Source organism: Silene latifolia, chromosome 7 (genome assembly GCF_048544455.1).
Source record: "Silene latifolia isolate original U9 population chromosome 7, ASM4854445v1, whole genome shotgun sequence".
NCBI lineage: Eukaryota > Viridiplantae > Streptophyta > Magnoliopsida > Caryophyllales > Caryophyllaceae > Silene > Silene latifolia.
This window is the reverse complement of record NC_133532.1, coordinates 72,670,219-72,742,307: the sequence shown is the minus strand read 5'-3', so window position 1 is coordinate 72,742,307 and position 72,089 is coordinate 72,670,219. Positions and strand designations below refer to the sequence as shown.

The 72,089-nt window shown below is 35.9% G+C and overlaps 1 pseudogene; it reads right to left on the bottom strand.

Annotated features, from left to right (window-relative positions):
- Positions 1-30,862: 30,862 nt before the first annotated feature.
- LOC141590227 (ABC transporter G family member 39-like) lies at positions 30,863-45,074 on the bottom strand (annotated as a pseudogene).
- Between the last annotated feature and the right edge of the window lie 27,015 nt (positions 45,075-72,089).

The following is a 72,089-nucleotide window of genomic DNA, read 5'->3' as shown; positions in this document are numbered from 1 at the left end:
AGTCCTGCAATTCAATGTAAACCTCGAGTATTACACTGCAACATACATTTACAATTTGTAATGTATTGTCTATGAAATATCTTGAAATTATGATGAGATATAAAATTTATCAACAAATTATGAGACAAATTCACTACTCTCGATGTTAATATTATTACTTTCACGATATCGTTTGTAATACCCGCCCTTTTAGAGACCCGTTGACCAGCGTTGACCGACCTTGCGAGCAGTAATAGTCCTTAGAAGTGCGTACCAAAGTTATCCTGTGTTTTGAGTTATGGGTGGTACTCGATAGAGTAGAGGTTACTCGATCGAGTAGCTAGGATACTCGATCGAGTGGCGTCTTTTCAGCGAGGGTTTATAATCGTGTTTTGTTAAAACCGCAAAATCATTTTCGCCTCATTTCTTCAGATCTTTAGGTCGCCTCTTTCCCTCCCCTTCATCATATAACCTCCATAGGATCCTTTGAAGGTCCTTCTGCCTTAGGAGAGCATAGCTTGAGTCGGGTAGCGGTCCTTTGCCAGGTTTTCTCATGTAGGTATGTCGTCATCATCAACCGTATCTTCGTCCTTTTCAGTTAGGGTTAGTTTGGTAGTGATAGATGATTGTGTTGTGTATATAGGTGTTGCTTGATTGCTGGATATTGTGTGTATGGGCTTGGAATCGTTGCAGTCGCTTAAAGGTAGGTTCGCCTACTCAGTTTCTGTGGATGGTCTAGTGTGTCGGTCGCTGTGTCGTGGTTGTTGAGTTATATTGTGTTTGTGTGGCAGAGTATATGCGGTAATCGGTTGGTGTATACAGTTTATTGGTTGTTGTTGTATAGCAGCTGTCTGTGATTGATTGTCTCTGGTTCTCGAGGTGCGTCCTCGGCTGAGTGGAGTCACTTGCGGGAGTGGCTTCACGCCCTAGTTTCGCCCTCCGTGGAACCCGCCACGGGAGGGGATGTGCACATTAATGGGACAGGGTTATCGCTCGATATGATGAGCGGGGCTTAGGTGGGAACGACTGTGGTCCCCCACTGGCAGGGCTGGTCCAGTGGACAGTCGGTGACGGAGATTGATTGGAGTGGGTGTGATTGTGTGTGACTGGTTGTGTTTTTTTTGTGTTGATGGTTGATGTTGGTTAATGTTGTGTCTTGTCTCAGTACTGACCTTGTGTGGTTGTCTTGTTTGTTTATGTGTCTGCCGTGATCCCTTATGGTGGGCAGTCAGTCTTAGCAGGTGTTGATGTGGTTGATAGCTGGAGTCCTGGCAGGGTTGAATCATCACGAGTTCTGATAGAGTTAGTGTGTAGCTGACGAGTTGTATCTTTATTTTGTTGGTTGGTTGTAACACTTGTATATTTAACTATAACTGTTCTTTTATCGACTTTTGATGATTACTTACCTCGGGCAACCGAGATGCTAACGCCCTTATATGCTAAGGAAGGTCTAGTTAAGGCTCCTCGGTATATGGGGGTGTTACAAAGTGGTATCAGAGCGACGATTTTGGAACCTGTAACCAATGAACCTAATGAACGTAGTGAGTCTAATAAAATGAACCTGGTGTATGTATAATGGGAGCCCCAGCTGATGCTAGATTTTTGGTGAGTAGGCACCCTCATTTCAAAATCTTGGCCCCATTGTTCTTAAGCCAGTCACTGGGTATGGGAATGTGGAGTCCGTAAATATGTGCTTAATGTGTACGTTGATTATGTTGGAACTGTCTGTGGTTAAGTCTTTGTTAAAGCTAATGTAGGCACAGTAGTTACGCCAGGGTCATGAAATGTGAAGTTTCGGGGTGTCAGTGTGTGCATGTGGTGATAATGAGGAATGTGAAAGGTTTTATATAATAGAAGTGCGTGAAAAGTGTAGAAGCGTATGCTGTAGTATGAAAAGTGGTCATGTTGGTGTTTGTTTGAGGTTGTTAGTGATGGTGATCCTATACGAGTTTATAAGTCTTACTGTAGCTGTATGATGATAGCTAAAGGAGTGTTGAGATATATTATGAGAAACATCAAGATAGTAGTGGGTATATGCAATGTTTAATGGTTGAAAGTTTCCACTGTGTGGTGATTAATTTGTGTAGAATAATTCGTTTATGTTGAAGCTTGAACATGATAGTAATACACTTGGATGACGTATGGAAAATTTATCGTTAATTATGTGTTTTGATTAACGTAAGTATAAGTTGCTAGCAATGCGGTAAAACGAGTTTAGACATGATACAATGACATAATTGCGTATACGGATGACTCGGTAGCAGGTAAACCATGTTGTGTGAAGTTTGTTGTAGCGTAATGTGATATGAATCCTATCTGATGAGATGGTATGACATTTGAGTAGTAATGATAATATATGAGTGAGTACGATAACCAGTGACGACTACCGAACTTGGTTTGGAATCGACACGTAATATTGTTTTGCTGGAATCTTCGGTTAATTTTGTAACTCTGACCGTGTACTCAACCTTACTTGACCGAGTGCGAGTGCTTACTAGACCGAGTAGACCTCACTCGATCTAGTTAGGAAGCTATGACGTCGAGATGTAGGAATATTTTCTGCGGATACTCGACGAAATAGCACCTACTCGATCGAGTAGAGGGCACTCGATCGAGTAGGCTACAGTACATTGGCTTTTACGGGTTTCTTAAAACCCATAATCCTTCTCATTCTTCTTATTCTTTCTTCCTATTTAGAAACCCTAACCTCTCAAACCTCTCAAAAACTCTTACATCTTTGTGGTTGTGGTGATTAATTTGGGTACTTTTCTTTGTTTCATCTCGTTCTTTCACCTCCTATTTGATCAAGGTATGAATTTCTTTCCTGTTTTCATGTTTTCATCACTTAGAATCTATTGGAATGGTAGAATAATCTGAAATTTCAATTCATATGGACGAAAAATTGCTTGTAATGGTTGTAGTATGATTCACATGCTTCCCTTTCATGATTGTTGATGTTTATTGTGCTAAAAATAGAATAGAAATTGCAAATTTTGAGACGAATTTTCTAGGGTTTGTGAAACCAAATTGATTTTTTTTTGGGTGATTTCTACATGTTGGATGATGAAATTGAGTAGTATGTGTTGCATATATCATGTTGGAAGTTGAATTTGTGATTTTTCACCTTAAAATTTGCCTTAAAACTCCGTCTTAAAAGTGCCCCAAATTGAAATTCGTTTTCTATAATTGAGAATTTGTGCTGAATATGAATGAATGTGTAAGAGTTAAACCTTTGATATAGTAGTAGTGAAGTTAATTTTTGCTAAATATGTCAATTTATTACAGCTGTAAAGACCGTCTGACTATTTAATTGAGGAGTTTGCTCATAATGTAGAATGTTGGTGATGGTGTGTACTTAGTTGCCTTTCTATGAGCATACATGAATGTTTCACCTGTTTTCAAGTATATATGGAGTAGTATTTGAGCCATGTCTTGACAGTTGAAGTAGTCGAGTAAATCATGTTATCCATGCTAAAATTTTCACAGCTATAGAGATCGTCTGAAATGCTATGAACTGAATTTATATATATATAATTTGGGAATTGGTTGGTGAAATTGTGTACGTAGATGATTATTCAATGTTCAATATGTGTAAATTACATGTTTTAAGTGTCTATGCAAGTATGTGTAAATTGTATGCTGAAACAGATGCCGAGACTGAACCTCGGGACCCGTCAAAGTAAGAGGGGAAGGGCTTCTCAGCCCAAAATTGGGGAGGGTAGCGGACCGGTCGTACCGTCTGTAACCGAGTATCCTTCGGTAGTCTTTGTTGACACCACACTTCTTGATGACCTGGGGATTGAGACGGATGTCCGTCATATCTTTGAGACCTTGGGGTTCACGGGGTTGTATCGTTTGAGAAAGCATACCTATCCTTTTCTGACTTTGGAATTCATGAGCTCGTTTAAATACGAGCCTGCTCAACAGTCTGTTGAGTTCCGTCTTATGAACACAAGTTTTGTGTTGACCATGGACCTCTTCGCTTCTCACCTTCGTTTAGCTAAGCCTCCCAAGGATTCCATCAGCGAGATTCCATCTGAGTGCGGGGTTTGGCGCCTTATGCCTTGTTTGTCCGGGAAGTCAACTCCCACCTCCAGTAACATGTTGATTAACGATGTTCAACATGTCACTTTGAGGATCTTCCTTCGTTCTATATCGAATCTTCTTTATGAGAGGCCGGATATGAGTAATCTGAACAATCACTAGTTGTTGCTTTTGATGTCTTATCTTAACCCGGAGCGGACTGAGAGGGTGGTCTTCAATGCTCCTGCCATGGTCTGTGCTAGCCTTGCTTTGATGGCTACTTCTACCACTCGGTACTTGAGTTGTGGTGCTCTTGCCACCCGGTTAGCTGAAAAGCTAGCCTCCTTTGAGGCTTCTTCTGAGTACGTTCCCCTATCCACACCGGTGCCTACCATGGACAGAGACTACCACCTCGACCTAAAATGGTTGAGAACCTTGGAGGATGGTAGCCTAGCATGGAGGGTGTGGGGTATGAGCTGGATGAGGATACCGGCTCCTAAGCACCTTCCACAGACTGAGCCTTTGGATGCGATTGATTCTGATGAGGAGGACGAGGATGCACCTCGACAGTTATAGACATACCTCATTGACGACACGATCCTTCGGGTGATGCCTGAGCCGAAGAAGGGGGAGAACGTGAGAGCGGCGGAGGATAGGCCAGGGTTGGGGAGAGGACCTCGTCATGTGAGGGAGAGAACAGCTGAGACCAGACCACAGCCAGCAGCACCACAGCAGCAACCTTTTCCTTGTTACCCCTACCTCGATACCCCAGAGACACGTTCGAGCTACTTGGCAGAGAAAGTGTCATCTACTTTGACACTCCGGAACATGCATGAGATGGCGTATGCTCAGGGTATTGGGACCGAGGGACCACATCCAGTGTGGTGGAGCGGAGTTGGGGACTATAGTGGGGTTTTCCACTCCTACGGAGTGGACATGGCGGCATGGGGGACATCTCAGTCCTTTGCCTTTGGTGGTTTGACCCCATGGTATGAGAGTCCAGACGCTAGAGCAGGGGTTGATGCGGGTCTTGGGTCATCAGGAGCAGGCACCTCGGGAGGGGATGGTCGTGGAGATGAGATGATGGACGAGCAGCAGCAGCAGGAGTGATACTCCTTTCTTTCTCTTTGTTTATGGTTGACTATGTTGGATGGTAGTAGGTGTTTTAGTTAGTACTTTTTACATTTGGTTTGTATGGATGGCCATAAGGCCGTATTTGCTTGGTTTAAACTTGTTGCAGGATTTTGAGGAGTCGGGTTGTCATCCCGACTCGCGTTTATATGACATCTTATATATATATATATATATATATATATATATATATATATATATATATTGTTATGACGGGAATATCTCCAAGGTTTTGACCTGTGGCCACTCGACAGAGTGCCCCTCACTCGGTCGAGTAGCATCAGGTGTGTCAAGGAGGGAGTATTCTGATCTCGGGCTACTCGATCGAGTAGCCAAGACACTCGATCGAGTAGCGGGCACTCGATCGAGTATCCTATATAATCGATCGAGTAGCACTGTTACAGGAACATTTCATTATTTAAAATCATTTCAATGTTAATATCGTTACATGTTTTGAGGTTTAATAGAGTTGTTTATGATTAGTAACATGTTTGAACCGTTAATTTCATAGGTTGGGAGTCGTGTTTGTGTTTTGGCTGCGTATTCGTAACGAACAGTGCAAGTAGTAGTTGGTTCTTATTGCATTCATTTTACATCCGTAATGTCTACTAATTATAATTTACCGGAGTTGTGCCTTTCCATATACATATACAAATGATATATACATGCATCCGTGACTGTGGCTAGTTATTCGAATAAAGTTGTGTATGCTTTTATGAATTAATGGTTGTATGAGTAATGAGTAATGTCATAACGAATCATATGAGTTGGGTACATGTCAAGAGGTAAGTTTTAAGTAATACGAGTAGTAATTCGGTGGTGAACTTCGGGGACGAAGTTCCTTTTTAGAGGGGAAGAGTAATGTCGCAAAATAAAAGGCCGATATTACTATTATTTTGTTGTTTGTTTATAATGTTTTCTATTATTTCGGTTACATTTCTTGTATGAAACTATAATTGTTTTCACTTGTTGTGAGTAATTGTATGTTGAAGTAAAATTTGATAGGGCGCTTTAAAAGACGGTCATAAAGAGATAGTTATGATGTCGTGTGTTGGAATAGAATCGTATTGTTGAGTAACATAGTGGTGTTAATGTGACATGTTTCGTGTTAATGGTTGTTATTAGTGAAAGTGTTATCTCATAGTGCGTGGCTAAGAGTTGTGAGCAGCAGTGTAGTCGTTGGTTGTGTTGGTCCATGTTGTGAGGTTGGTATTTCAAGTGGTAGCTTGTAAAAGTCGATCTATATGGAGCGTTAGACAGTTGATGATGATGACATGGAGGATAGTGTTTCCGGGGAGTAGTGACCTATATAGGAAGAGTAGTGGTGTCGTTTTGTTTCCGTATCTTGTGCTTTGGGATAGGTGAGTTGAACTTCGGGGACGAAGTTATTTTTAAGGGGGGAAGACTGTAATACCCGCCCTTTTAGAGACCCGTTGGCCAGCGTTGACCGACCTTGGGAGCAGTAATAGTCCTTAGAAGTGCGTACCAAAGTTCTCCTGTGTTTTGAGTTATGGGTGGTACTCGATAGAGTAGAGGCTACTCGATCGAGTAGCTAGGATACTCGATCGAGTAGGGACACTCGATTGAGTAAGTGGGTTACTCGATCGAGTAGCGTCTTTTCAGCGAGGGTTTATAATCGTGTTTTGTTAAAACCGCAAATCATTTCCGCCTCATTTCTTCAGATATTTAGGTCGCCTCTTTCCCTCCCCTTCACCATATAACCTTCATGGGAGCCTATGAAGGTCCTTGTGCCTTAGGAGAGCATAGCTTGAGTCGGGTAGCGGTCCTTTGCCGGGTTTTCTCATGTAGGTATGTCGTCATCATCAACCGTATCTTCGTCCTTTTCAGTTAGGGTTAGTTTGGTAGTGATAGATGATTGTGTTGTGTATATAGGTATTGCTTAATTGCTGGATATTGCGTGTATGGGCTTGGAATCGTTGCAGTCGCTTAAAGGTAGGTTCGCCTACTTAGTTTCTGTGGATGGTCTAGTGTGTCGGTCGTTGTGTCGTGGTTGTTGCGTTGTGTTGTGTTTGTATGGCAGAGTATATGCGGTAATTGGTTGGTGTATACAGTTTATTGGTTGTTGTTGTATTGCAGCTGTCTGTGATTGATTGTCTCTGGTTCTCGAGGTGCGTCCTTGGCTGAGTGGAGTCACTTGCGGGAGTGGCTTCATGCCCTAGTTTCGCCCTCCGTGGAACCCGCCACGGGAGGGGATGTGCACATTAATGGGACAGGGTTATCGCTCGGTATGATGAGCGGGGCTTAGGTGGGAACGGTTGCGGTCCCCCACTGGCAGGGCTGGTCCAGTGGACAGTCGGTGACGGAGATTGATTGGAGTAGGTGTGATTGTGTGTGACTGGTTATGTTTTGTTTGTGTTGACGGTTGATGTTGGTTAATATTGTGTCTTGTCTCAGTACTGACCTTGTGTGGTTGTCTTGTTTGTTTATGTGTCTGCCGTGATCCCTTATGGTGAGCAGTCAGTCTTAGCAGGTGTTGATGTGGTTGATAGTTGGAGTCCTGGCAGGGCTGAATCATCACGAGTTCTGATAGAGTTAGTGTGTAGCTGACGAGTTGTATCTTTATTTTGTTGGTTGGTGGTAACACTTGTATATTTAACTATAACTGTTCTTTTATCGACTTTTGATGATTACTTACCTCGGGCAACTGAGATGGTAACGCCCTTATATGCTAAGGAAGGTCTAGTTAAGCCTCCTCGGTATATGGGGGTGTTTCATCGTCCCCTGTTAATACTATTACGTTCACTTTTCCTTCGGTTATTGTTATTTTTTCTTTGACTACCCCCGCTATTTTTTATGGTTAAATTTACTATTCCCGTTAATTTTATCAAACTTATATATTTAAATAAATAAATATTTTCCTTAAATCGAATTGTTAGCTAATTTTTCATAGTTTTCCGTTGTTTCTGCTCTTATTTTTATTACATTTGTTCTCACTATTGTTACTTTCACTACTCCCGTCGTCGTTATTTTTTCTTTCACTACTCTCGCATTTAATACTGTTATTTTCAATAATTTCATTCTTGCCACTATGACTTTCACTGCTCCCACTATTACTGTTACTTTTACCACTTTAATCGTTCCTATTTACTACATCAAATGTTGCTACATTTATTTCACCATTAATAGAGTTACTTTTGCTACTTATACAAATTTTATCAGGCTTATATATTTAAAAATAAATTTCAAATATTTGCATTAAATATTTCTATTAACTAATTTAATCAAATTAACGTTTATACTAGTTGATTATCTAATTTTACTAGAGTTATATATTTAAATAAATATGAAATATTAGACTAGAAGATTATTTAAGAACTGTCATTATTATTCACTAATTAAATAGAAATCTAATGAATTACGGAATATTGTATCTTTTCGAAATCTTGATTTTATTTATCTCTTTATAAGTTTACAAAACTCATTTTATTATATTTATATGTTAGACAATTAACTTTTTTATATATCTAAACTATATAATATATGTGAAGTTTTTTAAATTTATGTAATTACATTGAAATTCTTTGGTTTTGGATTATATATATCACATTGATTATAAAATATAGCTCTCGGATAGATAATATATATTGACTTAATTTCCACTTATTTAAGTAATAAATTTGATTAAATACTAATATTATTGAATATAGTTCTCAAAATAACACTCTCTCCGACCTAGACCAAAGGTAATATTATGTATTGACTTATTTTCCTACTTCTTTAAATAAAGAGTACCCTTACTATTTTTTCCCTTCAAATACGAATCTCTTCTCACCTAAAACTAAAAGAGTAAAGACTACATTAAACCGATCCATACCCTAAAAGAAGACTATACAAATGTATACGTTCGTTATGTCTCTGGTTGTTAGACTTGTATAGTTGAATCAAACAACAGAAATAGACTAAAACTTCTTTATTCTCCAATTTCACTAAGGGTGGTGCTTATTCTTGGACGAATTTTATTTTTTCATGGATGGAAATGACCATGTTACCCTTTTTCTTTCAACTCCCCAAATTTCAATTTCTCTCTCTAATTAACCACCACCCACAACCACCGCCTCCTCCCTCCACTGCCCTGCCACCACTCTCATGCACACCCTCGTCCAGACTGGCCCGTCAGACTGGTCGGGTACCCGCCAACAACCCAACATGAATCTTCCTCTCCCCTGCCACCAACGGCCAACCAATCTGCCACGACTCTCAATCTCGCCCCACCCAGCTTGCAGCCCCCTTCCATGCCACATTTCACCGCCGTCAACCACTCATCTCCCTCGCCCGGCTGCATGACCGGCCACCACAAGCCCGACCAGCCAACCTCCACCTCCCTTCCCACAACTAGAGGTGGCAAACGGGTAAATCAGATCAGTTTCGGTTCGGGTTCTTTCGGATCGGGTTATTTCGGTTTATCGTTTTTATTCGATTTCAGTTCGGTTAAACTCAGGTTCGATTCAGTTTCTAATTTTAATCGATTATAGACATTTCGGGTCGGTTCAGGTTTGAGTCGGGTCAATATCGGAAAAAATAAGGTTCGAGTCGGGCCAATATCAGAGCAGATGAAATTCGAGTCAGGTCATAATCGGATCGGATGTCAAGGGATTAGATCTTTATTGAAAACATTGGATATAATACAAATAATTTTTTTTAAAAAAGTAATATATAATGTTTTTTTTGTACAACTACAATATAATATTAATTCATTAACGTCAAATGGGTGACACTCATGTACAAAAAGACACCTTAGATATGACGCTTAAGTACATTCAGGTCATTTCAGGTTTCAATGTTGGGTTTCAGTCATCAATGTACGGGTTGAAATCGGTTCAGGTATATATCGGTACGGATGAAAACAATTCAGGTTGAAACAGTTCAGGTTCATTCGATCTTTGGTCTATTTCGGATATTACAAATTCGGTTCAGTTTCGAATCAACTCAGGTGGATTTAGGTTTCGGGGTGAAGTTCAGTTATACCTTTCGGGTGTACGGTCGGGTGTCGATTCAAGTATTTTCGATCGGTTTTTCGAGTTCGGTATACTTTTGCCAGGTCTACCCACAACCCTAATTTTCATATATTTAGTTTTATTAATCCTAAATTAATTTCATCTCCTTGATTTGTTGTAATTGATACATGAATAATTAAGCTCATTACTTGAGTCAGTTGATTAATATGAGAAATTAGATTCATAAGTAGGAATTTTGGTTCAGATTTGATTAATTTGGAGAGAGAATGAAGGGGAAAAATTTTGGTTCAGATTTGATTAATTACGTCCTTCAAAAAATAACCATGGCTTCATCACATCACCATGTCCATGGCTACTGCGCGCTAGAAGCCTAAAACCACAATTGTTACACTATATAGAAACGCAGCACTACCAAATACGAGCTCGAAAGCAAAACCCGAGCCCGAATCAAACACAGGTCTCGGCCTTTTCAGTTCCGCGCATCTCTAGCTACCAAGTCACCAAGCAACCCACATATCCAACATCAATAAGCATGGCTTATCCAATCGACTCATCACGTCCAGCGTCGGTCATTGGGCAACCATGGTTGTTGCCTACCTAAACTAAGCTCCTTATCAGTATATTATGTAAACAAACAAAGAACAATCTTGTAGGATGGGAACAAACCGTGTAAACAATCTTTTATATATATATATATATATATATATATATATATATATATATATATATATATATATATATATATATATATATTTTGGTTATATATATATATATATATATATATATATATATATATATATATATATATATATATATATATATATATATATATATATATATATATATATATATATATATACAAGGGATCCTGAGTCCAGGGTTTTAAATGAGTCTCGTCCTACCATTTTAGACCGTCCGATCAAAATAATGGGCGCACAGGATGAAGCCACGTTGCATGTGCCACGTCAGTTGTAACGGATTAACAAAAACCGGCAAAAACACGGCATTTCCAAATCTTATTTTTTCGTTTCTCTCTCCTCTTCATTCATCCAACCGTTTTCCCCAAAAAAAAACATCACGCAAAAACGATTTGTCTTCTTTGATTCAAGTTCTTATAATTCAATTATAGAAGATTTGCTTATTCAATGTCGATTTTCTCTGCGTTAGTGTAGCGTAATAAACCGTTGAAAATCAGGTATATTTGCACCATTCGATTCAAGTTTTACTTTTGCAATTTCGATTTTACGAAATGGATCGCCCATATATTTAGATTAGAGCTTTAATTTGTATAGATTATATGTTTTTCTTACATTAATAGGAATTGTGTGGTTTTTGGTTGATTTAGAATGTTTATTTCTGCAATTTTTGAGTTGATCGATAACTGAATGGCTTCGTACTCGATCGATTGCTGATCATAGCTTTGCAGATTGTTTGGTTCAAAATAGCTATTCGATTGTTTGGTGTATTGAGTAACATATATAAGTCGTTATTGTAACAAAACTTTGATGTTACTGTAATTTTTCCGTCCATAAACCATGAGTTTTGTCATTGTAACACACACTAGCTATTATTGTAATACATATAAATTGAAATCTACTGCCCCATCACCTAGAGGCATATCCTTTGCCTCACATTATTTTAGACATTTATAGCACAAGTTTATAGAGGCAAAAACTGCTACCTTCATTTGAGATTGTAGACCGAAAAACTTGAGACAGTTGAGACTACAACAGATTTCTGCTCCTGTTCCGGCAACACGTTTCATGTCTTCTTGTTGTATGGGCGAATTCCTGATTGCGTATAGTTATTGATAACTGATAAGGTACCAGTGCGACATAGAAAAGGCATTATGAACAAGTTTCCGATTAGGCGTACCAGCATTATAGCAGCAGCATAACCACACATGAATTATTTAGTCGGATTTTATTGACAAATAGGTGTCTGCATGCTTTTAGTTCTGATATTTTGCCATTTTGACTTCTAGTTCTTGTTTAGTTTTGTTGTGGATTCTCATTATACTGGTCCTCACCCTCCATACGTGATCAATTTGTAGTTTTGTACTATAAAATTCGTGCTTCTTATTTCTTTATAAATTACTTGAGCATGTAAATTTGCAACTATCTGTTAGTCTCAACAAAGGTTTTCTTTATCTAAAGACTTTAACCTAAATTTTAGTATTAGCTTCAAAATGATTGTTTTATTTTCCCAATCTATAAGCATATGTATGTTTAATTTGTGTCATTATAACACATAATTGTGGTTAACGTAACCCTTATTTGTCGATATTGTAACGCATGCTAGCTAGTATTCTAACCCATATTTACCGATGTTATAACACATACAAGTTGTTAGTATAACACAAATTTAGTGATATTATAACACATACTAGCCTTTATAGTAACACAAACATTTTTATTATTACTTAGTATAACATACTTTTGTTGTTACTGTAACTCATATTTGTTGTCATTGTAACACAAATTAGTTATTATTGTAAGACGTATTTATGGTTGATGTAACACAGTTATTATCATTATATAATCCGCATGACCATATGAGTAGTGTTATAAGCGCTTCTTGTGACGCATAATTATTATTGTAACATATATTACTTGTTATTGTAACAAATGTTTATCGTTATTATAACACATGCAATTTGCTGGTATAAGACCGTGTATAGATAAATGGTCAGGAGTTATGTATCCAAGTTTTTCACTTTAGGTTCAAAACTCTGTCAACAAGCCTTGCATATTGATTAACAATGTGAAAAATTATGTTTTAACGATTTTTGAGGACCAACTAGCTCAAATGGTAGAGCATTGTGCAATGCACAAGATGTGGGTTCGACTCCCATGTTGGTTATTAAATAATATTGTTACTCTAACAACTCACTAGTGTATGTTACTCTAAAGGAGAACCAGCCATTCGCGTCGTGTCTAATTGTGCCCAATTCAAATACACCCTAAATACTCCATCACTGTTTCTTTCTAATATGGTTACTGATCAGAGGGAATGTAATGAGCATAGTATTCTTTCTCCCTTACTCCCACTGGTAAGGTTACTCTGCAAAAAATAAAAGCAATAAATATTCCTTCTATGACTGCTGAGAACCTCCCTTACTTGTGTTACTTCAAGTACAAACTACTGTTATGACACTTGCTCATACATGTCATTATTGCATGAGAAGTCAGTCATCCATTCTTGAATTAACTAGGCTATAAGGGATTCAAACCCATACCTTTGTGCAAAATTTGCACATTGCTCTCCCATTTGAGCTAATAGCCTTTAATATATTACGTTCCTGATGCTACTACATTACATACCTTTTTAAAATGTTTATCATTGCTAGTGTAAGGAATGGATCAAATAAGGGCAAAAGCTTGTTTGCATGATCGTATAAAACATACTCAGTACTTCGTATAAAATAGTAGAAAACGAATCATAAATGATTAAATAAAATATTTGTTGAAAATGTTCAATGATTACTGCTCGGATAAAAGACTCGGGCCGTTTAACTTATTCTTAAAGCACTCTGTTAATGAGTAATTAGTTAAAGCAACTAGTATGCTATCATTAATGAATTTGAAATTAATGAAAGAATGGAAAAGAAGTTATCATACCAGGAAATGACTATTAATTCCAAACTCATATTGTAGATTTAATGAGTACTCTGATCTAATATTCACCCGAAAAGCCGCATCCTTAGGCTTTCATTTGTTCACCTTAAAACTGGCTTCACAAATTCTTCAAAAAACTTATGACTGAAGAGTTTTAATGAGACACGAAGCAAACTCCCAGTGACACGAAGCAAACTCCTCATCTTTAGTGGCAAATCTATGTCACTAAAGTAAAATGCAAATCAACCTAAAATCCTAGTCTAATTCAGCAAATAACACGCATCTCGTCAGAAAAATACAAAATCATCACCATCGAAACTCGAACACGTTAATCAAATTCATCACGAAGCCAATCGCTACAAGAATTTCACCTACCTTTTTTTTCTCAGTTTTGGTTCAATTTTACCTAATTTATTGTCATTTACTATCGTAACATAACTAAGCTATTATTGTAACACAATCAAACCCTTATTATAACACAAGGAAACCATTATTGTAACAAAGTATAATCGTTATTGTAACACGAGCTAACCATTATTGTAACAAAGTATAACCGTTATTATCAACTTTTAATGTTTTAAATTAATTTGATACAAGTACAAATTAATGTAACAAAGTATAACCGTTATTATCACAATGTTGTACATTCGTTAGTGTAACACGAGTAAATCATTATTGTAACAAAAGATAACCGTTGTTGTAACACGATTAAACCATTATTACAATACAGTTGAACAATTATTTAGGACAAGTATCATCCACATAATAGCACCCATACTTAGATACTCTTATTTCTAGCAACTAGTTGAACAATTAATAATAATGTGAACAAAAATCAATCAGTACACAGAAAATGTATGCTAGAAAATTCACAAGACAAGAAAGACAATCAGTACACTCTTATTTCTAGCAACTAAATCGAAAAGCTTAGTAACTGCTTATCTAAAGATTTGTAGTCTCTACATCCAGCGAAAGCGAGCCACTAAGCTTCGGCTCGATAACTATATTTTTTTTTACCACAAATCGACAACATCTGAATAATCGCACAAACCGTAAATCAACGGAAATTGATTGTCAATTATAAATTCATCATATAAGCAACCAAATTAAATCAGAAACTCACATTTTTAAAAATATTTAAGAGCTCCTCCTTCAATCGTTCCCTAAATTAAAGCAATGAAAAAGTGAATTACCTGCGAATTGAGTGAAAACAGTGGAAGTCGTCGTCAAACACTAGCATATTCCTATTGTTACGCTTCGATCGGTATCAACTTGCACCTAATATAATAGTCATAGAAATTGAAATCAGTAAGATTTTCAGATCTATAAACCTAAATCTGATTTTAAAATACAAAATACACTTCTAAAACGACAAATTTTCATGATTAATGTTCGATTACACTCATGTTGATGAATTTATTAAATTAGAACTGAAATTAACCTAAAATTTGCTAAAAGTAACTAAAAACGAAATCTAAAAATCAATAAAACCGAAAGAAATTACCGGAAATAAAACTTGATTGAAATTCAGAGTACTGGCGTGATATGGAGAAACGATGACGGAAACGGCGGCATCAAAGTTGATAGAGAGAGGGAAATTGAGAGCTGGGAGTGAAGAGAGAGAAAAGAATCTAGAAAAAAAATGAAAGAAGCGAAGAAAAGGATTTGGTGGGGGTATTATATACGGTAAAACACAAAGACATAATTACCCTTGCTAAGTCGTTGATACCTGTCGAAGTGAGTACCAAAAATAATATTTATAAATTCCAAACTACTACTAGCAAGCGGTAGTAAGGGTCGATCCGCAGGGAGGTAGGGAGATAATAGTTGTTTCTAATTTTAGTCTAACGGTAACAATTGTGGGGGTTTTGATAAGAATTGAATCTAAATCTAATGACATAAATTAAATAAATAAATAAAGATTGCAAGGGACGGTAAACAATGATAAAAGAAATGCTAAGACGGTCGGTTCACTATAGCTGCGATGGCATATAATCCTAGGTAACTTCGAAATACGGTCGCGAAGGATGGGGAAAACAAGTCCTCTCGGTCCATGTCAAATAGTAACTACCTCTCGGCCTATGCTACTAATCCCTAAGTCTCATTAATACTAACTCTCGTTCTTGATTAATGATTCCTAATGCAAACTAAATCACGTTATCTCTCGATCTTAGCAACTTAGTCGTTTTAATTCGTTAATTATTGCCCATTCCTATCTCTCGATCTACGGGATGGTCAAGTTTAAGCATCTATCAAGTCTCCTCTCGGTCTCATTGAAAGATAAAGCACTTAACGAAACAAACAAAGCAAAACCAGACGCTGAAGTCGATCGATCGACCACCATCCCGGTCGATCGACCAACCGGCCGATCGACCGACCGTTAAGCCACGATCGACCAAGCCCTAATGCGAGGTCACCTATTCTAATGCCATCTACGCCATAGATCCCCTACATCTAAGCGAAGGGTACTTAGCTACTCATACTAGAAATAATGGAAGCAACAAAATCAACAATTAAAGCTAACGAATTCATACTTGAATTAATAAAATGAACAATTAACATAAAACGATAAATTTGGCTTCGGGAGATCTAACCTAGCAATTCTTATACTACGAAGGAAAGCAGTAAAACTGAATAAAGGAACAGAGGATACCGTGTAAAGGAATTGAAAAGAGAAGATCGAAAACCGAATGTGAAACTAGAGACTTTATTAATGGAAATAATCTAAACTAATGTATCTGTAGAACTCGATGATCAAAACTGAATGCTTATTCTGAAAACTAAGGATACATTATATAGAAATAATCCTGCGTAACCTTTATTCCTAAACCTAATCACAATGGGCTTTGGAATTCTCGATCTTTTATTTTGCGTCAGACCCGTGGAGTGGTCGATCGACCACTATGGCCAGTCAATCGACCAAAGGTGCTGAACAGAATTGCATTCTGACGATTCCTGCAGCGCGCACCGATCTTAAAACAGCTGCCATTTCTTCGTTACTTGGTCAAATCAGGCTTTCTACGTGGCGTTGGAAAGCTAAGAGGATAAGCTTTCACCTCCAGTTGGAATCACTTGATTATCTGCTCTAGAACTCGAGATATAGCCATCTGAACGAGGCTGCAATATCGTGAAATGCTTCTTTGCTTGTTAAACTCGTACGCACCCTTGCTTTTGCTATCTTTAGGCCTTGAAACGCGCACCAAGCTGATTCCTCGAGTCAATAATCCATGTCAAATGCAATGCTAAGTACTTAGGGACAGATTCGGCTTATTTTCCACTGAAATCTTCATATTCCTACAAAATCATAAGAAAAGGAAGAAATACACGAAACAAGGGAAATAGTAGCATAAACTACTCAATTGAGCTCTGAAATGCGTGTTAAATGAGGTGCAAAACATCATATATTAGACACGCATCAAACTTCTCCAAACCAAACCCTTGCTTGTCCCCAAGCAAAAACTAGACTCGATCCTAAAACCTAATGGAACGAGTTCAATCTCAGAGCGAAATGCAAACTGTCAAGCCTAAACCAATTTAATGCAATAACTAACAATCAATTAGCAAGGTGAGTCATGCAAACGAGTTATGATGTCGTTAAAAATTAGCTGAACCATCAACTGTAGAGACTTATCAAATTGGACTCTCACGGGTCGCTCAAAACACTCAAATAAGCACAAGGTGAATATATGTAAAAGATAGAAAGAAGTAAAATTTGTAAAGACTCTCACCTAACTACGACCTATGAAAACATGCCTGCAATCTAATATGAAAGTAATCTCTACAACCGTACATACGCATTCCAACCAAACAAATGACCATGACACATGCCGAGGTGAATAGGGATATGTGAGGTAATGGGTAAGAAGAGGCAAAACATTTATGGGAATGTGGAGGTATAGGTGATCAAGCTAGTACCTAAACAAAACCATATGACAACATCCAACTTCTTGCTCAAAATCAACAATAAAACCCGGTGCTAATTATCAAGCACAAATCTCGCAACTTCCATAAAAGTCAACTCCCCAAAGAATATAGATGATAACATGGGAGTGAAAATCACCAAATCATAATAATTGAAACATGTGATTTTTTCTTTCTTTTTCTCGGGCTGCAGTCGATCGACCAAAGGAAGCAGTCGATCGACCACCCTCTTCAGTACAGCACACTTTTTTTTTCTTTTTCGAATCATTTTTTTCTTTTTTCTTTTTCTTTTCTTTTTTCTTTCTTTCATTTTTCAATTCTTTTTCCTCCTTCATTCGTTTTCCAACATCATCTCAAGGAGAGCATATAACCAAACCGCAATAAACAAATTCCCAAAAACTAAGACTACTAGCTTGACAAAGGCAGGCTAAATATAGGATGTAGTTAAGGGACAAAAGGCTAAATTTGGCTATGAGAGGCTCATGGGTAAAATGAATAAAGGGAAACCTCTACCACATGTGTCAACAAACCACAAACCGAATGCATACAGTATTAAGCATTTAAGTTCATATTTATGCATATTAATGTAACATGTCTCATAAGGAGTAACTACTCACAATCCTAGATAAACTGGTCATGAATGTCACCAGTTATAAGCTCTAATCCTCAGAATATGATGTAGCTTGCCAAAAATCTAAGTCAAGTCTCAAGTTCAGCAAGAAATTTAACGAAAACTCGTAGATTATGCATATTTGATTCTACTAATAACATGTCAATTAGCAAGGCTTAGGCATAAACAGATGAAAATGCAATGTCATCATAGAAATACTACCGTTCCGACTCGACCTACATGCTAAAATAAACGTGCAAATTTTTGAAATTTTTGAATTTTTTTGAATTTTTTGATTTTGATTTTGTATGTATAAATGTGAAATGAACAACAATGCAAGACAAAATGTAAACGTGAATGCATGCAAATGAAATGCGACGCAAAACCCTTCCCCAAACCAAATCGCACAATGTCCCCATTGTGCAAAATCATGTAATGAAAATAGCAAAGGAAATGGGATTTTGCGGTAAAATAAATAAAAGACATGAAATTTAACTCGGAAACTCACAAGACTTTAAGCGCAGAAAAAGGAAACCTCTCCAAACCAGCGTGAGCTAGGAGGTTTCAGTAGCCAGCAGTGCTACTAAAAAGTGCCTGAAAAGACAAACAAGTACCGCGCGTAATTTCGAGAAAACAATGTTGAAGCGCAAAGTTATGTGCAAGAATAAGAAAAACAGAAGAAATCAGAAATTAAGCGGAGAATAAAGTGAAGGGAATACTCCCTTAACTCCGCAAATCGATCAAACACAAATGGGAATGATCGATAACAGTCTGGCAGAATAGAAGGCGGTCGATCGACCATAGCGGCGGTCGATCGACCAAGTTGACACGAACGAAGCTCCGTGAATCGAGCGATCAGTCGATCGACCAAGAAGGCCAGTCGATCGACTGAAAATCCTGCTGTAAGTTCTTATTTCTTCGAATTAGCTCAATAAATTGAGCCATTATGGTCTGTAAACCTGCGAATGCACATAATAACGCGCCCAAAAATTGCGCAAACCCAAAAACACAGTCTAAAGTTTATAAAAATCCTAAGCAAACCAAACTAAGCGAAGTTTCGCGCACACGAAAAACGATAAATATCTAAAAGCAATAAATAGTCTTTAAAAAAGGTCCAAAAAGCGAATAGATATCAACGAAATTGTGGAAAATCTCCGACCAAGGCTTCGTCTACATGAAGTAGCTTCCGCAGTGCTCATCTCGGAAAATGGACTCCATTCTACTCCGACGGGATGCCTCAATGGATATCTCTAGCATCTTCCCAAGCATGGCCATCATCTTCTAGCTCCTCACATTCAAGATCCGACTCCGAAATTTTGACTGGCTCCTTCTTCTTGGGCTCCTCATCTGGCTCCTCGTCGGGGCCATAGCTAAGACATCCTAGACCGCCTCTCTCAACAATTGGCTCCTTCACGGATGGAGCAATGAGCGGCTTCTCCTTCCCAAACCAGTTCTGCAATATTCAAAACAGAAGAATCTTCCTCCAATTTGCTCCCAATCTAGGGCGGAGGTGTCATGACATGAATAGGTACGGGTAAGGAAGTGGGAATGTCGAAAAGCACAAAATAAGATTTCTTTTCGTAAATCATATTACAGTCATGGGCCACATGAGGTCTTTCTTCCTAGGGGACTGGGCAAACATAATAGAGTGCTTCCCTACCTTAAATCTCAAAGTTCTTTCCCCTACATCAATTATTGCACCAGCAGTGTGCAAAAACGGTCTTCCCAAAATAATTGGGGTGTTGACATCTTCAGGAATATCCAAAAAAACAAAGTCAACAGGAAAAAGAACTTTTTAATTTGAACAGCACATTCTCTAAGACCCCTACCGGCTGAATCGCAGAACGGTCACCATTTGCACAAATCATGTCGGTAATGGCAAATCTAGTCAGTCCCAACTTCTTAGCCAGACTCAAAGGCATAACACTGACACTAGCCCCTAAATCACATAATGCCTTCTCAATTGAGAAGGTACCAATGCTACATGGGACAGACAAACTACCTGGGTCAGACAGTTTATGAGTAGCAGTGTGAGTTAAGTACGAACTAGACTCTTCAGTTAAATGCACCGACTCCACAACATTCAAAGACCTCTTCTTAGCTAGCAACTGTTTCATGAACTTCGTATATGCAGGTATTTGATTAACTAGCTCTAAGAAAGGAATTTGCACGTTAAGACTACGCACGACATCTTTAAATTTATCGAATGTTACCTCATCTTTGGTCGGCACCAGTATTTCTGGATAAGGGACTGTCAGAAGTAGCTTTGCCCTCTCCTCTAGGTCTCTTACACTGGCATTAGTGGACTTAGGCTGAAAATCCACTACTCTGTCTTTGTTGTAACTTGACCCTTCTTCAGACCGTCTTAGGAATGAACCATTAACCGTCGTAGGGTCATACCTTAGAACGGAACTCGACCCATCAAAGATTCGGATCTTGCCTCATTAATTTCGGAGTCGTCTCATCCCGAAACAAGAAATCCCTCAAGTTATCCGGCATTGGAGGACGAATTGGATCACTTTCAAAGAACGATGTCGATCGATCGACCATGAATGTCGGATCGATCGACCGACCTCTACAGAACAAGTCGTGTCTTTGCGCGGATCGTCGATTGATCGGTATGTCGATCGATCGATCGTGATTATCACGATCGTCTTTTTCTCCCCCTTTTTCTTCTTTCCCTTTTCAAAGAACTTTCTCGGGTCCATCGAGAGTGCGACCCACTCCTCGGCGTCATTGCATGTACGGTCTCAATACGCTGATTCGTAGAGTGAAATTGACTCGATATCTCACCGCATTCTTGTCTAATGTAGCAATTTGAGATATCGCCTTTGCGATTAAGGCCCGATTCGCCGCATTGCTTTTCTCGTACCTCCACCATAAGAAGTCGCACTAGACTCGTCAACTCGCAACTTCGTTTTTCAACTCTTGCTGTGACGGAGTGGATGGTGGTGGGGCTTCATAAGGAGGCACATATGGTTGATGCGGTGAAGCAGGAGCGTAATTATACGAATTGTCGAGCTGAAGTTGATGAAAAGCAAACATCTTCTCCTTAGGGTGCCCGCATGCCTCAGATGTGTGTCCCACTCCGCCGCATCTCCCACAAAACAACACCTGCTGCTCCTGAGAATGGAACATGAGTGGACTCCCCAAGTACCGCAAATAAACAACACTAAAGAAGAAGATAATAATCGCCTCAAGGTACTCGGTCTTCCCTTGAGGCAAAAAAATGAACTAAAATGAAAAACAACTAAAACTAGCGCTGCCTCCCAGGCAACGGCGCCAAAATTTGATACCTGTCGAAGTGAGTACCAAAAATAATATTTATAAATTCCAAACTACTACTAGCAAGCGGTAGTAAGGGTCGATCCGCAGGGAGGTAGGGAGATAATAGTTGTTTCTAATTTTAGTCTAACGGTAACAATTGTGGGGGTTTTGATAAGAATTGAATCTAAATCTAATGACATAAATTAAATAAATAAATAAAGATTGCAAGGGACGGTAAACAATGATAAAAGAAATGCTAAGACGGTCGGTTCACTATAGCTGCGATGGCACATAATCCTAGGTAACTTCGAAATATGGTCGCGAAGGATGGGGAAAACAAGTCCTCTCGGTCCATGTCAAATAGTAACTACCTCTCGGCCTATGCTACTAATCCCTAAGTCTTATTAATACTAACTCTCGCTCTTGATTAATGATTCCTAATGCAAACTAAATCACGTTATCTCTCGATCTTAGCAACTTAGTCGTTTTAATTCGTTAATTATTGCCCATTCCTATCTCTCGATCTACGGGATGGTCAAGTTTAAGCATCTATCAAGTCTCCTCTCGGTCTCATTGAAAGATAAAGCACTTAACTAAACAAACAAAGCAAAACCAGACGCGAAGTCAGTCGATCGACCAGCCATCCCGTCGATCGACCAACACTCAAGCTCGACCGACCGTTAAGCCAGTCGATCGACCAAGCCCTAATGCGAGGTCACCTATTCTAATGCCATCTACGCCATAGATCCCCTACATCTAAGCGAAGGGTACTTAGCTACTCATACTAGAAATAATGGAAGCAACAAAATCAACAATTAAAGCTAACGAATTCATACTTGAATTAATAAAATGAACAATTAACATAAAACGATAAATTTGGCTTCGGGAGATCTAACCTAGCAATTCTTATACTACGAAGGAAAGCAAGAAAAAGCGAATAAAGGAACAGAGGATACCGTGTAAAGGAATTGAAAAGAGAAGATCGAAAACCGAATGCGAAACTAGAGACTTTATTAATGGAAATAATCTAAACTAATGTATCTGTAGAACTCGATGATCAAAACTGAATGCTTATTCTGAAAACTAAGGATACATTATATAGAAATAATCCTGCGTAACCTTTATTCCTAAACTTAATCACAATGGGCTTTGGAATTCTCGATCTTTTATTTTGCGTCAGACCCGTGGAGTGGTCGATCGACCACTATGGCCAGTCGATCGACCAAAGGTGCTGAATAGAATTGCATTCTGACGATTCCTGCAGCGCGCACCGATCTTAAAACAGCTGCCATTTCTTCATTACTTGGTCAAATCAGGCGTTCTACGTGGCGTTGGAAAGCTAAGAGGATAGGCTTTCACCTCCAATTGGAATCACTTGATTATATGCTCTAGAACTCGAGATATAGCCATCTGAACGAGGCTGCAATATCGTGAAATGCTTCTTTGCTTGTTAAACTCGTACGCACCCTTGCTTTTGCTATCTTTAGGCCTTGAAACGCGCACCAAGCTGATTCTCCGAGTCAATAATCCATGTCAAATGCAATGCTAAGTACTTAGGGACGGATTCGACTTATTTTCCACTGAAATCTTCATATTCCTACAAAATCATAAGAAAAGGAAGAAATACACGAAACAAGGGAAATAGTAGCATAAACTACTCAATTGAGCTCTGAAATGCGTGTGAAATGAGGTGCAAAACATCATATATTAGACACGCATCAGTCGTTGATCTTAAGAATCTGAATTATTTAATCGCATATTTCTAATCAATTTGAGTCGTTGATCCTAAGAGATCTGACGGTCTAAGATGGTAGGACGGACTCACCCTAAAAGCTAGACTCAATATATCCTAATTCTATATATATATATATATATATATATATATATATATATATATATATATATATATATATAGAGAGAGAGAGAGAGAGAGAGAGAGATTGGATTTGGTGATTTTGGTTCTTATAGTGAGTTGTGAGTTGGGGGAATCTCAGTCATTAGATTAAATTAGAGATGAGTGACCAAGATTAATCTTAGTTGTCATATAAAAGCATTGTTATTTTGTTTATTTTCTCTTTTTTCTAGTGCTCCTCTTTTTTTTTTTTACTTTAATTTTTTTTATCTCTTTTTTTTTTTTACGTCGTGTTATTATGCTTTTTTTTACAACTTTGATTTTTTTTTTCTCTTATGTTTTTCTCTAATTTTCTCATTATGTTACCTTTTTTCTTTTTCTTTTTGTACCAATTTTTTTTTGCTTGAATTTTTTTTCACTCTTATTTTTTTTTACCTCGTGTTATTATGCTGTTATTGTACTTTTTTTTTTACTTGATTTTTTAACGACTTTGATTGATTTTTTTTTCTCTTTTTTTTTTACCACATGTTATTGTGTTGTTATTGTATTTTTTTTTTTTTTTACCGGACTGGAGACGAGTCGAAGAAGCTAGACTCAATATATCCTAATTCTATATATATATATATATATATATATATATATATATATATATATATATATATATATATATATATATATATATATAGAGAGAGAGAGAGAGAGAGAGAGAGAGATTGGATTTGGTGATTTTGGTTCTTATAGTGAGTTGTGAGTTGGGGGAATCTCAGTCATTAGATTAAATTAGAGATGAGTGACCAAGATTAATCTTAGTTGTCATATAAAAGCATTGTTATTTTGTTTATTTTCTCTTTTTTCTAGTGCTACTCTTTTTTTTTTACTTTAATTTTTTTTATCTCTTTTTTTTACGTCGTGTTATTATGCTTTTTTTTACAACTTTGATTTTTTTTTTCTCTTATGTTTTTCTCTAATTTTCTCATTATGTTACCTTTTTTCTTTTTCTTTTTGTACCAATTTCTTTTTGCTTGAATTTTTTTTCACTCTTATTTTTTTTTACCTCGTGTTATTATGCTGTTATTGTACTTTTTTTTTTACTTGATTTTTTAACGACTTTGATTGATTTTTTTTTTCTCTTTTTTTTTTACCACATGTTATTGTGTTGTTATTGTATTTTTTTTTTTACCGGACTGGAGACGAGTCGAAGAGAATAAAAACACGACGAAGAGGAAGTGTGTATACGGGCCGCCGACAACAGAGGTTTTAGGGTGGTACGTTGGCAAGGTTGATGTCGGAGCTCTGGTGGTGTTATGGTGGTGGTCCGGTGAGTAAGGATGGGAGAGATATAATAAGTTGGTATTTGGGTTTGGAGGGATACGAGAATATCTGACTAATAAAGGAGTGAATAACAGCCTTTCATAGACTTGATCTAAGGGCTCAAGAGGAGTTCGTACGGTTCGCACCGTAATTTGGTTCGCACAGATCCCGATTCTATATATATATATATATATATATATATATATATATATATATATATATATATATATATATATATATATATATATATAAGATTGTTCTTTGTTTGTTTATATAGGATCATATGAGTTGGGTCATTCTTGGTGAGTTACCCCTCTAAATCTAGACCATTAATCTAAACTAAGATGGAGGGCTGAGATTAAATCTTGCTTAACCTATAAATACTCACTTTTCTCTCCATATCCCTCATTATTAGTAAAATCACACTCTCTCTCTCTCTCTCCTCTTTTTCCCCCTAAAAAGCCAGAACAAAAAAAAAAAAAAGAATGACGACGACATCGTTCAACTTTGTCAAATTCAATCTTCATCAAATTCCTTCAAATTGCAGGATACAAACTCAATCTTCATCCTCAATCTTCATCATCCTCGTTCCAATTTGTCATCAATTAAGGAGATTCATTTTCGCTTTCGCTTCATCTTAGTATTTCTCTTCAATTTCAGTAAGTACTAATTTTGTTTTTCTAGATCTGATTTGTGCATTTTCATTATCGTTCTTATTTATTATCCGCTTCATTTTTGTTGATTCGTTGTATTTCCGTTTGTACTTATGTATGATATTTAGTCCGTCTCACTGTTTGAGACATCAGAAACTAAGAAACTCACTATGTACAACAATCAGGATGTCTCAAGCATCAAACTGTCGAATTTTGTCTGTTGGTGTTAGTTATTGTATTGCTTTGACCGAGTTATTGTATTATTCAAACTCAGTTATTGTATTTTGTAGTTATTTCTTTGTTTATTATGTTAATCAGAAATATGCTTATTGTATTACTTTAACTGGGTTATTGTATTATTCTAATTCAGTTATTGTATTTTCTAGTTATTTCTTGTTTGCTATATATATGTTAGAATATATTCTATTAATAATAGTTATTGTATTGCTTTAACCGAATTATTCTATTATTCAAACTTAATTATTGTATTGTTTTAACTTACTTATTTCAAATTAGAGTTGTTGTAAGATGATTCCTTTTAATATAATCTATTTAAGTTGGTTATAGTAATATTACATATCAATTATTGTATTGTTTTAACTTAGTTATTTCAATTTGGAGTTATTGTTGTGGTCTTATATAATTTGCTTATAGTTGCATAATTATCTATAACTTACCCCCTTTTTTTTGCTTTTAGATCTTTCAGTGAGCTTTTGTTTTCTGCGGATTCAGCCCTCATCAATAGGTAAAACATGGTTCTCGCCGGGAAGAAATACTGGTGGAAAAATGGTGAAAACAAGGACAAGACGCGATTTTCGTTGGAAGAAATACTTTTAGGTGTAGTATCGGAGATAAATATATGTAATATTTGTGATGTTACCACTTACTTTCATTATATAGTTTGTTGGAGATGTTTAAATGTAATGTGTTGGAAAGTTATATAATGAAAGTAAGTGGTTTTTTTTAACCTTGTTATGTATTATTATTTCATTTTTCTGATTTTGCTATTGCATTAACCAATCTCAATTATTGATTGAATGAAAATAACTAGTTATTGAATTAAACAACATGAAAACAAACACAAGATAGAAATTTGATTATATTTGAGTTTCATCTCAATACAATAACACGATTTACTTATTACAATAACCGAGTTTCTGCATTACAATAATTACAAATACCAAAGTTTTACATTACAATAACTGAGTTTCTACATTACAATAATTGAGTTTACATTGGAATAACTACAAATATCAGAGTTTCTACATTAAAATAACTGAGTTTCTCTACATTACAATAACTAAGTTAATCAATTAAACAAGATGAAAGCTAACAAAAAATGACCAAGTATATACATCAATTTTCCATTGAACGTCAATTATCCGCGTATATCGTGACTCAACCTGCAAATCACCAAAAAGCAGAATATAACTTAACAGAACACCCAAGAAGTAACTGGATTGTAAAATAAATGGATTGTAAAATAACTTTAACTCACGAGTGAATAACTGAATCACATATAGAATAACTGACTTTATTCATTACAATAACAAAGTTTTCGCATTACAATAATTACAAATACAAGAGTTTCTACATTACAATACCTGAGTTTCTACATTACAATAACTGAGTTTCTACATTAAAATAACTATACATACCAGAGAACATTATTCTCAATAAACAAGTTATTTTATTACAGTAAGTTAATTATTCGATCATACAACATCAGTTATTCTATTACACGACGTCAATTATTCCATTAAGCATCAATTATCCGTGTTCAACGTCATTCCACCTGCAAATCAACAAAAAATATACAATTAAGCGAAATACTAATGTTATTAAACATGGAAAAAACACATAAATCATAAGAATTTGTTATTTGATTCAAATACTGCAGTTATTCGAGTATAAAATATGAAATCGTAAGAAATATTCATACCTTCATTTTGATTTGAAGAGTTAGGGTTTTCCGAAATTTGGGTATTAAGAAAAAATTTGATTGTTTCAATTGAATTATTCCAAATTGTGAATGAATTTTGTGTAAACTTCTGGAATTTACAAAAAAAAAATGTGAAGAATCGATGAATTTGTTGATCAGTGAAGAATTTTTGTGCGATTTTTTTGATCGTAATAGAGCAACAGAGTTTTGATGGTAAAGTAGAGAGAGAGAGAGAGAGAGAGAGAGAGAGAGAGTACGTAGTTTAGTTTGTTTGCTGTGTAACGTATGATTGTGAACAATTGGTTTTGTTAGGTCAATTGTATATATACGTAGGGGTAACTCACGAAAAGTGGCAAACTCACCAGATCTTGCCTCTCTCTCTCTCTCTCTCTCTCTCTCTCTCTCTCTCTCTCTCTCTCTCTCTCTCTCTCTCTCTCTCTCTCTCTCTCTCTCTCTCTCTCTCTCTCTATATATATATATATATATATATATATATATATATATATATATATATATATATATATATATATATAACTGGGTTGAAACGCTGTGGATGCGCCACGTGGCGTTTCAACCTTAATTATTGTTATTGATTTCAACTAATTATTGAGTATGAACATAATAAATAACGCATAAATCTCAGCAATATATTAATTATAGTTTAATATATGTTACACTATTAGTTACATTAATAAGTACGGTTATTTTATTCTAAAATCATTAAAATTATTTTTGATAAAAATTCTAAAATGTAAATCATTATGTTTATTGCGAAAATTGCTTTAAATTGAGTATAATTTCCCTTATATTAATTGAAATATTTTGATATGTATCGGTGCATTAAATTTGTATCTCACAGTGTTTTACGTTTAAGTAAAAAAAAAACATTTTGCAAAGTTATAAAACATAGACCATTAGATCCATCAAGCAGACAAACAAAATATATTAGTAAGAGTTGTATTTATATATTAAAAAAAAATAATAACTATTAAGAGATAGCTTCTTACAATGTTTTTTTTTTGTTACTTTTTATAATGTGTGAATGAGCAAATTATATTACAACTTTTTTTTTTTTCGAAATTTACATTAGTGTTGTACATTAATACGTGACAAATGTCAATGTACAATTATTCCCAAGAGATTGACCATGCATCCGAAAGATAGAAAAATACATAGTATCCCTATATTATATTCCAGTGGAAGATATTATTATGCATAAACATAAAATTTAATATTTTCAAGATGCATTGATATTCAAACTAAAATTCTTCTTCAACACATTCAAAGAATACAAACTCCTAAACGGAGTACTATGTACAGATTCAATGTTCAACAAACTTCTTCCTTAAGCCACACACCCTATAAATATAGATAGTTTACTATCCCCTCCTCATAATAGTATAAAGACTAATATAATTTCATTTATTCTTGCTACAATCATAAGACAATCTTTAAAAGTGTGAGAAACAAAAAGTAGGTTTTTACAATTTGCTGCGTTTACATCGATGATACAATAACTTGAAACTTTAAAGATATGCTCAACTAGAAATTGAAACGTTAAGAATAACGAGGTGTAAGGTCAAGCTAACTCAAATATTATCACACCGGAGATCAATATCCATTGAAGTGACGAGTGGAATTAGGCTTAAATGAGGTATATGGTGAAAGAAGAAAACGTTTCATCCATTTTATTTAAGGTTTTTTTTTTCATTTAGAGGGGGATACTTTATGTAAATTCTAGAAAAGTTAGGTAATACACCTGAGAACGTCATTTTATAACAAATCAAAGAAATAAACTTAATCGAGCTTCATGATTAGCAATGGCAACTTACAAACAAGGAGTATTATTGGTTTTGTTTATTCGTTAAAAAACACTTAACAAAAAAAGGCGTCCTTGATGCAACCGACGATCTCGATAGTACATAGTAATTATGTAGTAGTTGGATATTGGGGAGGAGGGAGTCGATTTAGCAGCCCCAAAATAGTAGATATGGAGGAACATCTACTAGAGCAACAATGAGTGAGAGGAGATCTAGGACGACGAAGAGAACGATATGGTTCGTCTATGAAGATGAATATAGATGGGTGAGAATCGTATATGAAGATGAATAAGGGGGGTAAGTCTCCGGTGTAGTTGTTCATACTATGGGTCATATGCATAACTTGGCTTAGTGTACAATTAATTATAAAAAAGTTTTGTTCATAAATCGCAAGAGTAGGATATGATCATTTATAAGTAACACAATGAGGTTAACTATTATTATCTTTAAGCCAAGTAAATAATTTTGTGTTATATTGAAATAATTGTTCTTTTTATTTAAAATAAAAGCCTTTTATAAAAATAAATTTTAGAAGCACATTGTAAATGAGAGGAGATTATAACTGTTTCGGAACAATACGATAATAATTTAACATCTACTTCTAATATGTTAAAATCATCATAATTGTAAAAAAAGATCATGGCTATAATAGGAACTGAAGAAACAAGAGTATTAGTAGCTCCGTCACAGTAATATTTTACGTATTCATTTTGTTGTTGCATGAAGTATTAATCAATAATTTACATTCCTATTATAACAAACTAATGATCATGGATATGAAGCTTATATTACGAGTTATTAACAATTTATATTGAGTTATTAACAAGTTATTAACAATAATTTACATTCCTATGAAAAGATAGGATTGATAAAATAAAATATTTTTACGTTCGAAGTCTAATGAGATGAATATAAGGTTTATAGAAAATAGATCATTTTTATAAATTAAGTAATATACAAACAAATTCTATACATTTTAAGTAAAATATAAAATAAAATTGAATTTGAAAAAAGTAATAATACTATGTATTTAATTTAATTCATGAAATTATATCGCATAAATGGTATTTGTAAAAAAAATAAAAAATATATATACAACTTGATTGTATTGTTATTTATCAAATAAAATAAAAATTATTATATTTTTAGTTTAGTATTCATGGTGGTCTTAAAATATACTCCATATTTTTTCTACGAGAGATATTGTGTGTTATTCTCCCTTAAGGGTATATATTAACTTCAAAGAAAAATAAGATAAAAACAAATCTTATTAGGAAAATATCATTTGTCAGCGCAACCTACATTATTTCTGTGATGTCTTTACAATATTTTGTAAAGAAAAGATTGAATTTTTATATTGCATATAAAAGCTGGCCGCACAAAGCGCGGAATGCTACCTAGTAGAGAACAATCTTGTAACGTCATTCCTCCTTTAAAAGTGGCAAAATAAAAGGAGTATCCTACCGAATACTGATATTTTTTTTATTTTATTTTTTACTTTTGACTATAATTAATTAGGCTTTAAGTTACAAAACTACCCTTTTCTACTATTTTTTTCGAAAATCAAATTTTAAAGGAGGGAAATGAAAATATCAACGTAATTTACTATAATATCCCCGGTGGCGCCCATTTTGAGTACTACCCGGTGACGTCATCTCATTTTCCTACAAATATATACGTTCGTTATGTCTCTGGCTGTTAGACTTGTATAATTAAATCAAACAATAGAAATAGACTAAAACTTCTTTCTTCTCCAATTTCACTAATTACACAATTTACTATTTTGGTATATATTTGATCATATTCTACAAATTCCACTTCGGAACATTTTCCGCCTTCAACCCAACTGATGTAGAGTTCGATTCTCGATCATACGACACATTTACCTTCTTCCTAAAAATGATCCGTCTACTTAAAGAATTTTTTTCTGTTAAAAAAAAAAGGAAATCATCTCTTTTGGAAGTTGAGGAACTTAATGCCATAGGCAAAGGCAATTAAGAAGAGGAGAACCCATCCCAAATGAGCTACAGCAACAACAGGGAGGAAGTCATGGTCATAACCCAAGTAATCTTTCAAGAATTCCTTCACAGACTGATTGGTAGCTCCAGGTATCTCTATTTCTGTGTTCTTATCACCAACTTGTGAAGTCACTAGCCCATATAATGTCCATGCAACTGGGGAACCCCAATAGTACCACCGCCACCATATTGGTATTTGCTGCAAAACCAACGGTATTGAATGCTTACAACAGTTTAAGAACTAAACCGTGATCAATGTACTAGCTAAATGACACAAATTCAGTCGAAAGCATGAACAAACATATGTTTGAGTTTATTGTAAAAAAAAAAAGAACTTGATACAATATGGACTGACAAAACTCTAACCAAGATGCTCTTCTAGCATCTAGAACAACTAGTCCGTTTTAGGTAACCTATTTTACTCGGAATTTGCTAGAAGAATCCAACCTGAGTGCAATTTTAAGTGTGGGACTCATCTATCTTATGAGAAATTCTCATGGCTTTTCGATTTAAATAAGTGACAAAGTGTCATTGTGAATAGTTCTATCCTATCAATAAAAAAAAAAAGAGCAGCCAATTTAGTGAGCGAATTTGTTTTTTTCATCATAATCTAGAACCAAAGAATAAAAGAAAGTTATTAGTACACATAGCAAAGGAAAAAATCTATAAACATCGTTGCAACATTTTCAGCTAGATAAAATTTGATAAAATTTGTGTAAATTTGAACTAACTGAATGAAAGCATCAAAACCATATCAAGTAAATCCATGGAAGGTAAGTGACATACCGGTCTGGGAATTAGGAAACCAGCAAATAGATTCCACAAGCTAAGGAAGAAACTCATCAAAATGGCCCCAAATTGATGACCCGGAGTCAGAGAAACAAGCATCATTCCATACAATGTGAAGTATATGAAACATGTCGATATAAAGTAGTAGAAGTAAAGGAATTTGCCAATTTTCCACTCAAATCCTATCATAGAGTAAAGAAGCAGGACATAGACAAGTGTTTGAATGACATTGTAGATTGCTTCAACAGCCACCTGCAGAAAAATTTAAAAGGATATTAAGAGGGAACAAATTTTGTTAGTTAACTAGAAGATTCAGTTTTTATATTTTATTTTTTGTTCTTTTCGTTCGGTTGAGTGATAATTCCTCTACCTGGGCTAATGCATAAGGCAAAGCTGAATACATTCCTGCTGCTTTTTCACGGTAAAAAACAGTCCTCTCAATGGAAACTACCGGTTGGACAGCTCCAGCGTTAGTGGCTCCTAGGAACAGAACAGCAGAATACATGGCTCCTAAAAGATTCATGAGATCTTGTTCTTTGGACCTGTTGACAAAATTAATTAGAACAGCATAATCTATTTTGATTGCCTGAATCAAATTCATGGAGAACAGCAAATATGGTAGGTTGTTTGGTTGACCCAAAAACACATGATTCAATTGCGTTGGAATTCCAATTCTCCAAAATTGAGAAAGTTTCTAACCTACGCACGCTCCTGTAGGTATAGTATGTAGGAATTCCTAAATGAAATTTACATGTGCAAATAATCAACCAAGTTTTTTCAATTCATGGAACACAAACCAATAAATACAAAAATGTGTAAACTGCCATTTCTTAGGCAATGTGAAGCACTAACATACTGCCAAAGAAAAGGAACAACTCTATGATGAAATCGTGAAACTATGTTAATTGACGTAAGCATTCTGAGATGTAGTTCAGCCTAAGAGGCAGATAAAATGGTTCCAATCACATAAACTTCACAAATCAGGCCGTATAATGGTTTCAATCACATGAACTTGACAAATCAGGCCGCAGCGCACCTAATAACTTAGAGTAGCCACAAAATTGAGGCATCAAAGATATCCTGTCGAACTTTGTATCAACGTTTAAGAATACTTCATTTTGTTACTGTTGCATGTGAAATTGAATTATGTACGGTACCTAATATCAGGTACTACTAGCTGAGAGTATCAAGTACTTTGGATAACAGACAATACATGAGCAAAAAGAATTTACTTCTACCTTAAACTTGCACAAACAACATATATTCAGGCTCTCCAACACATAAACCACATAGGAATATGTAACCCTTAATTTTGAATTATTATGTAGGAAGGGATAATGAGCACTTACATTTTACCACCTTTTTTCCAAAATATAACGCCAAAGAGAATGCCAGTGGCTATGGTCATAAGAAATCTAGTAACATTGTATTGAGGATTCCGCCAATAAGACCAATACTGCTTCCAGAAACAAGCCTTAAACTGAACTAGGAAGGGCTGAGAGTATTCAGTTGGGAAGTAAAGATCAATAGAACCATTGGCTGGAGTGCTAAGTTCTCTAATGAGTTCTTGATTCCTCCTGTAATGAGTAGCACAAGAGTATCTTAGTATTCTCAGAGCATGATCAAGTAAAGTCAGTAAATCGGTATTTTGTTACTAAAGCTTTACGTACTGGTAGAGTGATGATCTGGCATAAAAATCTGCAAAATCTACATCTAGTTGAGACTCAACTTGTGTGGTAGTAACATCAAGCATCCAAGTGGCAGGATTATAACCATCCTTGATCCTAGGCACTCCTGAAATGGCCTGTAAGTGACCACAAGGTTCAAGCCATTGCCATTTACCGAGAAACATCAATCATTGCACTTGAATGAACTACTTACTTGAAAGTATTCAACAAGCTTTTGGGAGTGATGACCTAGGGGTCCAGCATAAATAACTTGCCCACCTCTCTTCATCAATAGGAGCTGCAGAAAAAAGCACTTATGTAAGGAAACAAAAGACACAATCCCATTATCCATCAATAATGGAAATAACGAAGTTTATTCATGAATGGAGGGAGGAATTAAAGACAGAAGCAAATAATATATTTTAAACATGTACCTCATCAAAAGCCTCAAAAATATGTATACTTGGCTGGTGAATTGTGCAGACCACAGTTCTTCCAGTGTCCACTGTGTTTCTCACCGTACGCATAACAATGGCAGCAGCTCTAGCATCGAGCCCAGATGTTGGTTCGTCCATAAATATTATCGAAGGATTGGCAACCAATTCTACAGCAATTGTCAATCTTTTTCTCTGTTCTGTTGAAAGACCATTCACACCAGGAAGCCCAACCAGAGCATCCCTTATTGGATTAAGCTCAATGAGCTCCATCACTTGTTCAATAAACATCTGTCATTTGGAAAAATTATCAAGTGCCAGAAAATTAAGCATGTGACTGCCAAATAAAGCGTGTAGCAAATTAACCTTTCGTGTATTTGCATCGACATCTGGAGAAAGACGAAGCCATGCAGAGTACACAAGAGATTCATAAACAGTGACATGTGGTGAATGAATATCATTTTGTTCACAATAACCACTAATCCGAGCAAACGTTGCCTGGTTCTTTGGATAACCAGAAATGCTGATACTACCATCAATGTAGCCACCTGTTTTTCTTCCGGCCAATACATCCATCAAAGTGGTTTTCCCAGCTCCACTTACACCCACAAGTGCTGTCAATATTCCAGGCCTAAAAGCACCACTAACACCTTGAAGCAGTTGAAGACGATCATCTTCATAACCTTGGCTTTTCATTTCCTGAAAAAAAAAACAGTATTTTCACCATTCTACAAGAGACAAAGTGGGTCGGAGATAAAGCAAGGGTGATAGCGCCTTGGGGTTATAAGCTTTGGTACACGGGTAAAGACAAAAGTCGTAATGGAGTGGGTATTGTCATTGATAAAGATTACATTGATGATGTGGTAGAAGTATCGAGAAAGAGTGATAGGATTATGAGCATTAAGCTTGTAGTTGGGGATGAGGTGGTGACGGTTATAAGTGCTTACGCACCTCAAGTAGGTTTGGATGCTTCTTTTCGACGAGCCTTCTGGGAAGATTTGGAAGAGGTTGTAGAACGAGTCCCTATTGGAGAGAAATTGATCATTGGTGGTGACCTCAATAGGCATGTGGGTACTAGTCGAGTTGGCTTTGAGAACATTCATGGGGGTTTTGGGTTCGGGGAGAGAAATGAAGCCGGAAGTGACATATTAGATTTTGCTTTGGCATATGACTTTGGTTCGAGAAAGGACATTCTCATTTGGTGACTTATAGAAGTGGAGGTAATGCTAGTCAAATTGACTTCCTTTTGGTAAGGAATGTGTGGAGGAAAGAGTACACCGATTGCAAGGTCATACCCGGGGAAAGTGCCGCAACACAACATAGACTAGTGGTTCTTGATTTTCGGGGTAAGAGAGACTTGAGGAAGAGAAAGATAATCGGTGAGGCACGGATCAAGTGGTGGAAGCTACAAGGGGGAAACCAACAAGCGTTTTTGGATAAGGTTGGAAGTAGCGATATTTGGTCGGATTGCGAGGAGAAAGATATCGATGCAACGTGGGATAAATTGGAGCATGTTGTAAAGGATTTGGCGAGGGAGGTGTTAGGGGAATCTAAAGGGAATAGACCATCAAGTAAGGACACATCTTGGTGGAACGATGTGGTGAGACAAGCGATAAAGACTAAACGTGAATGCTATAAGGTTCTGGGGAAATGCATGAGTGATGAGAACTTTGAAAGGAGGCTAGACGAGCCGCTAAAAAGGCCGTACGGGATGCGAGGGCAAAAGTTAACCAAGAAGTGTATGCCAGGTTAGACACGAGAGAAGCAGAGAAGGATATCTATAAACTGGCTCGCATAAGAGACCGAAAGACGAGAGATATTGGGAGAGTTAGGTGTGTGAAAGATATGGACGACAAGCATCTGGTTCAGGATAACGAAATAAAGGCTAGATGGAGTTCTTACTTTGATAATTTATTCAATGGACATCAGGACCAAGGTTTTGGGGATGTAGAGGTAACAACAAGCATGGTTAATCGGGAATTTGTGCGTAGAATACAAAAGAGTGAAGTTAGAAAGGCGTTAAGGAAGATGGGGTCAAAGAAAGCAGAGGGACCGGATGGTATACCCATAGAAGTTTGGAGGTGCTTCGGGGAGAAAGAGATCGAATGGGTAACCATGCTCTTCAACAAGATTTGGAGGAGCAACAAGATGCCATCGGCTTGGAGGAGAAGCACTCTTGTCCCTTTGTACAAGAACAAAGGTGATGTTCAAGAGTGTTCCAATTATCGGGGAATTAAACTTATGAGTCATACGATGAAGTTATGGGAGCGGGTAATCGAGCAAAGGCTTAGGAGATGTGTAGACATCTCGGAAAACCAATTTGGATTTATGCCCGGGAGATCGACTATGGATGCGATTTTTATCATGAGACAGTTGATGGAATACCATCGGGACAAGAAGAAGGAATTACATATGGTTTTTATTGACTTGGAAAAGGCATATGATAGGGTACCAAGAGAAGTACTTTAGTGGGCTTTGGCGAGAAAGGGTCTGTCGCGAAAATATATTGACCTCATAAAGGACATGTATGAGGGGGCTAGTGCAAGTGTCCGCACTAATGTTGGGAGAACGGAAGAATTTCCTATTACCATCGGGGTGCATCAAGGTTCCGCACTTAGTCCTTTTCTCTTTGCTATAGTTATGGATGAGTTGACAAGGGATATTCAGGACGACATCCCTTGGTGTATGATGTTTGCTGATGATATTGTGTTGATTGATGAGACAAAAGAGGGGGTGGAGAGAAAGTTGGAATTGTGGAGGCAGACTTTAGAGACTCGTGGGTTCGGGCTGAGAAGGAGTAAAGTTCACTAAGGTGGTGGCGGGGTTGAGATCGACAGAGGCGGAGTGTATTATTTTCGATGGGAATGTTGTTGAGGATTCGGATTTCTTCAGATATCTAGGATCTATTATTCAAAAAAATGGGGAGTTAGACGGAGATGTGGCTCACAGAATTAAAGCGGGATAGTTGAAATGGAAGAGTGCTTAAGGGTTTCTATGCGATGAAAATATGCCCCAAAGATTAAAGGGAAAATTTTATCGCACGGCAATTAGGTCTGCCCTACTTTACGGCTCCAAGTGTTGGGCCGTGAAACATTGTCACATTCAAAAGATGAGTGTGGCGGAGATGCGCATGTTGAGGTGGATATGCGGACATACAAGGAAAGATCGGTTAAGGAATGAGGTGATTAGGGAAAAGGTAAAAGTGGCGCCAATAGAGGACAAGATGATGGAAAACCGACTAAGATGGTTTGGCCATGTGAGAAGGAGACCTATGGACGCACCCGTTAGGAGGCTGGAGACTTGGAGAACAGAAAAGGTCCCTAGAGGCAGAGGAAGACCGAGACAGACATGGTTGAGAGTGATAGAGCACGATATGAGAGTTCTGGGGCTTGAGGAGAATATGGTGACGGAGAGGGCACAATGGAGGGAAAGGATACATGTGGATTTCTAGTAGTTGATGTTTTTTGACAGATTTAGTGTTTTTTTATTTAATTTAAAGAAATTAAATTATTTATTCTTCTCTCCTTTATCACATTTTTTACCAACCACTTTCTTATAGATTTTTACCTGGTTCATTCCGGATCCTTAACTCTATTTCGGTTTTTAAAAATCGTTTTAATCTTTTCTCTCGATTTAAATTTTATGTTTTTATAAAAGAAAGACGGAATTCGATTTTAAAACCCCTAAGTTTACCTTGACTTTCCATTACATTTTCGTTCTTCCTTTTTGTTTTTCATCTTCCCTTTTTATTCGCATTTTGAGGCGTGCGTTCACCCATGGACGGTTCGAAAGGATGATTCATGTCAGCCGACCCCAAATCATTTTGGGATTAAGGCTCTGATGTTGTTGTTGTTGTTGTTGTTCACCATTTTACTCAGTTGCTGGCTTTTGATGCTCTCCCGGAGTCCCGGTTTCATTTGTGTTGGCCATATTCCCATATTTCCAAAATAATTGGCTTATTTTCAGTAAAATAATATGTAGTACATTAGAGTTTAGGGTTAGGATCTAGTGAGAACCCCTACGTCCATGAGAACCCTTTAGATACACACAAAAACATTAGTTAGTTACATAAATGTGTTAATTTCCGAATAAATTCGTACACAAAAACTAGATAGTCCATATATAAGATGATTTAATTAGGTACACAATAAAGTTTACAAGATGAACCAAATACATTCCGAGGTTTAGTTAAAAAGAAAAAAAGCAAGTTTCTCACTTGTACCCAAACAATTTTTAAATTTCTCATTTGTAGATTTTGTACCCCTCTTTTTGTGCAAATAAACTTTGATTGTCCATACGTCTTGACTGTGAGTAACAAAAACTGATTCTTTTTTTCAAACCAATCTCGTAAAGACGGTAAATTTAGAAGAAAAAAATTATCGATCTCCAAGCTCGTAGTGAGAGTTATCGTCGTTGAAAGTGATTTCGGTAAAAACAAAAAAAAAAAAAAAAAAAAAAACATTAACCAACCATACGGTTCAAAAAGCGGTGATTATTTTTCAAATCGAAGATCTTATACGACGATCAACTTGGAAAAAATTTGACAGTTTTGGAACTAAGTAACCAACGGTTATGGATAATCAACGTTTTTTTTCCCTCTTTCATTTTTAGGCTTAGTTTGCTTATCTTCCCTCTTTCTTACTTACTAAGTTTATATTCATTCTTTATTGTTTTCTCTCCCCCATAAAGTTGACAACTTACACTACTTTATTCACTCTTTATTGTTTTCCTTATTTCTTGTGCCCAAAAGAAAGAGGAAGATATAAAAGAAACTTGGAGGGAGTATATGTATAAGTGAGAAAATCCCAAAAAAAATAAACGGAGTATTAAATACATTCTAAGATTTATCAGGTGCAGGGGCGAGGCCAGGATTTTATTTTTGGTGTAGCGAAATAGTACACCGATAAAAAAAATGTTTAAAATATTTAAAGTACACAAAACGTAGATTACTATTTTAATCTACACTATTCGACGTCGTCTCATATTCAAAAACTTACCCACAATTTCAACTACCGTAACTTTCAAAAATAAATCACTTTCTGCAAAAGTAACTAAAACTATCATTCAACCATTCATAGTTAGTTTTGTGTAAGACGGTTTTATACTAACATAATTATAAACCAGATCCAAACACAACTCTATCGTTACTTTAAATACTTTTAGTATGACACGGAATATTTAATATATTCTTGAAATTCAGATTGAATATTCTGCCAATATTAAAAATTCAATTCCTAAGCACTAGAATATCACCACTGCGGTGCCAAAATATTCTCTTTGATCATTCACATGAACGATTACCCAAATTCATAAAAGTTGCATCAAAGTATAAATTAGAAAATCAAAGAAGACTATAAGAGTGTGATATTTAACATAGATATACATACTACATAACTACAAGAGCAATTCCATTGATTTCACAGATTTTGCAAATCACTATTCACAAAAAATTAAATACTAAACAATATCAAAATGTAAAATAAAAATACATGTTTGAGGAGACAATCCGGTAGTAGTAAAGATGGAGTACTTGACATTACAAATTACAATTAAAATTTGAGAATTTTGGAAAGAAAAAAATGTTTAGGCAAACAATTAAGAAGATGAATGTTATAGATTGCCATTAATTAGGAATTGAGAGAGTTTTTTTTGGTAAATGAGAGTTAAACGCAGGAAGAGAGTCATTTACTCCGTATTAAATAAGGAACTTAAATTGCATGTTTATCTGTGTGACTTTGTATGTATGGAAAATAGCAGTCAATATTAAGGAAATCAAAGTATGAAAGCATTAATTATGGTGTAGCAAGTTGTAAATTATGTAAGGGAATTTTTAAGTTTTGGTGTAGCAGCTGCTACACCAAGCCATACCGTTGCCTCGCCCCTGATCAGGTGTATTAAATAGTGAAGTAGGTACACTAAATATTTTACTGGATTCATTAAAGAAAATATAAGATACAATACATTATATGATGAAATTAGCCATAAAGTACACTAACATATATTCCAACCCCAAAATTGTTGGGAATCAAACCACCACCACCACAAATTCTTATCTTGAGACCACGCCAACGATTACATTAAATTTAGAAATCTTTCCATGAGTTCATCGAGATAACATATTACCCCAATGTCTCAATGGTTCCCGCAATTAAAGGGAGTTCGGATATACGCAGCTCTACCCTTGTGTTAAGAACACAAAGATGCTATTCCTAAATGACCCAAAATGAATATTGTGTCGAGAGCTACATCGAAGGACTGATACTTCACAATAGAAAGAAGTGAAGCCACTTTAGATGGCCATTTTGTTTACTCCCTCATAATTCAAAACTAAAGAGTAATGAGTCTATGGCTCCACTGGAAATGGAAAAATTATTGACAACACAATTTTTATAATATTATTTTCACTTTTGTATAGAACTGAGATTTAGTTTCGAATTTAAGAAGAAAAAAACAAGCATGAGTAAAGAGAGGGATGTTGTTGAAATTGGGTATGGCAACATGTCGTCGGGCGGGGTAAGAGATCGCATGTTGACGGGCTGGTGGCTCACAAGTCACAATGATGCTGAAAGACAGCCACGTTGAGCGGAACCGAGAGTTTGTCAGCGGCGATGCGCGAGAAGGAAGGCCGACGATGTTGTGCCAATGACGGGTGAAGCGAAAAAGGGAGGCCGTCAATTAGATGCTCCAAAGATAGTGACTGCTGGACCTCCGATAGTGTTGGCGACATTTCAACGTTGGGGAGGAGATACATTATATTGCACATTATTTTGATGTTAGGTTTAGTGTCAATTGGACCCTTGATTTGTTAGCAATCTAAAGTTGAAAAGAGGTTCTCACCGTTTTCACCGAGTTAGAGGTTCTCACATGATCCTAAATCTTAGAGTTTATATAGTACCCTTAGAAATTAAAACCTTCATTTCTACAAAGATTCTTAATTAAAAGTCAATGATTATTTCTGGTTCTTCAATTCTTGGTCTAATAGGGCCATTTTAAATGGGATGAAGGGATTCTAAAATTAGTCGTCGTATTATTGAAAAGAAAAACGTACAAGATGCGGGACTTACAAAGAGGCATATCAACATAGTAGTTGATGTTGTTGAAAGCAAGTGAAAGAGGCTGGAAGGGCAAAACCATTCCTCTACCAGATGCCACAGTTGAACTTTTGTTCCCTGAATGACTTATTGTAACCATTGCGACGCCATTAACTCCTTCCTCAAAAGAAACGACTGCAGCTTTTTTGTTCCATCATCATCCAAAGATCGATGATTTTGAATCATGAAAAGCTGAAAACGAATAAAGAAAAGGACAACAGATTGTTAGCTCTGTTGTACACTTCAAGTTTGAAGCCAAACGACAAATAGAAGACAGGTCCTTACGATTAAGGTATGTCAATGATAAAATGTACAAAGAGTTGAAGATAAGAGAAAACCCCAACAGAGCTCCAATGCAGATCCAAAACCAATACTGTTGTCTAAAGAAGCCTCTTGATGCAAGGAGAACTTTACCAACCGTAGATTCATGAATTCTCTTGTCTCAGTATTAGGTCATCGGTATGTAGAAATATAGTTAATTTAAACTAGGAATGTTATTTTCAATATTTGAATGACTTTTTCTTTTGAGTTAATTTGATTTTCTCTATTCTCTGCAACCATTTATTTATTTATTATTTCTTTCCTGTTATCTATAAATCTCTTTAAGACAAGAAGTTTTTCACATTTTATGATTTTCGTACCTTTATTTTTTAGATCGCCTATTTACTTCGTTTTATGTTTTTATATGTAGGTCGTTGACGGTTTCAAAAGATGATTCATGTCAACTGATCCCAACTTATTGTGGGACTTTAGGCTTTGATATTATTTTTGTTACACAGAGAATATATACAATAGCAAGCCCGCACCAAACAAATCCAAAGAACAGAAAGGAGAAAGGAAAAGGCGACATTGACTTACGGTACTCAACGTTCGTCAAGAAACTCATTTATCACTATAGCATTTTGTCCATACATCATTGGTGAAAGATAGTAGCCCCATATCATCCAGGGTCCAATGTCACCTACACAAATCCAATGTATGGAAAAGGTAAGATGTATGGTATTTAAATGCACGATGATCACATATGAAACATTTCAAGACTTGATGCAATATTTCCCTCGGTGTACGGGCAGCCCAAAGGGCAATTTTGATATTGAGGAGTTTCGAACCCACATCGTGAGTACCAACACTAAATGACTTGAACATCTAGCTTAGCTCGCATATCTTTGGTGCAATATTGAAGGAAGGGAAGACATAAGAAGCATACCCTTAGCAATGATGAAACCACCCAGAACAAAAACTAATAGCAATGCAAAGATACCAACATTGTTGGCAACAACCATGGTCCTTCCCGCCGCACCAAGGAACCGAAAGAGAGATAATGCCATCCGATGGATACGAAGAATGCTAACCATTGACAGAAAAACCTAGTGAAATGACATATCACCAGATAGTAAAGATAAACACCATTTCTAAGACGTGAATATATTGTCATATTATGCATGTGCACTTAATGTGAATAATGTCACGAGTAAATTCGAGGTCTCACCTACTTGCAACCGGGGCATAGCCAATAGTGTAATACGTAAGAATAGTCCATATTGCTGATTCCATGAATGACAATGGTATTCGGAGGACCCAAACTGGAATTGCATAAGCCCAAGCAGGATAAAATAGGAAATCCCTCTGTTTATAGAAAACCGGGAGACGAAGGACGGTCATAGAAAGTTCTGCCATCCCATTAAACATCACATTTATAAGACTAAAAAACAGAGCTCCAAAAAATTTTCCACCATCTGCAACTGTTTTATAATGCATTGTCGTCCTAAGGAATACAGTCATCGTGATTAGTGACATGATGGTTATTTGGGTAGTCTTAAAGACATATAAAAAAGAGTTGCGCTTCATTAGCAACCATTCCCTTGAGAAACAGGCCTTAAGTAACTCCCAACTGGATATACCGTACTTTTGTTTCACTAAAGCAGATGGGTGAACTTGGGATTTATTGAAAGGAACATTGAGTTTTGAAGCGAGCCTTTCTCCCGTTTGAAAAGATTTGAAAGCCTGAGTAAATTGAGGGACTGATACGTATGTATAAGGTTGGTCCTTGCTAGACCAATATTGTTCCTGATCTTTCTTAGAAGTCACTTCTTGAAGAAAGTCAGCTACTCCTTTTCTATCAGGACACATAAAACCCGTGTACTCAAAGAATTCAAGGACGTCCACCTGTGGGCCTTGATAAACAATTTGGCCTTCTGATAGAAGAATGACGTCATCGAAAAGTTCAAATGTCTCAGGAGCTGGTTGTAGGAGAGAGATGATCATTGTTACATCCATTATATGAACCATTTGCCTCATGTACTTGCATATTAGAAAAGTAGTTGAACTATCCAACCCTGTAGAAATTTCATCCATTAACAAAGACTTTAGCAGTCCAACCAAAGATTTCACCTGCATAGTGTGTCAGTCATCAAATAAAATACTGTCAAATCTTTTCAGATTTGTATATATGTTTTTTTTTGGTAAAGAGAACATAAACGACAGTTTAGAAGGTAACAATTTCCAACCCAGCCAGGTGACAAGTCCCACTTTTCAATGAGTTTAGCAGCTACTTTAGTAGACATATGCTTGATCTGTGTATATGGTGGCAAAAGGAAAGTCAAATCGTGAAAAATACCAAGTAGTTACACGCTTCTTTTGCCCTCCGAGATACCCCTTCTCATTTCATCACCAACGACGATATCGGGACATATATCCAATCCCAGTAACTGTCAAAATATTAAAAGATTCATTTTAAGGAGGTGAATGCTAGTTAAGTTGCCAAGGGATTAACCATTTGCCATAAAATATATTAATCAGTAACCTTGAGGATGTAATCAGTAACCAAACTAGTTTCTTGTCCTGGCATAGATATGGCCTTCATGAAGGCATCAATATCAGGGTCTGGCTTTATTCCTGCTTGCTTTTCACGCTGGGACAGCTCCGGCAACTCATAGCGATTCCCAACCCCTAAACATCGGCCTGAAAAATCTAATGTCTCTCTTACAGTCATTTCTCCATTATGAAGATCGTTCTGACTAATATATGCACAGGTCCTCTGGGGAACAAATTCAGTTAGCTCATGGCCGCAGTAAGTTATGTTTCCGTCAATCTGTTTAATAGCAGTGTAGCAAATCATCAGAATTATTGAAGTAGAAACCTCGAAGATTGATTATACTAAGTTTTGTAACTTTTCAAAGTAAGCAGATTGATTAGGTGAATTGAATTTCAGAAGAGAAACCTTCAAATATTTATCCAGCCTCCCTGCGAGTGCCAATAACAAGGTAGTTTTTCCTGCTCCTGGAGGCCCCAAAAGTAACGTCATCCTGAAAAGTAACACATCAATGCACAATCCCCAATATAATTTAGTTGAAATAGCAGAGTTAGGAAGAAGTCGAATGCAAAAATTGTTCACCTGGAAGGAGTGACAATTCCACTCACATCTTCAAGTATCTTGACAGTCTTCTTCTTTGGTGGTGCTAATCCTAACTTTCCAACAATTGCCTGCCATCATTCTTGCTAATTTCAATTTCAATTCTGTCTTCTCGACGACTCTAACCTTTCTTTCTTATTTCTTTTTTTTTTTTTTTTGACAATAATTTCATTCTTGCTCAGGTCGGCCCATATACCTTCGTTTTAATATGGGCCGGGTTGTAAGGAAATGAATCTGTTTAATGTCAAAATACGGGCCAAAAATGTGTTGTGTTTTTTTTGGATTATTTAGCAAGAATACTCCAAACTATGGGTGAGCTTCTCAAAATACTCCCTTCTTCATTTTATTCCAGAATAAAACAAACTATTAACCATTTCGTTTTATATTAGACTAGGGTAACCAGTTAGTTACCTGTTAATCAGGTCATTATTGCCTTTTTTTTAATAATATTTCACCTATTACCTCTTCCACCATTAACATGTAACCAGTGCAACCAACATTATCGCTAGCCTCAATCACCATTAGTATCACCATCTTCAAACTGCTCGTGCTCACTGCCATGGGCGTCCTCTCACTTCCAATGGATTTTCAGTACTCTACACCATTGATTTTCCTTGTGTTTCTACCTCTAAATCCCCAAGTTTTTTTTACAGTTTCTCCATATATTCATAGATTTGTATTAGAATATTAGGCTAGGCCTATTAGGGTTACAAGATATGGCGGCTATCGTCTAGGGTTTATGGTACTAGGTGTATTCCATGTATTTAGTTAGAAGGATAACAATCAATAATACATTCTCCCTTATTATCGTTTCCCCTCTATAATCTTAACATGGTATCAGAGCCTCGTTCTTGAGGTCTCTATAAACCGCCTCCACATTCTTACCGGTGGGTGGCCGGAAATTTACACCCACCGGTAGGATTTTCAACCACAAATAATAATTTCTGTTTTGAAAAAAAAAAAAATCGTCCACTGATGGTGATGGCAATTTGATAAAATCCCATTGAAGTTATCCATTGAAGTTATCAATGATGATGCTTTCTTGCCGTTTAACATTCAAATGGATGTTTTTCCTTCTGATCGAAATTTGTCATATTCCTAGATTTATTTTTGCTGGAAAAAAAAAAAAAAAAAAAAAAAACCTTTTTTCTTTTGAAATTTGATTTAAATTCTCTTCTTCAAGGTGGTATTTAAATTGATATATTTGGAGTTCGAAAAAATTAATGTTCTCCAAATCTTGAAATTGACGGATAATTTTCCGTTTTATTGATATTTGTCAACTACCTTTGAAGACGAAGAAGATTAATGAAGATCGAAGAGGATGGAGATTGAAGATTTCATTTTTTTTTTCTTTTTATATTTTTTCTTTGTATTTCTCCAATCGTAAAGTTCGTACTACGTACTGCCTTTACGATTGCGGGAGGGTATTAGGATATTAGGCTAGGCCCATTAGGGTTACAAGATATGGCGGCTATCGTCTAGGGTTTATGGTACTAGGTGTATTATATATACATGTATTCAGTTAGAAGGATAACAATCAATAATACATTCTCCCTTATTATCGTTTCCCCTCTATAATCTTAATAATCTGGGTTTTGTATACAACTCGTTGACAAATGATAGTGAATATTAAACATACAATTCAAAACTATGCTTAAATGCAAACATATCAAAACAAAGATAACTTGTGTTCTAGATATTTAACATTCAATTCAAAACTATGCTAATAAGCAAATCCACCTACTGAAACAAGTTTGACTTTGGTAATTTGGTACGACGACATTATACGAGTACTTTAACAAATTGGGTACTTCACAGGTTCTCATTTCTATACATTACGACGCTCAATTGATTGTTAAATCTGGCACTATTTTTTGTTGGTTTGTTCAGGTTTTTGAAGTTATGTGGGAGTTAATTAAATATGGTCTGGGTTTTAATATGGATATTTTGTTTTGAGACCTTAGTTTGGGGAAGAATAATTGTGGTGTTTTAATGGTGAATATAGATTTAAGGAAGAAGGTGGAAGGTGCGTGTTGGGTGAAGGCTGGCTTTAGGTAGGAGGAGGATTTACTAGTTTTTTTAAAACAAAATATTTCATGCCATCTCATCTTTTACCTGTTATAGCAGGTTATAAAACATCAAATTCTATTAGGAGATGAGGGGCTTAATAGTACGTTTTATTCTGGGATTAATTGTAGTTTAGAGTATTTTAAGAAGACTGCTCATAGTTTGGAGTATTCTTATTAAATAACCCTTTTTTTTAAGAATACTTCATCCCCTTTACAATTACTTGGTCCCGTATTCCCTACTTTGATCATAGATTTTGCATTATTATATAGAGTTAATTAAAAATTACCCCCTTTAAAATACACTTTTTCTAAAACTACTTCCTTTTTGAAAAAAAAAAAAAGTTACAAACATTACCTTTTAAAACTAATAGTCTTATGGGATAAAACCATCAATCTCTCATTCACCAAACCAAATCCTAACCCAACTATCTCCCCACCTTTGACACACTAGAGTACCAAGTACCAACTAATTGATTCGTCGGACGAATATTACATCTCGACGGTTGTTTGTCTAAGCTTTTCCATGTTCTTCGTTGTGAGACACTAGTGAGGGTGGGTCTAGGTAGCACGGACACTTCTCTTAATCAGCCGTCCAGTGTCCGACACCGACACTCCTCAGACACACCCCAAAATGTGTCGGACACCTATAAAGCCGTGTCTAACTTTGTACATTTATTTGGGCCGTGTCCGACGCGTGTCCATGACATTTGGACATCATTTGGGGTGAATGATGTTCTTTAGACGAGAAATGAGCTGTCGAAAGAGATTGATTAGAATATGAGTTTGGATGCGAAATGAAAATAAGTTATAATCAAGGTTAAGTTTTACTTTCACTTATTTAAATTTAATATCAAGTACTTTTATAAAAATAAAATCGAATGTTTATAACTCTAAAATATATATTTTATTAAATTTAAATAACGTGTCCCGTGTCCTAAATTTCATGAGATGCCGTGTCACGTGTCCGTGTCGTGTCCGTGTCCGTGTCCGTGTCCATGTCCGTTTTGGTGCTACCTAGGGGTGGGTTAGAGTTAGGGATGGCCGTGTCACCTAATCCTTTTGATCCATCTACTCAAAATTAAATGGATGAGATATACGGAGTATGTGGTTAACGATTTTTTTTTTTTTTTTTTAATTTAGCGTGGGATATTGATATTGGTGAATTTAGGGTGGGATATCGATCACAGTCTATCACTCCCTTAACCACCTGATCGATATCCTAAATTTATGTTTATAATTAATTTTTTAAAAAAATTAGTAATTATTTTGAATAAAAAAAATAATTCCATAAAATTTCTTTTAAAAAAGGAAAAATGCACGTGGTGCCCTTGAAGTTTCGATTTTTGCCCGAAATACCCAATTTTATGTTCCGGAAATCTTTAAGAGGCTATAATTCGTGTCTACGAATTCAGAAAATGATAATTTTTTTTTTCAAATCGATTATCTTTTTAGAATTACGATTTGAAAAAAAAAAAAATTATCGTATTTGGATCCCGTGGCTAGGAGTTTTTGTACGTCAAAGTTTTTTTTAATGAACAAACTTTGAGTGACCATATCTCTCGCTCACGAATTCCAAACTCGACAATTTTTTTTTTTCAAGTCGTAGTTCTCGAAATGATAATCAATTTGAAAAAAAAAATCGTCACTTTCTGAGTTCGTAAACACGAGTTATAGTCTTTTAAAGTTCTCTAGATAAAAAAATTGGGTATTTCAGGCAAAACATCAAAGTTGAAGTGCACCGCGTGCATTTTCCCTTTAAAAAAACTTTACAAACTCTATTTGGATGTTATTGTCAAAGCAATGCTTAGCCCAGTAAGAGTTTAACACCACTAGTCCGCTCCACTACTTACTAATGTTACTAATATACTAATTGTTGCGATCTCATCTCAATTTTATCCCAAATTATCTACTCTCTGCGAAATCCCAATCACTTTTCCTTAACCTGTAATCCAATAGATTAAGAAATTCATTGTTACATTACAGTTGGAGTGATGAATCATTGGGTTATTTCTCAGATTTCAACGTTAAGGATCATCTTCATTTATGATAAGAAGAATAAGACACTGGTTTTTTTATTACTTCATGTCGGTCATTTATTATCTTTTTATTTCGGCACAAAGACTAAGAAAATAAGAAAAGAAAGAGAAAAATAATGATAAATAAAGGAGCTACCTCACATGTTCACTTGCTCATATCACATACCCCCACTTGTTCACTTGATTAAATTTAGCAAAAGTAGAAATAGATAACAAATGAGTGATACATCCCAAAAATGAAATAGATAACAATTGATCGGGACGGAGGGAGTACTATGGAGTCGTTCAGTTCAAGATGAAGAAATGGAATGGAACGGAGTACGATACCAGCAAAAAGGCATGCATGCGGTTGTAAATTCATTGCTTCTTAAAAGTGTTTGGTTCATCTAAACTTGTATGAGGATATAATGGAGTTTGAAACTAAGGAGAAAAGTGGGTATAAGATTTCAAAAGGTTGTAGTAAAGTTAGATTTCATTGGATATCTAACTCCATTAAAAATAAGTTGAGTTAAAATTAAGTGTGAAGACACAGGGTCGAACAGCTTTGAAAATCTTTATGCCTTTTTCATATCAAACCACATGTTTTGCTCAAAGATTTTGCGAGAGTTATCCCATCAAGTTGTAACTAGTATTTTAGAAGTATATGATCTTAATGTCTTGAGATCTAGTGTGCTATGAAACAAAATTTTAATCACTCAAATATTTCATACTCAAGTAAGGAGTTGTTTGTTTTATCATGAGAAGATAGAATTCCCTAGAAGATAAAGTCATATGAATTTTTTTTTTTTTTTTGAAAGTAAGTCATATGAACTTAAAATCATGTGAATTGTATGAATGTTGTTTGTTTGAATGTGAAAACTTTAATTCATGTGGGAACTCCCACTTACCTAGAGTGATTAGATATAATTTCTTACATTATGTAGGAATTGAAGTTCCCTAGAAAGTTCTACTTCGCATGAATTGGGCAACCAAACAAGTTTTCATTTAGCTACTTCCCATAATTTTTCAATTCCCATAAATTTGAAAGGCAACCAAATAGGGGAAACAAGTCTTCATATGCTCCTTTAATAACTTATCCTCCTTCTCCGCCGAGCCACCGCAACCCCGCCTCCTAACCTATTGCAATATGATCTTCCAACCACCCTTTATACCACCATCACCCTTTCCCCACAAAAATCATAATCACAAAAAACCTTACATTTTAATTCTAAAATATGAATTTGGTCAAAATCCAATATATGACAATTTAACAAAACTTACATTTGGATTTAGATCCACCTATATCTTTGTCATTCTAAAATATATCCCGCCTAAAATTAACTAACTAATAAACACACACTCTTACTCCATTTTTAGTTGTTAAGACGATAAAAAAAATAAGCTTACCATGTTAGGATTCTAAAATTTGAATTTTATTAGTTTCCTTAAACAAAAAAAATTGAATTTGACTTTGTATAATTTTAATTTTACAATTTACAAATCAAATTCAAGTATCCAAACCCTACCGTAACTAATTTAATCAATAAGAACAAATATAAATACAACAATTATGAAAATGAAATCATTATTTTCTAATATGAGAATTAAGATATGTGATTACTAAGAAATTTGCAAGATTTTGATTTAAGGTTTGAGAAAAAGAGAAACGGAATTTTTTTTAATGGAAACATTATATTATAGAAACTTTGTAGAACTATGTATATATTACAAAATTGAGTAAAAGTTGTATATGATTGAACAATTACGCATATCACTTATGCTCTCTATACAGTGATGTTATATCCATGCAAGTTTAACCTTGACAAAAAAAATTAATAGTTTTATGAAAATGCTCTCTTATATTCTAAACCCATTTAAGTAAAATTGTATATGTAAAATGTAATATCATATGACCGATTCGATGCAACATATATATGGGAGCTTGATGAATTTGAATAACATACTAATATTAGTAGTTGTTTTAAAATTTAAACCGATATAAGGATATTCAATATAGTGATGTTATATTCACGTAAGTTTAATCTTGACAAAAAAAACTTAATAGTTATATGAAAATGCTCTCTTATATTCTAAACATTTATGTAAAATCGTATGTGTAAAATATAATATCATATGACCGATTCGATGCAACCTATATGGGAGCTTGATGAATTTGAATAACATACTAATATTAGTAGTTGTTTTAAAATTTAAACCCGATATAAGGATATATATATATATATATATATATATATATATATATATATATATATATATATATATATATATATATATAGTATTAGGATCATATGAGTCCACCTCCTAAGAGTGAGTCCATAAGTCCCCCTTATAGCCCTTGGATACGGAAAATGGAAGGCTGAGAGTGTTGGGGCTGGTGTCCTTTACAGTTAGTGCAAGGACTTATAAATCTCTAAAAGGATCAAAGGGTATACTTTTGTATTATAATCAGTTGGTCCACGTTTATCAATAACGGTTGGCTTGCTAGATAAGTTTGACGTTATTGTCATACAGATGGCGGTGATCAACTGGTCCCTAAAAGTCACACCTATAGGATATGTTTGAGAGATGTGACGGTATGAAAATACAGTCATGTTGATGCCAGAAAATTGACTAAGCAGTTAGTCCGAGTTATTTGACTAATAATTAGTCAAAATACGATGTTGAGATATTTTATTTAATACGGATTAAATAGAATGGGCTAAGGCGAATTAAACAGTTAATTCGTAAATTAAATATAAACGGTTATATTTAATTAATGTATATTGAATTAATTATACAATATCGTCTTTGTCGGACATGTATTAATATTTCAACTAATCCGAGTTATTAGTTGATGTTATAATAACCGATAACCGATGACGATTTATAATAAAACCGCGTCATATACATTTAACACTTTACGAACCGGACCACGAGTTAAAATTAAAAGGAAGTGGAAGCCCACTTCCCAAGAGGGCTCACGGTTTGGCCGAGTAGAGCAAACAAAAGGAGAGCCTCTCCTCATTTGCAACCTAATCATTTTCATTTGTAAAATTATTAGGGTTTTGGGAGAACATTTCCTCTCTAAACCTAGATCTCACATCTAGCAAAAACTCACAACAATTCTCTCAATATTGCAAGGCAATTAGAGAATACATTTCTAGCACAAGGGCATAGTCTCAGACGGTCTTGGGTGTATCGATTAGGAGGAAATCTATTTTGATTTCTGTTCTTAGGCCACATCTCAAAGGACCCGAGGTTATTTCTAATGCTTTATCGTTTCTTTATTGTATTTTCGTTTTATGACAATAAATCACATATAAAATTTGCGTTATAGTCCTAATTTTATAGGGTATTATACGGATATTACCCCACAAGTGGTATCAGAGAGAGGCCACGTAAATTTTTCTATGTGTTTTTCATCAAACGGAATTGAATCGATAAATTGTTTGCTTGAAATTCCGTGCGGCACAAATTTTTTTTCTCACGGCATTTTTTTTCTTTCTTGAAAATCGTGCGGCCTAACCTTGTTCACGGCCTGTTTTCTATTTTTTTTGCCTTGAATTGCGTGCCTCACGGTTCTTGCTAGATCAGACGATCTTTTGTTTTGTTTTCGATTTGTTCTTTGCGTATTGTTGTTTTAAACGATAATTATAACAATATGTGAAGATCATGTCAATTGTAATTTTGCTTTAATACGGATTATGTTCAATTTACAATTGGTTTTTAACAAATCGATTTTGTTTGTCTTGATGAGGCTCTCGTTTTTTTTTGAGCCGCTTGATTTTTTTTTGGCCTTTTGAGCTCTCGGCTTTTAGCTTCAAAATAAAAAAAAAAAAAAAAAAAATTGGTACTGTTCACGGCCAGACGTGAAAGAAGAAAAAAAAAAAAAATTGTTTTATTTTATTTTATTTTTTTTTTTCGGCCAAAAATGTGTACAATACGGATTTTGTGCATTCGCTTGATAGTGAAACGGTTCACTCACGTACCATTTAGTTATTTTAAAACGATTTAAAGTAACGGATTATCACGGATTAAAATTAAGTTGATTAAAGCGGTTTTGTCACATAATTTTAATCATTAGAGGTTGTTTGGATAAATTTAATATAATTACGGAATTATGTCACGAATAAATTTAATTTAGTTGATGCTTTTTTTTATCGTTATTGTTGAATGCCTTGAATGCTTTTAATTACGTATTTATTTATTTTTTTTACAAACGTTGTAACTTAGTGTGGCCTTAGTAGAACGTGTTACCGTAATGATGGAACACGGTCTTGGTTGTATTTTGAGATCTCGTATCTCCATTTTTATTTTTTTTGTAATTACAGTTTTATTTAGAATGTAAATAGGTTTATATTTTGTAAATTTTAATTGTAATTTTGAGAAGACCAAAGATGGAGATCGGATGCTCACTCCCGCTGCATGGAAAAGATGGAACATCAAGACAAGCTTCTCGGGTCCAACGGTGGATTCCAAAGTTGTATTATGTTCTTTTTACTAGGATAGGCCACACTAGAAATTTTTATTTACGTTTTGCATTCTTTTATTTATTTTTCGTAACGATTGATTGCATCATATTCCGCCTAAAAACCAAACCACCTAATAATTGCATGAAAACTGACTCATATAGAGGTCACGCGTTAGTTTTCTTTGACATTCTTATGTCACACGATCATTTTTAAGCCATCACCTAAGTTAATTCATTCACGTAATGCTAGTTATTCGTTCACTTAAAATGAATTAAAGCTAAGTTGATGGGATCTTCCTCGTATAACCAAAAATTGAGAATAGTCTTTATAGGTCAAACTCCAATGAATCCCTTCTTCATCGGTAGGCATAATATGACCCCTTCTACGTCGGGTAAGTTGGAACTGATTGACTTATTTTATCTCAACACTATAGTCACTCGTACGATCCTGTGATTATGGTGGACTATAGATAGGATTTACGGAAATCTATCGACCAAGAGTTCTTACGAAAGAACTAGCTAAACAGTTGGCTTATCAATTTACGGAAATTGAGTCTTGGGATCACTTGTATTATTCTTGAGGGAGATCAATTATGCAAGTGCAATGAGTCTACACGATTAAAATGAATTTTAATAGACTTAAATCACCTCGATGAGTTGCTTATTTCGTTTTTGTTTTTCTTTCTTTTTCAGCGTAGATCACGTTTTTTAAACTGCTAATAACTTAATGGCTGGCATCCTCGATGACCCAATGCCAAGTGCCACACTGGACCGAGAGTCCCGGCGGGATCTTTATGAATCGGATGAATCGCCTACTAGATCAAGAATGATGGATCAAACTTCGCGGAATGGGAGGCGGCATTACGGAATGCCGCCACTGGCGGCGAGGAAGCTCAAGTATCTGACTGAGCCCCTCCCGCCAGCCCCAGGTCCCACGGCTCGAGTTAACGAGGTCTCCACGTATAGCGACTTCGTCATGGAAGCGGGTGCGATTAAAAACGTACTCATTTTTGCAATGGAATCCAATTTGCAGAAACGCTTCATAGCCCAAGGTGCAAACAAGATTTTCACCACGCTCACCAAGGAATTCTCGAAAGCATCGAGAATCGTGACCTATGAGCATACCACTCGCTTCTTTGATGCGAGACTCCAGAAGAGCCAACCGGTTAGCCCACACATTCTCAGCATGATTGAGAATGTCGAGAGACTGGAGGCGCTTGATTGTAAAATCAGCGAGAACATTGTGATTGACCGCATGCTTCATTCACTCCACGATGGTTTTGCGCTCTTTAGGGTCAATTACTATATGAATGATTTGAAGAAAAGTCCCCATGAACTGCACTCCCTTCTCGTACAGACCGAAAAGGACATGAAGTTCGGTGGGAGCATGAAACAAGATGTTCTCGTTGTGACAAACAAGGGCAAGGGCGGGCAAAGCTCAAGCAGACCTAGCAGTAGGCAAACCGAAGTTCAAGAAGTCAGGGTCAGGTAAGAGTGGGCCTGGTGAGGCAAGTAACTCATCAGGCACGACAAAGAGCAAGACCGAAAACATGGAATGCCATCATTGCCACAAGACTGGGCATTGGAGGCGTACATGTCCTGTTTATCATGAGGACATAAAAGCAGGTCGCGTTAAACCTGTTGGTATGTCTTCTTCCTCTTCTACTTTTATTCATATGATTGAGATTAACCACGCAAGTTACGGAACTTGGGTACTAGATATTGGTTGTGGTTCTCATCTGTGTAATCATGTGCAGGGGCTCCGAAACATCGAACCCCTCGTAAAGGGTGAGGTGGACCTGCGTGTCGGGAATGGAGCACGAGTGGCTGCCGTCTCGAGGGGAACATACGTGATCCAGGCTTCCTAGCGGATTTGAGTTATTTTTATATAATCGCTATTATGTACCCAGTCTTTTCTAAAAACATTATTTCGGTTTCGCACTTGACAAACTTGGTTTTTCATTTGTAATAGAGAATAATTCTTGCATTTTCTCATTACACGATATGATTTATGGCAAGGCAGTCTCCATGAACGGAATTTATGTTTTAGATCAGACCACCGAAATATTACACGTAATGAATAAAAAGTTAAAGGTTGGTGACAAAGATCAAACGTATCTATGGCACTGCCGTATGGGACACATTAATGAGAAACGCGTAAAACAGCTCATAAAGAATGGAGCTATCTCGGCCTTTGATTTTCAATCATTTGACACGTGTGAATCATGTCTCATCGGTAAGATGACTCGAATTTCCTTCAAAGGTGTTGGAATGCGCGCTGCTGACCTATTAGGACTCATACATACGGATGTATGTGGGCCTATGTCAATCACCGCACGAGAAGGCTATAGGTATTTCATCACTTTCACGGACGATTTAAGTAGATATGACTATGTCTACTTAATGAAGCACAAAAGTGAATCCTTTGAGAAATTCAAGGAATACCGAGAATCGGGTACGAACCTCACTGGGCAGAAAGATTAAAACACTGCGCTCCGACCGTGGTGGCGAGTATCTTTCTCACGAGTTTGATCAACACCTTAAGGACTGTGGGATTGCCCTACGCTTAACTCCACCCGAACACCTCAGTTGAATGGTGTGTCCGAACGGAGAAATCGAACACTACTTGATATGGTTCGATCCATGATGAGTCACACCGTGTTGCCTGACTCATTATGGGGTTATGCTCTTCTGTCAGCTGCTCTAATACTTAACCGAAGTCCGTCTAAAGCTGTTGACAAGACTCCATATGAACTATGGAAGGGAACGGTCCCTAACTTGTCCTTTATACGGGTTTGGGGCTGCGAGGCTTATGTCAAGTGGAGACACGAGGATAAGCTCGGCCCGCGATCGGTCAAGACATACTTTATAGGTTATCCTAAAGGAACACTTGGTCATTACTTTTATTCGCCAACCGAACAACGTGTTTTTGTTGCGGCTAGTGCGACATTCTTAGAGAAGGAATTTCTCGAGAATGCAAAGAGTGATAGAACCTTCGACCTATCGGAGATTCCAGAACCAAATACCGAGCAACCATTGGAGGAACCAATTCCTTCAATCCCGGCTGCGGTGAATATTCCTGAGGAACCTAGGAGGTCGGGAAGAGTCTCTATTCCTCCCACGGATACATTGGTATGGTCGAGGAACATGACATAGATGACATTCTACTCTTAACGAGTAGTGAACCCGCAACCTATAAAGGTGCCATGACTAGTTCTGACTCAAAGCTATGGCTTGAGGCCATGCAATCCGAGATGGACTCTATGTATGAGAACAACGTATGGGATCTTGTTGACTTACCTGCTAAGGTTCGTCCCCTTCAATGCAAATGGCTTTACAAGATAAAGCATTCTGTGGAAGGTCAACAAGATATCTATAAAGCACGACTAGTTGCTAAAGGTTTCACCCAAGTGCCAGGTTTGCACTACGATGAAATTTTTGCACCCGTAGTCATCTTTGCGTTCCATTCGGATTATCTTAGCGATTGCCGCTTTTCATGACTATGAAATTTGGCAGATGGATGTGAAAACCGCCTTCTTAAACGGCTTTTTGGAGGAAGAGTTGTACATGGTACAACCCGAAGGTTTCATCGATCCTGAACATCCTAAGAAAGTATGCAAGCTTAAGCGTTCCATTTATGGACTTAAGCAAGCATCTCGGAGTTGGAATCATCGCTTCGACCAAGTGATTAAAGAAAATGGATTTACTCGATCGGTCGAGGAACCATGTCTTTATATCAAGTCGAGTGGGAGCAAGATTGTCTTCCTAATATTGTATGTCGATGACATACTCCGATTAGGAATGACATATCTCTCTTAACTTCGGTGAAAGTATGGTTGAAAAACCATTTCCGGATGAAAGATCCGGGTGAGGCACAAAATTACGGCATCCGTATCTATCGAGATAGATCACGACGGATGTTATCTCTCGATCGGAGTCTTACATAGACAAAGTCCTAGAGAGATTCAGCATGACTAACTCCAAGAAGGGGTTTCTTCCTATGGCTCCGGGGGTGCATTTGAGCAAGTCTCGGGCACCGAGACACCGGAAAAGAAAGAGCGCATGACACGGATTCCTTATGCCTCGGCTATAGGATCAATCATGTATGCCATGATATGCACACGTCCGGACGTGGCATATGCATTGAGTATGACAAGTCGATTCCAACAAAGATCCAGGTGAATCACATTGGATGGTGTCAAGAACATTCTTAAGTACCTACGGAGGACTAAAGATTGGGCATTGACTTATGGAGGCGATCAAAAGTTATGCGCAACCGGTTACGCAGATGCTAGCTTCCAAACGGATCGAGATGACTCAAAATCTCGATGCGGATTCGTTTTTACTCTTAATGGCGTTGCGGTCACCGGAAGTGTTCCAAACAAAGTGTTACAAACAGATTCTACGACCGAGTCCGAGTACTATGCCGCGTCGAAGGCGCAAAGGAAGCGATATGGATGCATCAATTCTTACAAGGACTATCTGTAGTGCCTAGTTCGAATGACCCGATCACCATCTATTGCGACAATAGAGGTGCCATCTTCCAAGCTAAGGAGCCAAAGTCTAGCAACAAGTCTAGACATGTACAACGGAAAGCTCATCTAATCCGAGATTACGTGGAGCAAAAGGAAGTAGTGATAGAAAAGATTGCTACAGATGATAACATAGCGGATCCTCTCACTAAACCATTACGACAAGATAAGCATGAAGGGCACGTTAATTCCATGGGAATTAAACGTGTTCCTAAGTTGTAGTACTCTTTTATGGATTAGATTCATTCTCTTTTGTACTCTATACGACATCATCGTTTTGATATTTATATATTTTGTTTTTCATGTGGATTTGTACGACAATTTTGAACACCACAAAGTGAACTGAACAAACATTATATTTTTGGTCCTTAATTGCCCACGTGAGCTGATAACTCAAGGTAATTATTTTGTGACGTTGGTTGATGGTGGGTTCAACGAGCCATAAGTCAAAAGGTTGACTGACCAATCACAGAGGCGATTTATACGGATATCTCGTAGGACACAATTGTGACATCGACGTGGAGTCCTAAATGTTTTATAACATTCGGTGCCCGGTCGTGGATAGGACCTCCATGGTGATCCTAAGAGTCGATTCTTTTGACTATCGACTGTCTCTTGAGACTAAGGCAGATTTTGGGTGACTTTGGTTTCTTTCTCACGGTCATCCGTAACAGGGGGCCAAGTAGATTTTTTCTGGGTCATTTCATGCTGTGCTTAGATCGGAAGGAGTCGAGTTGAAGGAAATATTCAGCCTTTATCAGGTACTCGATATTTCTCAGGGCCACTCGAGGAGCTGTAACTGAAATGCATGGCCATGCTCGAATACGAATTCGTTTTATCAGTTGAGTTACTCTCTAGTCGGGGAAACCACTCTAGATACATATCGATTGTAAAATACGACCTTTGCGGATTCGGATCTGCAAATTGTTTTACATTGAGTGGGAGAAATTTTAAATGAATATGAGAATCGGTTATCGCACATACACTTGTACGGACAAGTGGGAGTTTGTTGGAGCTGTGTCCTCCAGTTAGTGCGGATAACGTCATTGCACATACACTTGTACGGACAAGTGGGAGCTTGTTGGGACTGGTGTCCTTTACAGTTAGTGCAAGGACTTATAAATCTCTAAAAGGATCAAAGGGTATACTTTTGTATTATAATCAGTTGGTCCACGTTTATCAATAACGGTTGGCTTGCTAGATAAGTTTGACGTTATTGTCATACAGATGGCGGTGATCAACTGGTCCCTAAAAGTCACACCTATAGGATATGTTTGAGAGATGTGACGGTATGAAAATACAGTCATGTTGATGCCAGAAAATTGACTAAGCAGTTAGTCCGAGTTATTTGACTAATAATTAGTCAAAATACGATGTTGAGATATTTTATTTAATACGGATTAAATAGAATGGGCTAAGGCGAATTAAACAGTTAATTCGTAAATTAAATATAAACGGTTATATTTAATTAATGTATATTGAATTAATTATACAATATCGTCTTTGTCGGACATGTATTAATATTTCAACTAATCCGAGTTATTAGTTGATGTTATAATAACCGATAACCGATGACGATTTATAATAAAACCGCGTCATATACATTTAGCACTTTACGAACCGGACCACGAGTTAAAATTAAAAGGAAGTGGAAGCCCACTTCCCAAGAGGGCTCACGGTTTGGCCGAGTAGAGCAAACAAAAGGAGAGCCTCTCCTCATTTGCAACCTAATCATTTTCATTTGTAAAATTATTAGGGTTTTGGGAGAACATTTCCTCTCTAAACCTAGATCTCACATCTAACAAAAACTCACAACAATTCTCTCAATATTGCAAGGCAATTAGAGAATACATTTCTAGCACAAGGGCATAATCTCAGACAGTCTTGGGTGTATCGATTAGGAGGAAATCTATTTTGATTTCTGTTCTTAGGCCACATCTCAAAGGACCCGAGGTTATTTCTAATGCTTTATCGTTTCTTTATTGTATTTTCGTTTTATGACAATAAATCACATATAAAATTTGCGTTATAGTCCTAATTTTATAGGGTATTATACGGATATTACCCCACAGAGAGTTGATGAAGAAAAAAGGAGATTAAGGCTAATTAAACCCACTCTCTCACTACCCTTCCTAATCTACACTAAGCAAACACCTAATTCACTATATAAGATTATTTTCCACCCACTTTATCTCTCACCTCAAAAAATAACATTCACCTCATCTATCTAAAACCCAAAAAAATCAAAAAAACCCCACAAAATAAATCATCCTCTTCCTCACTCACCACCACAACCCACCCGACCACCATTGCCACCACCACAGTACCCCACCATCTCCACCACTACCGTACTCCGCAACCCAGCCGACCCAACCGACCCACGACCACAATTGACCCACGACCGCCAGCCACACCCACCCACGACCACAACCCAGCCGACACACCCACCGCACCACGACCCACCCCCGCGACCACGACTACCTCCCCCGCGGCCAGATCTGCCGCGTCTCACACCTCCCACCACCTACCCCAATGTCCACGACCACATATGACCGATTCGATGCAGCCTATATGGGAGCTTGATGAATTTGAATAACATACTAATATTAGTAGTTGTTTTAAAATTTAAACCCGATATAAGGATATTCAATATATATATATATATATATATATATATATATATATATATATAGAGCTCTATATATATATATATATATATATATATATATATATATATATATATATATATATATATATATATATATATATATATATATATATATATATATATATATATATATATATATATATATATATATATATTATATTACTAGGATCATATGAGTCCACCTCCTAAGAGTGAGTCCATAAGTCCCCCTTATAGCCCTTGGATAAGGAAAATGGAAGGCTGAGAGTTGGTGAAGAAAAAAGGAGATTAAGGCTAATTAAACCCACTCTCTCACTACCCTTCCTAATCTACATTAATCAAACACCTAATTCACTATATAAGATTATTTTTCCACCCAATTTATCTCTCATCTCACAAAATAACATTCACCTCATCTATCTGAAACCCAAAAAAATCAAAAAAACCTCCACAAAATAAATCATCCTCTTCCTCACTTACCGCCACAACCCACCCGACCACCATTGCCACCACCACAGTACCCCACCATCTCCACCACTACCGTACTCCACGACCCAGCCGACCCAACCGACCCACGACCACAACTGACCCACGGCCGCCACCCGCACCCACCCACGACGACAACCCAGCCGACACACCCACCGCACCACGACCCACCCCCACGACCACGACTACCTCCCCCGCGACCAGATCTGCCGCGTCTCACACCTCCCACCAGCTACCTCAATGTCCACGACAACCCACCGCCTCCTCCACCCGCCGGCTGCAACAAAATTTTAAAAAAAAACCTATATCTACTAATGGGCGGCTGTAGACGATGGTGAGGGCGCAAAAGTGAGAGATGAGAGAGTAGATATGTAGGTGCGGTGATGTCGGTCGGAATATTTTTTGTTTCAGATCTACTAATGGGCGGCTGTAAACTATTACCATATTTGAGTCTTTTGTGTTTCAGATCTACATTTTGTTCGTTTTTTTTTTGCCTTTTTTTTGTGTGTTTAATGTTGGTGGTGATGTCGGTGGGAGTTTTTTTTTTTTTTTTTTTTTTTTTTTTTTTTTTTTAAAAAAAAAAAATCAGATCCGAAGGTGGGGTGATTATGGTGGTGGCTCAGATTTTAATAACACACTGATAATAACACTAACACTGACTCTCTGATTTTAATAACACGACTCTCCGGATCTAATGTTTAATAACACTAACACTGATATTTTTTTTTCTTTATGTTGTGGGTTTTTTTTAAAAAATTCCATATCTATTTTGGTGTTGTGGGATTTTTCTTTAATTTTAGATTTATTTATTTTTATTTTTTAAATTTGTGATATTTTTCCATATTTTCTCTTTATTTGTTGATTTTTATCTTTAGTAAATTTAAGATTACACTTATCTTTATCTTTATTAAAGTTACACTTTTCACTATTAAAGTTACACTTATTAAAATTACAGTTTTCTCTATTAAAATTACATTTTTCTCTATTAAAGTTACACTTTTGTCCATTAAAATTACACTTTTTTCTATTAAAGTTACACTTTTTTCTATTAAAGTTACACTTTTCTCCATTAAAATTACACTTTTTTCTATTAAAGTTACACTTTTTTCTATTAAAGTTACACTTTTCTCCATTAAAATTACACTTTTATCTATTAAAATTACACTTTTTTCTATTAAAGTTACACTTTTTCTGTTAAAGTTACACTTTTTTCTATTAAAATTACACTTTTATCTATTAAAATTACACTTATCTCTATTAAGGTTACCTCTCAATGACTAAAGTTATACTCTCAATCTCAAAGGACTAAAGTTACACTTTCAATGGATTAAAGCTACACTTTTAATATGGACTAGAGATACACTCTCAATGAACTAAAATTATAATTTAATGGACTAAAATTACACTTTAACGGACTAAAGTTACACTTCTGAACTAAAATTACAATTTAGTGGACTAAAATTACACTTTAATGGACTAAAGTTACACTTCTAAAAGACTAAAGTTACACTAAATTACAATTTTGTTGCTAAAATTACACCAGTAAAAGACTAAAGTTACAATAAATTATGATAGAATTACAAAAATTCAAAATATTATTCGTTAAAATCACTCGAAAAAGACTAAAGTTAAACTCGTAAAAACGCAAAATTGTCGTAAACTCGTCTCAAAATTACAAAAAACAAAATAAAATACGTCAAAACCGCTTTTTTTCGTTAGAATTACACTCGTAAAATTTGAAAACGCAAAATTGTCGTAAACTCCTCTCAAAATTACAAAAAAAACAAAATAAAACACGTCAAAACCGCTTTTTTTCGTTAAAATTACACTTTTTTTTGTTAGAATTACACTCGTAAAATTTGTATAAACTTTGAAGCATAAGAAGACTTTTTTTTGTTAAGTGTATGATAATGAATTAATGTATAATTAAAGCTAGAGAGAGAAAGTGAGATTAATTAATCTATAGGAAACTCATTAGTGTTAAGTGTGTTTGTTGTCTTCAATCTCAACCATCCATATTTGAGGATTTAATGGTAAGTGATAGGAGTTAGGGACTCAAAATATATGGTGGACTTATAAGAACTTTACACTCTCTCTCTCTCTCTATAGATATATATATATATATATATAGGCGGGATCTCGTGAGTTTGGTTCTTACGGTGAGTTGTGAGTTTGGAAAATCTGGACCATTGGATAAATACAAATACACGGCTGATATTCAACCCTTAAACAAAACAAAAATCACGTCCCTGAAACTTTCTCTCCCTCCATAAACCCAATTCTCTGTCAAAAAAAAAATCCCAAAAAAAACTCCACATTCAGCTATGGCTTCCTCAACCAAAGACAAAGCCAATAATTCATTGAAATCTTCGCCGTCATCCACCTCCTTGTACCTTTCCGACAATCACAAAAATAAGTTAGGAATTAACTTTTAATTCAACGATGAAAACGACAATCACACTCGAAGTCGATCTGTCCGACAACGACGACGAAGCAGGGGGCATCACCGACAGACAGTTCGAGCTCGAACTGTTCGACAACAATGGTGACAACAATGGCGATTCTCTCTTTAATTAAAAAGAGAGAATAGTGGGAGTTGGTGATGATTTGGGGGAATTGATCGGAAATTAGGGTTTGTTGATTGAGGTGGAGATTGATGAATTTAGTGAAATTGATTATGGAATTCCATGATTTTAATCAAATTAACTAACCCTTGGAACAATCTTTGGTCCACTCATATAGATATGATTCTTATGATTTCTGCGTTTTGCCGCCTTTTCTGTTGGCGTGCCTTTTTGGCCAGTTGAGAAATGAGTGTGTGAATGATATAGCTGTAGAAAGATTTGAATTAGTTTGAAGATTATTATTAGGAAAGAAGATCAACATAGTAAAAGATACGAAAAAGAGTGTGTGAATGATATAAGGATTGGAGAAGTGATAGTGAAAAGTGGGTAGCTGATATATTGTATTAATGGCTGATAGTACGAATGTTCAAAGGTAAGGACTTGTTCAACTTGTTCTCCAGCTTCTTAATGGAGGATTATTACAATTATGAGAAATGAGTGTTGATCTTTTCTAAAGTTGTGTCTGCTTTTTACATGGCAAAGATATGTTCTTTGTCAAGCCTCCGATTTTGGAAAAAGATACATAATGGTTATGCCTAGATAATATCACCTAGATTTCGTCACTTACCTTGCTCTTATGAAGGCTTACACAGAGGAAATGAAGTATCGAGAGGCAGAACAACTCTAATATCCATGCAGGAATAGAGAATACAATGTATGTTTTCATTTCAATGTTTAACATCACAATAACAGCACAATAACATGCGGTAAAAAAAAAAGAGTAAAAAAAAATCATAGTAGTAAAAAAAAATCAAAGTGACACCGGAATAATATCACAATAACAGCAGAATAACAGTAGAATAACAGCAAAATAAAAAAGGAAAAAAATCACAAAAACAACGGAATAACATCACAATAACACCAGAATAACAGCATAATAACATGCGGGAAAAAAGAGTAAAAAAATCAAAGTAGTAAAAAAAATTCAAAGTAGTTAAAAAATTAAAGTGACAACGGAATATCACAATAACACCAGAATAACAGCACAATAACATGCGGTAAAAAAATCAAAGTAGTAAAAAAAATCAAAGTAGTAAAAAATCAGAGTGACACCGGAATAACATCACAATAACAGCAGAATAACAGCACAATAACAGCAGAATAACAGTAGAATAACAGCACAATAACACGTGGTAAAAAAAGAAAAAAAAAATCAAAGTCGTAAAAAAAATCAAAGTAACAGCAGAATAACATCACAATAACAGCGGAATAACAATAACAGCACAATAACATGTGGTAAAAAAAAGAGAAAAAAAAAACAAAATCGTGAAAGAAATCAAAGTAAAAAAAAAAAAGCACAATAACAACATAATAACACGAGGTAAAAAAAATAAGAGTAAAAAAATTTCAAGTAAAAAAAAAATTGGTACAAAAAGAAAAAAGAAAAAAAGGTAACATAATGAGAAAATTAGAGAAAAACATAAGAGAAAAAAAAATCAAAGTTGTAAAAAAAAAAGCATAATAACAAGAGGTAAAAAAAAAGAAAAAAAAATTAAAGTAAAAAAAAAGTAACATTAGAAAAAAGAGAAAATAAGTAAATGATAGTGGTTTTATATGACATGTAAGATTAGATCTTGGCCATTCATCTCTAATATAATCTAGTGGTTGAGATTTCAAAGTTCAAAACTCACAACTCACCATAAGAAACCAAACTCACAAGATCATATATATATATATATATATATATATATATATATATATATATATATATATATATATATATATATATATATATATATATAAATGGGATCAAGTGAGTCCTTTAATATAGGCGAGTCCCATGACTCCTAATATAAACCATTAGATTAGAAGAAAATCAATGGCTAAGATTAATTCTAAAAATAAAGAGGCAATATAAAACACACCAAACCCTAATTCCATTCATTTTACAATTCAACCTCCCACTTCTCTCTCTTCCTCCCTTTCTCTCTCCGCCTCTCTCATGCCTCACTCACCAACCAACCCTAAACACTACCCAACCACCACCGCAACACCTCTGTCCTCCGTTTCCGCCGACAACAACAACCACCACAACACCCCCGTCCTCTGTTTCCTCAGAATTACCGCCACCCTGCTCTCCCTTTGCCGCCTCCCTCCTGTCTACCGCATCCGGGTCGCGCAGCCTCAATTTTTTTTTCTTTTCTTTCCACGACTGGTATTGGTAGTGATGTCATGGGGGTTGTGGGCCAGGTCGCCGCCTTGTTGACTTTTTTTTTAAAATCTGTTAGTTGTGGTTTAATGGTGTCGTATTGGGCGGTGGTTAATGGTGGTGGCCGTGGATGTGAGTTAGATGGTGGTCGATTTATTTTTTTTCACTCTTTTTTGTAGTCTCCACTTCTTCTCACCCTTTTGTTGTTGTTGGATGTTTGTCGTGGTGGTGGTAGTTGTGTTTTAGCGTGGACAGTTATCCTTTCTCTTTTTTTTTTGTTTTTTTTTTGTTTTTAGATCTGAGTTAAGGACGTGGGGGTGGTGATATCGTGGTTGTTGTTGGTGGTGGAACATTTATGGGGACAGGAAAGGTGGTGATGTCGTGTACATCTCTTTTTTTTTTCTCTCAAATTGGTGGTCCGAGGTGGTGATGGTTGGTGGTCAGACGCGGTGGTCGTGGTGTTGTCGGGTGGTTGGAGGAGGTGAGGGTGGTGGTTGTAGGTGGTTATTACTATAAAGTTTCAGCGGCATGGATTAAAGTTACGCATATATGGACTAAAATTACGCTTAGATGGACAAAAGTTACGCTCTGATATGGACTAATTATACTCGCCAAAGACTTAAATTACATAAATTAAAATTAGTATAAAGTTACCCTCCAAAAAAAAAAAATAAAGTTTCAAAAATTATGACTAAAGTTACAATCGTAAAACATTAAAGTTACATTTATAAAATAATAAAATGAAATAAATTCAAATTTTTATATTAGAAATTGGTAAAAAAAATTAAAGTTTCAATTTTTAGCATTAAAGTTTCACTCGTAAAATATTAAAGTTATATTTAAAAATCAGTAAAATTAAATAAATTCAAATTTTTATATTAAAAATTGTTTAAAAAAATTAAAGTTTTAATATTTAGCATTAAAGTTTCACTCGTAAAACATTAAAGTTATATTTAAAAATCAGTAAAATTAAATAAATTCAAATTTTTATATTAAAAATTGTTTAAAAAAAATTAAAGTTTCAATTTTTAGCATTAAAGTTTTACTCGTAAAATACTAAAGTTATACTCAAAAATCGATTTTATATATTTAAAATAAAATTTTATAACATAAATTTAAATTTTTATTTATAAAATAACCTTAAATATTAAAGTTATAATTATAAAGAATTAAAGTTACACTCATAAATTAAAGTTTCATTTATAAAACATTAAAGTTTTCATCTTAAAATTTTAAAATCTCAACCATCCATCTTAGTAGATCAATGGCTAGGATTAAGACTTAGTGGACTCACCATTTTAGGTGGACTCATTTGAACTCATATATATATATATATATATATATATATATATATATATATATATATATATATATATATATATATATATATATATATATATATATATAAAAATTGTTTGGAAATGAAGCCACCTCTGACAAGACTCGTTTAGGGTTTGCTAGAGTGATGGTTGATGTTCCATTTGGTAAACCAATTTCGGATTGTGTGAAATTTATGGATGAAGATGGTGTGGTGGTGACTGCAAAGGTGGAGTTTGAGTGGAAACCCATCTTGTGCTCTCACTACAATGGGATTGGTTATGAAACAAAGCAATGTCGAAAGGGTAAAATAGTGGAGGTCACCAAAAAAGTGGTACAGCAGAAAAGGAAACAACAATGGAGACCAAAGGTGCCTGCTAAAGGGCCTACTCGTGTCCCTATACCTGTTGTTCCACCATCTCCTGTCACTGGGACCCCTACCATGGATGTTGTCACTCCCCTTGCAGTCTCAGTACCTATGGTTGAGAAACCTAATCAATTTGAGGTAACATGGGCAAGAAATGGAAAGTATCATATGGTTAATACTCCAGCACGTAATGTTATCAGACTTAGCAGGCAGGAAATTATGGATGCAGGTTTGAGTAATGTTAAATTTGGTTCCCATAGCTTCTTAGATTCCTTAAATAATGTTATCCCAAGAGATGGAATTGGGATAAATGGTAGCGCATTACCTCCCTCTGGGGTAATGTATAACTGAGGTTTTTGGAACATTAGAGGCATGAATAAACCAGCTAAACAAAATACTATTAAGTGGTTCTTACATCATCATCAGGTTGGGTTATTTGGGCTCCTTGAGACAAAGGTTAAACCTTTGTCTCTAAATGCAGTAAGAAATAGTTTGTGTAGCTCATGGTGTGTCTCTACTAATACTCAGTGCCACAAGGGTGGTAGGATTTGGATTCTCTGGAATCCTGCCATGTTTGATGTTCAGTTTATTGAGTACAATGCCCAATTTATTCATTTGGCAGTGAAGGATTTGGGGATTGATTATAATTTCTATATTACAATGGTCTATGCCTTTAATGGGACACAAGAGAGAAAAATTCTATGGAAAAAATTGTGTGGTTTCAAACAGGATATATCTGGGCCCTGGACAGTTTGTGGATATTTTAACACTGTCCTGGTACCTGCTGAAAGACTGGGGGGCAATTGTACTGATGAGGAGATGAAGGATTCAAAAATTATATAGATGAGTGTGAAGTTGCAGATTGTCTTGCTAGTGTATCTTTGTATACTTGGTGTAATAAACAGGAGCCTACTACTAAAGTATACAGTAGATTGGATAGAGTGCTTGTTAATCATGCTTGGTTGCAGGATAATGGGAATGTATATGCTCATTTCTATTGTGAGGGAGTCTTTGACCACACCCCATGTGTTATACAAAGCACTGTTGATGAAGTTAAGAAGTGAAGGAGCTTTAAATATTTTAACATGTGGAGCAAATCTAAAAATTTCCTTGAGTGTGTTAAGCATTATTGGCAGAAAGATGGGTATGGGACTAATATGTTTAATTTGGTCAAAAACCTTAAGAATTTAAAATGGCCTCTTAAAAAGTTGAATGCAACAGATTTCAATGATGCGGAGAACAATGTTAATAGAGCTCGGATGAATTTGGATTATATCCAAGGAAAATTGAGGAATGATCCACTTAATCCTGAGCTTATTCAACAAGAGTTGCAAGCTGCTAGTACTGTGACCATTCTTACTCAGGCTAGCCATGAGTATCTCATTCAAAAATCTAAGGCTATGTGGTTGGATAAGGGAGACAACAATACTAAATATTTTCATAGTCTGATTAAGAATAGGCAGGTGAGAAATAAGGTACTGAAAATTGAGGATATGAAGGGAAAGATGTGTGAAGATACTGATACAATCCAACATGCTTTTCTGAGCTTTTATGAGACTTTGTTGGGGACTTCTAACAGCACCAAAAAAATTTCCAAAAATGTTGTTCAGTTGGGGAGTGTTTGCACTAGTTATCATCATGCTCAGCTTCTTGCTCCAGTTACAAATGAGGAGATCAGACATGTCTTGTTTTCTATTCCCAAGCATAGAGCTGCTGGCCCTGATGGTTACTCTAGTTCTTTCTTCCAAGATGCCTGGGATGTGGTGGGTGAGTCTCTGTGTTCTGCTGTGCAGGATTTTTTTACAATGGCAAATTATTGAAGCAAGTTAACCATACTCTTATCACCCTGATCCCAAAAAATGGATATGCCTAAAATGTTACACAATATAGACCAATCTCTTGTTGTAATGTCACCTATAAGTGCATCTCTAAACTGTTGTGCAACAGATTGGCTAAGATTTTACCCCATATAATCAGTGATAATCAAGGGGGGTTCATCCAGGGCAGGAGTATAGTAGAGAATATCCTGATTTCCCAGGATGTGGTTAGATGCTACAATAAGAAAGCAGTATCATCTAGATTTATGTTGAAGGTTGGTCTTAAAAAAGCCTATGACTCTGTGAATAGGCTGTTTTTAGAACATATGATGTGTGCTTTGAATTTTCCACAACAATTCATAGATATGATAATGGAGTGTGTGGATACTGCTTCCTATTCTCTTGTTTTAAATGGTGAGATTTTTGGTCATTTTAAGGGGAAAAAAGGACTGAGGCAAGGTGACCCTTTGTCCCCTCTCCTTTTCACTATTGCCATGGAATATCTGAGTAGGGTTCTGAGCTATACTACTTATACTATGCCCTTCAGATTTCATCCCCTTTGTGCTAAGCTTAAACTTTGCCACCTAATGTTTGCAGATGATTTACTCTTATTCTCAGAGGGCGATGTTGGCTCCATTATGGTTCTACTTAGATCTTTTGCAACCTTTTCCTGTGCTTCAGGTTGCAGACTAATTCTTATTTTAATGGAGTTTTAACTAGTGTGAAGGAGGATATTTTGCAGGCCACTGGTTTTCTTAAAGGACAATTGCCTTTTAGGTATTTGGGAGTGCCAATTACGTGTGGCAAAATGAAGAAATATGATTGCAATATCCTCATTGAGAAGATGATCAGCAGAATCAGGAGCTTTGGATCTAAGAAGTTGTCTTATGCAGGTCGCCTTATTCTGGTTAATTCTGTACTCTCTTCAATATATAGCTACTGGAGTAATATCTTCATTATTCCCACGAGGGTTTTAAATAAAATAAACTCTATTTGTCGAAATTATCTCTGGGATGGGAATGCTGAGTTTATGAAGGTGCCTAAAGTAAGCTGGGATAAGGTTTGTGCTCCCAAGCAAGAAGGTGGATTAGGCATTAGAGACAGTCAAGCTTGGAATGTAGCAACAATTGGTAAGCTAGTATGGTGGATCTACTATAGTCCTGATAGGCTTTGGGTTAAGTAGATCAGTCAGATATACTTAAAAGGTGTCCATTGGTCTGAGTACACTCCTAGTGGTGATATCAACTGGGGTTGGAAAAGTGTGTGTCGTGTGGGAGATAAATTGGCAACTGGTTACACTGGTGATCAATGGAGTTTGGACAGTAAAGGGTATACTGTCAGCAGTGGATATGATTTACCGAGGAAGAAATTCCAAGTGGTGCATTGGCATCCATACATTTGGAATGGTTGGTGCTTACCTAAGCATCAATTCATGGGATGACTAATAGCTCGAGAAGCAATGGTCCTCAAGGATAGAATCTATAGATTGGGTGTAGCCCCTGATGACTACTGCTTGATCTGTGGTATTGCTCATACTCACTTGTTCCAGGAGTGTGCTTACAACAAACTGATCTTTGAAGAAATGGCCAGGTTGTGTGGTGTCATTTTCCCTTAGCTTCTACTAATTTCATTTAGTGGATTGGACTAAGTCAGATTTCTACCTTGAAGAAAGGAGTGATATTGTGTTTGCTTCTTGCTGCACAATATCATATTTGGATGCAAAGGAATAAGGCTCGAGTGGATGGTTGTATCATGAGACCTGATTTTCTTTGTCAGCAGATAAAACGAGAAGCTAAAGTTTGGTTGCAGGCTAAAGTCAAGCAGATTGGCACGATTAGGGATTAACAATGGCTTACTACCTTGCAAATGTCTTTGTAAAACATCTATTTCGTTAGGTGTTGAGAATTGTATGTATTGGAAATCGTAGCTTGTAATAGCTATTTTGAGCTTAATGGAAATTTACATTTCACCAAAAAAAAAAAAAAAATTGTTTGAAAAGTTGCAATTTTTTGCTAAAATAAATGATATATTTACAAATACAGTAACTAGTAAATCAACAAGGCAATATTACTTAAAAACAAGTCGGTTGGTGGTTACAAGTTGGTAAATTAAAAAGAAAAGATTACCTCTACATAATTCATAGTTGAGTTAAACAATGTGGGAAGTGCCCGACTCCCAACATGTACGTCCCCCTCGACTGAAAGATGCTCATATCGAACTTCAATTTGTGGAATCTCAATTCCTACTCTGTAACACATACATTTTTATATAATACTTTAAATTTCAGTTCAATTAAGATGAAAATAATCAAATTAAGTAAGATATTAAAATTTAATTCGATTAAAATGAGGATAATCAAACTAATTAAGATAATAATGATTATGGAAAATATGAAAATAATTGCATATCTATGACTTATGGGAGTGTTTAATTAGCTAGATATAATAGCCATTAGCTTTCTTAATAAATCGCTATTTTGCCTCACCTCATTTTCATTATTTCTATTAAATGGTAGTCTCCATATCTATTCCATTGCAATATCAACATCACTTATTTAAATAAAACACGACGTCACGACCTTACCATCACTTTCTTTGCGGCCAACCTAATCTAGTATCTAGAACAACGGAAGTTACATATTTCATCCGTGTCAATACTTTATTTATTTTTTATTTTTAGATTTTATAAGGAGAATTGTAATTATAGGTAAACAAATAAATGAAATAGGCGGAATAATATTTTACGTTTAAAGAAAAAAAACATCTATATTATTTCTTTGAAAAGACTACGGATTATTATCCTTAATAAACGGTTAGTAATAATTCAAACAACTAACAAATTTCAGTGTTGTTGTTGCTAATGTTGTTTTTCATAGTATTGAATAATACTCCGTATAATTAGTGATGAATTTACAATTACACCTCGATCACTCAAAACCTCATTACTATATATAACATGTCACTAGTATCGAAGTTGACAAAACATAATTATATAAGAAATGATCAAACTTAATTAATTATTATTATTATTAAATTTTAATAATAAAAAAAAAAGACGAAAAGAAAATTACTGGTCAATGCGG